Below are 72,089 nucleotides of genomic sequence, written 5' to 3' on the forward strand. Positions count from 1 at the left end.
GGTAGTTATGTGCATTTTCAGGAAACCAGTTGTGCAGCTTCTTGTGGCTAATTTCGGCTACCAGCCAAGGTCCAGGTCTCTTGTCTTGGGATCTTGTTTATGCTCTGCCCTCTCTCGTCCTCCCAGCTAAGGCAGGGGAGTGGCAGACGTCTACTAATGTTATGGGGACACTTGAAAAGGTGGAGCGAAGCCCGGCATAGTGGTGCAAACTTGTAACGCCAGTAATTGGGAGGCTGAGACAGGAGGATCACATGGCCGCAGCCAGCCTCAGCTACTTAATGAGGCATTCCGCAATTTAGTGAGACCCTATTTAAAAAAATAATAAAAACAACAAGGCTGGAAGGTAGAATGGCCCTGGGTTCCATCCCCAGTACTGAAAAAAAAAAAAAAAAAAAAAGAAAAAGAAAAAGGATGGAGCGCCTATGGCTATATGTCCTCTCGTTAGAATAAAATGTTTCTCCTGATACTAGAAAGGAGGAGAAAGACCGTCTCTCCCCTTTCTTACTCTCATGCAGGCTAATTTTTAGGTAGTAGGTTATCCATTTATCAAACGTGTTACACTTGGTGCCCCTTAGCCGGACTCCTAAACATAGTTAAAAAAAAAAGTACCATTGGAGGCTGAGACAGGAGGATCACGGTTCGAGGACAGCCTCGGCTACATAGTGAGCCCTTTACAACTTAGTGAGACCCTGTTTCAAAAAATAAAAAATAGGGCTGGGGTTATAGCTTGGAGGTAGAATGCCAGTGGGTTCCAACTCCAGTACTGGAAAAAAAAAAAAAGGCATCAGGTGTGGCGCACACCTGTAATTCCAGTACTTGGGTACTTGGGAGGCTGAGACAGGAGTTTTGCAAGTTTGAGGCTAGCCTCAGCAACTTAGCCAGAATCTGTTTCAAAATAAAAAATAAAAAAGAGCTAGGCGCGGTGGCACATGCTTGTAATTCCACTACTTGGGAGGCTGAGATAGGCAGATCGTAGGTTCATGGCCAGCCTCAGCTACTTAGTGAGGCCCTCCACAACTTAGTGAGGCCCTGTTTCAAAGTAAAAAATAAAAAGTAGGGCTGGGAGTCTAGCTCAGAGGTAGAATGCTCCTGGGTTCAGTTCCCAGTACTGAAAAAATAAAAAGGGATGGGACTGTGGCTCAGATGTAGAATGTTCCTGCATTCAATCCCCAGTACCAAAATCAGAAGCAAAACAAAAAACAACACCAAAGTATTAGATAATAGCTTCTACTAAACCTGCTTCAATCATATTTAAAGAGCCAGAGTCTATTGAACAGAACGAGATATTTTCAACAAAAATGTAAATAAAAATTTCTCAAAGAGAGATTTTGATTTCCGAATGGGAAGCCCAGAATGTGTGCATTTAGAGAGCTGGGACGACACTGAAGTTGGGATGATTCTCAAGAAATAGCTCTTCAGACAGGACTGATTTCGAGGGGCAGGTGCGCAGGGGCGATCGCTATTGATCAGTCTCTAGACAGCAGCATCAGAGGCCTGGGGCACAGAGCCCCCGTCCTCCTCCTCCCGCGCGGACGGCTTTTGTATTTCTTTCAACACATTTAATTATTCTTTCGTTATCTAATGCCACCCTGGGAAAATAAGAACATTCAAAGTTACCCCCTACCTCTCATTTGAGATCTTTCGTACTTGATCCCAGTATTTGTTGATGACTTTGATAAAGGTTGAAAGGACCCGCATCCTGCTCTGTAAGTGGGCTCAGCATACTTGCTGGGTTCTTGCTAACAATTTTGTTATCTCAAAGATGTAATCTTCTTCCAGCTGGCTGGCTCAACACTCAAACTCCTTTAAAGTTTCTTTTCTTCCCCCCAAGGATAGATGCTTAATAGCCCCCAATACTATCAATATCTTCTCCCATTTGCATGAATTTATGTCTGGTTTTACAAACGCTCTCTTCCTAAATACTTGGGAGAAAAAAAGAAAGATAGCTTTATGTTGAACTTCCAGGGCAAACCAATTGGTACCTATGGCCTACAGAAGGTTCAATTTCCTCTGTTATCATTTAACTTTAGATTAATTCGATAGACTGTTCAAAAAACCAACGAGCTCACAATGCTTATTAGTTCATAACGCCAATCTACCCGAGTCATTACTGGGCTTACCGTGTTCTTACCTGGTAGTAACTGAATTTCTTCCTATCAGCAGCACGTTTTGTCACCTGGCTGTATTTTTATTCTTTCAGGTCAGTGAACCACCATAATCAATAGCAATGCCGATCCTTAGGACTTGCTAAGCCGTGCCCTTCCATTTGGCTGCCATTCAACAGATACTTTGGTTTCCGCATCCCCTCTGGGTCACTACCCGCTCCAGTCCCCGTCTCTTGTGGTTTGGAATGTGTCTTTCCATATCTTACTTCTGAGGAGAGCAGGCTTTGCATTGAAGAGACGCGTGGCGCGTCTAGAGTCAGAGATCCTTTTTAAACCGGATGTAAGTACCTTAGAGAAAGCAGTGGGCGTAGAGTAGCTGCTGCTTCTCAAGGGGTAAAACCCCTCGGCTGCGCGTTAAGAGGAGAGTGGATAAATGTTGGACGCACTTCAGGAAAAGAGGAAAGGTTACAGCAGACACAAGCCTGGTTTCTGATTTGCTGCCGCACTGGGTGATCCCAGGGCGGATGCTTCAACATTGATTTGATTTTTGTCTTCACACTGGAATCCTTATTGCTGTTAGTGGGCACATTAGGTTGCTGTAAGCTATCAATGCACTAATCAGGCATCAAGAAAATCATCTTTAAAGGGAGAAATTTGATGTTTTCCATCAGAAAGTGAGAAGAGAGAGCTGCAGTCCTCCTTTAGAAAAGGATTTCACAGACATTTATAAGACAGTACGAGATCTTAGATCCTGGAAAAGCCTACCTAATTTATACCCAGAAGTCTCATAATATCAATTCTGAAGCTGAGTCCAAAGCTCAGCCAAGTCTCTTGTAGGTCATAATTACTGAACAGAAACTTTTAAAGAAGTTACTTATATTACTGCTTTCCACTTCCATAAATGTTAAAAGATCCCAGAGTTTGCAAGGACCTCGTGCCACTGATAATATTGCCAATGCCAACGTTAGGTATTGTGTAGCCAGTTTTCTGTTGCTGTGACAAAATACCCAATATTCAGCTTACAAGGAGAAAAAGTTAAGTTATCTCACAGTTCTGTTGGCTCTGGTGCTTTGGACCTGTGTTAAAGCAACATATCACAGTGTCTTATATAATCTTAATTATACGCCTTAACATACTCTTTTTTTTTTTTTTGTGGTACTGGGGATGGAACCCAGGAGCATTGTACCTCTGAGCTATAACCCCCAGTCCTATTTCTTAGTTTTTTTTATTTTTGAAACAGGGTCTCACTGAGTTGCAAAGGGCCTTGCTAAATACCTGAGCTGTCTGCAGACCACAATCCTCCCGTCTCTGCCTCCTGAATGCTGGGATTACAAGTCTGCATCACCACGCTTGGCCATAACATATTTTTAATGTCTTAATATAATATTCTTTTTATAATATATCAAGATGCTGCTCACCTAATGGTGGTCAGGAAGCGAAAGGAGAGGAAAAGGAATTGGGGTCCCAGCGTTTCTTTCAAAGGTATGCCCCCATTTATTTAACTTTCTCTTACTAACCCCACCTCTTTTTTGTGGGACTGAGGATCGAGTCCAGGGGCACCCTATCCCTGAACTATTTCCCTAAATCCCTAGCATTTCTTAATATGAGGCAGGATTTCACTAAGTTGTCCAGGCTGGCCTCAGATTTATGATCCTCCTACCTCAGCCTCCCCAGTAGCTGGGATTACAGGCATCCAGCAAGACCCATCTCTTAAAAGTCCCCCCCCCCCCATAGTGCCATAGGCTGGCAACTAGGCCTTTAATATCTGGGCCTTCGGGGAGGTAAATTCAGGTTTAAATTCAAGACTGAAACTACAGCGGGCATATAGTCTATTCTTTAGAGTTTGTGATTTTTCAGGCTAGTTTCTCATGACCAAGTGTGGCTTATAATATACACACCCTGTGACATTCAATTTGCCATAAAGAATGAGGTCCACTGGGCTGGATTACATCTTATCTATAAAGGATCACTTTGTTCTGATTTCATCAAAATCAAATGGTCGGACGACTAATTACTTTTTTATTTAGAAAAATCATGGGGGCTGCTCCAATTTCAGCCTGAAATAATTTAGCTGCTAGGTCACTGGATGCATGTGTAAGCTCTTGGCTAAGCCACATTCTTAGGTTAATTCCCATGAGGGAAGAGGGACTCTCAGGAACCCCAAAGGCAAGGAATCAGAAACATGGAAACTAAATAAGAGACTGAGGGGTCAGAGGAGAGCCGAGAAGGAAGAGGCAATCCTCATGCCACCTGCAGGCACATCGAGCTGCACCGCCTCCCTTTGGAGAGACACAGGCCAGGTTAAGGTGTGCCTACCTCTAATCATTTTAGCTGTCGTTTTAATGAATGTCGAATTTACCACAATCTCTTAAGATTTCTGCCAGGAAGACTTTCTGATGAGTCTGTTGCCTTGCTCCCGTCAGTGTGGCAGGCATCATAATAAAGAATTTAAAGCGTTCTTCCTAGACAACGGGAGCAGAGTCCCCAAAGCTTCATGACTTGACACCCTCTTAACAGCAACACTGAATGTCAGATTTATATTTTCAGGATATAATAATGTTTCTGAAATAATGACGTTTTTAAAGTGAACACCAACCCTTGTCATTGTTTCATTCAACCATCCAAGACCCAAGGCCACAGAAACACTCAGGTACAGTGGCGCTTTTGTTTACATTAAGGAAAAGCTGGAAAAGCTGAAAAAGACTTCATTTTTAGAGATTTTTTTTTGATACTAGGGGTATAAGGGCATTCTATCTCTGAACCACACTTTCAGCCCGTTTTACTTTTTATTTTGAAACAGGGTCTTGCTACGTTGCTGAGGTCTGAGTTGCCAAGGCTGGCTTCAAATCTACGATCCTCCTGTTTCAGTCTCCCAGGTATTAGGATTACAGCCACAGGCCACCAAGCCTTGCTGAGACTTTATTTTATATTAAAATATTCACTGAGCACTTACTGTGTTACAGGATTGTAGTGGTTACCAAATTATGTAACTGAACAGGACAGATATACCTATTTTTATAAACCTGTGTGATGGGAAGTGACTGATCCTGCCAAAGCTGGAAGGATGAGTAGAGAAGGTAGGGGTCAAAGACGATGTTTCAGGGGTTACAAGTGATGGAGCAAGAGGACTAGTGTGTACACAATGGAATTTTACTCAGCCATAAAATAACACAATTACATCATTTACAGGGAAATGGATGGAACTGGAGGACGTTATGCTATGTGAGATCAGTCAGTCACAAAAAATAAGAAAGCAGATGCTTTCCCTAATATGCGAAAGCTAAGGAGAAATGGGGTCATGGGAGGAAATCTAGATGAAAAAGGAGATTCTATAGATGAGCAAATAAGGCGACCTAACTGAGGAGATGGGAGGGGGGAAGAGGGAAACTCTCTAAAGCACACAAGGTACTTAAACATACTGAAATCAAGCACTAAAGCCAGGTGTAGGAAGGAGGGATGGGGAGGGAATGGGGTGGGGATTGGGCAGGGGCTAACTGGCTGATGTGTACATGAATGTCTACACAAGTTTTTTTTTTTTTACCCCATTATGATGTATGAATAAATGCACCAATAAAAATTTAATAAACAGTACTAGGTATGACTCTGTAGGGCCAAATGGTGGTGGTAATGGTGATGGTGTTGATGATACAGGTCAGGGAGGCTGGATAGGGAGAGGACATGTACCTCTTAGTCTATTTACTAGATGAATAAATAGATGAGAAAGACTGGGTTTTATCCTGATGTGAGGAGTTGATGTGGAAAGGTTAAATGGCGTCACTGGATTGCTTTTAGGAGGAGCAGTTAATACATGAAGCAACATGGAGCATGAGTCTGACTTTCCAGCATCTCCCGTTAGAAGGGACACAGCAGCTGTAGAGACTTATATTTAGATTCACTACAAATGGACTTCTGTTTTAGCACACTGGATTTTTTTTTGACAGATTTTCTGGCTGAAAACGATAGAAGATGTTCCATATTATTATCCCATTGATAACTGGCATGGAATTAAGACATCTTCAGAGGCCAAAAGCCATGTGAAAGCCAGAGCTCAGAAGGTAAGTGGGGTGGTGAGACTGACTCTCACTCGAAGGACTGGCCATGCCCGGGTGCCTGATCTTTGGTTGCCATGTCCCTACAGGGCATAGAAAGTGAGAAAAAGCTGAGGTCTTGCTAAATATGGGAATCTCAAAAAAGACTTCATGGCTAAAGGGGACCTTGAAAGTCTGCCTGTAGGATGAGATAAAGTAAAAACTGGAATTGACACTCCTTGCATGGCTTCCCTTCCTCTGGCCAGTGAAACTACTTATGTCAAAGTGTAGCCTCAGCTCCATGGACAAGATATCACTCTTTTTTTTTTATTGGTACATTATATTCATACAACTTATTGGGGTAAAAAACTTGTGTGTACAAACATGTACTCATCGCTGATTTAACCCCTACCCAAATACCACCCCATTCCCTCCCCGTCCCTCCCTTCCTTGCTTGGCTTAGTGAATGACTTCGATATGTTTAAGTACATTGTGTGCTTTAGAGATTTTTCTCTTCCCCCTCCTTTCTCTTCCTTTAGGTTATCTTGTTTGCTCCTCTTTTCTCCCTAACTCTCACATATTAGGGAAAGCATCTGATTTCTTATTTTTTGTGACTGACTAATCTCACTTAGCATAATGCCCTCCAGTTCCATCCATTTCCCTGGAAATGACGTAATTGAGTTTTTTTTTAATGGCTGAGTAAAATTCCATTGTGTACATATCCCACAGTTTTGTAATCCATTCATCTGTTGATGGACATCTTGGCTGGTTCCATAGTTTGGCTATGGTGAATTGTGCAGCTATGAACATAGATACACATGCATTGTTGGTGGGATTGCAAATTAGTGCAACCACTTTGGAAAACAGTATGGAGAATCCTCAGAAGAATGGGAACACACCTACCATTTGATCCAGCAATACCACTGTTGGGTATCTACCCAAAAGAAAAGATATCACTCTTTAGAGCTCGTAGTGATCACACAGTCCTCAGCGAGGTCTGGACAAGTGAGATGGGCGGGTTTCAGGAAAAGGAAAAGAGTAAGTGCCGCTTCCCTGGAGGAACCGTCTTCAATCCAGTCCCCAGATAATACCCGTGAGTCTCTAAGGACTATGAGCTCAGAGCCCACATCCCCGAACACACAAAAAACAAAGAGAGGCATGACACAGCAGACAGTTGTATCAAGCTCAAGCACTAAGATACCGATAGTTCTAAGCGTACATAAATTAAACATATTAAGTGTGTTTATAGAAAAAATATGGTATTATTATTTTTTGTGTTCCTGGAGATGAAAACTAGGGGCTTCCTAACTCTGGGCTAAACTCCCAGACCTATTTTATATATTATTTGGAAACAGGGTCTCACTAGCTTGCTGACAGCCTCACTATGTAGCTGAGGCTGGCTTCGAACCTGTGTGATCCTCCTGTCTCAGCCTCCCAAGTACTGGGATGACAAGCATGCGCCACCATGCCTGACGAAAAATATATGGTATTAAAAATGAAAAGGAGGATTATAAAAATGACTAAGAAGATATGAAAACACAAAATTTCTAGAAATGAAAAACACAAGTTTTTAAGATAAAAAACCCTCAATGAAGAGGTGTGACGGAATATTGGAAATAGCATAACAGAAAATTAGTAAATTGGAAGACATCACTGAAGAAATTATCTGAAATACATGGTCAAGAAACAGAAATGGAAATTATGAAAGAGGTTAAGAAGATAGGACACAAAGAAAGAATGCGTAGCGTATGTCTGGGTTCTGGAAAGAGGGATGACAGAGACTGAGGAAGTTAAAATATCTCAAGACACAGTAGCTATAAGTTTCTCAGACTACATACCAATACTCAAACCACTGGAAGGCTAATGAACCCATATGAGAAGCATGAATAAAAGAAATTGTGTCCCCAACTCAGCATCATGAAACTGCAGAATCAGAAATAGAGACCATAGTATTTTATATACAGGAGTTTGCTAATTTCATGCACTTCATAGTATAAGCTTTTATTTCCAGAGACTCTAATATTACCATAGTAACTAATTATAATTAATTTTTTTAAATCAGGAAGACCATCTTGAGTAAAACTTTGAGTCTACTTTATTCATATATTCTCCTGTATATAGAAATTTTATTTTTAAACAATATTTAAAAATATGGGCATAGGGTGCTATAACTAGGATCATGAACTCTTGAAATAAAAAGCTATCATAAGGGTCACTTATCCCTATTCTTACTTTTTAAGTTACTGGTTGATACCATTCCTTTTCTGGTTTTGATGTAGGGAAGGTTCTAGTTTAAATTATAACAATGCTAATTCTCTCATGACAGGCCAAATGTTCTCTGCTGGAGCCGTGTGGGTAAAACTTAGGTGAAACTGAATTTTTTTGTGATTTTTATAGGAACTTTAAGAGCACAGCAGGAAAAATGTTGCCTTTGGCTTTAAGTCACAAATTGCATTTTAATTAGTGACTACACAATAACATTAACTGTAGAGTTTCTAGTATAATTCACAGCAACTCCTTTTTCTAAGGGTGCTGAGAATTGAAAGAAGATTTTTTTCTCTACCCAAAGAACAAATACATTTAAGAGACATTGATTTGTTCCATGCGGACCATATTCTACCTCCACACAGTTGTGTACGCAATGCAGTTAACAACATACCGTAATAATGTCTCTCTTCCTGTTAGATATGGCCTCATCATTATTTTTTTTCAGGTTCAAATTTTTTTATTTGCATATTTAAACATTGTGAGCCGGTGTGGTGGTGCAAACTTATGATCTCAGCATTTGGGAGGCTGAGACGGGAGGATCGCGGTTCGCGGACAGCCTCAGCTCTTTAGTGAGGCCCTCTGCAACTCAGTGAGACCCGGTTTCAAAATAAAGAATAAAAAATAGGGCAGGGGGTGTAGCTTAAGAATGTCCCTGGGTTCCATCTTCAGTCCCCCAAAACTAAAACAAACAAATGATCAAAGGAACGGAAAAGAAAGGGGTGGCACAGGTATTTGGACTTAGCGCAGCTTTCTACAGCTTTCAAAGCTAAGCAGCCGAGAGTAGTATGACTACGAGGGCCGCACTGTGGAAGGAAGAGCGCGGTTGAGCGCACGCTTGCCTTCTGTTTGCTTTTCCTGTTTGGCCATTTCTTATGAAGGCAGAGGATTTCCCTCCATTTTGACTCATGGAGTTTCTGGGTTGGAGCCACAGTGGCTTATCAGAGGTAGGGCCGCATCTGTGCAGCCTCTGGTCCTGCCTCTTTGTTAACGGAAACACCAAGAGCCTCATTTGCTCAGCCTTTCACCCTGTGTTGGCTTTAGGCACTCAATCATGCCTTCTGGTTAAAAAAAAAAAAAAAAAAATTAGAAAAATCTCTTTCTTGTTTTCAGAAACTTCTGGGTGGTTTTAATTCACAATGTTAAACATCCCCAGAGCCGCACTTTAGTGAACAGCAAACATTGAAAAAAAAAAAAAGGGAATATTTCTATGCTGTAAGCCAGATGATACTGTCAGAAAGAAAAGTTAGAAAAGTCTGGAAGAAAACAGATACAGGGCTTGTGGGTCCAGACAGCTAAGGAGGGTTAAAAAAAATCATCGGATACAGTTCTGTGGCTTCTCACACCCACAGGGGTGCACTTGGCAGTAATCTGGGGGAGCCCGTGGACTCCCACACCCTCCTGTCCACAAGTCTGGGCTTCTGTTAGAACAAAGACTGAGTTCAGGGGCCTCTGGGTGCCAGCGGGTAAGCAAATGACCGGCAGCTGGATGCTAATTGAACTCCTTTCCCAGCCAGGGCCTCGGTCGGCCTGTAGATGGCAGTGGTACTCTTTCTAAGACCACCCCTTCCTCTTTCACATCTCTGGTCCTGGATAGTTTTCAGCTCGGTTGTGTGGTGATTTAAACAGGGCTTTGATGCGGCAGGATGTTGGTGCTCACAAATCAGGTCTATCCTTCTCTCTCTCTCTCTCTCTTTTTCTATAAAAAGATAATATACTGTTTTTTCAAAGTCAATTAACACTTAGGGCAAATGAAACGGGGAAAGCAAAAGGTCACTTTCTAAAGGGCTGCCTTGGAACCTTTCAGTATTATTCAGGTGTCATCCAGGAATTGCAAATCATTGGGAAAAGAAAGGAAATAATAATTAGTTCATTTTGTTTCTTGATAACCCCCAATAAGATGGCTTAATATGGCTTTTCTGTTTTATTTCCTTACAATGCCTGTAGTATCCTCAGAGCACGGACTGGCAGTGCCTATTTCTTGCAGTCCTGAAGGCAGTGGAGATGTTTTGGGACAATTTATGCATCGAGAGAGGGCTGATGAAGAATATTACTAAAATATCTGGATTGCCAAGTGGTTGGATATGCTTAATAAAAGAGAATCATTCATATTGGGGCGAGAGGGCGAGAGAGAGAGAGAGAGAGAGAGAGAGAGAGAGAGAGAGAGAGAGAGAGAGAGAGAGAGGAATGCCATAGATTGTAGGACTCTCCTTTACAATAGAATCAGCATCCATTCCAGACCCCAGACAACGCCAGTTGAGCCACAAAAAGATGGCTAGGCTGAGACCAGCTCTGTGTGTTTATCTCAGATGGAGTTTAAAATCATTGCTTGAGTATGAAGGGAGTTTCCCAGATACATATCTCAGGATATAACAACACACCATTTTTAATAACTTATTTGAATTCCATTTAATAAACAAGCTTGGACACTCAGAAACAATAAGCAGATATTAAAAAATAACCAAACACCTTGCAAATGAGATTACGAACAAGTCGGCTCGCATCCTGACTGCTGGCAGGGCGCTGGTATGGACAGGCTGAGGGGGAGTCTGCTTATGCCTCTTGTGTGGGGCCTCACAGCTGAGATTACAGCCCTGATGCTTTTCCATCTTCTTATTTTAATGGAGAAAGACCTTCCCTTGGTTTAAAAAACCCTTTTTCCATCTTGAATAAGGAACTTTCTGTTTGCAATCACATGAATAGTAAAAGACCTGCTCCGGAAACTCTGGGAGATTACTGCACGCCTAGCAACACAAATAAGGTTTAGAAAGAGCAAGAAGGGATGCTGTAAGTGCATAATGAGCAAATGCTTGTGCGGTAAATTATTACTCGGGATTTTTGAACTGGTCTTTTTTTAAAAAGGCAATAATAATAATTACCATCCTGCAAACACTGTTGCCTGCTGGGAGACAAGAACAGCTTTGCTGGAAATACCGGGGCGCCCGCGCTCTGTTCTCTTCCCACATCACAACCTGAAACATTATAAGCCTGGGAAAAGACCAGCATGCACCGATGGGCAGCTGCCCCCTTGCTCTGGTTCTGAGTACCTTTCCAGCTGTAGAGGGATGGATGTGACCACTCTGTGGGGCCCAGTGAAGTAGGAGGCTGCAGGTGGATTCCGAGCCAGAGAAGGCTTGATTTGGACAGTGATGCTTCCTCATTAGAAACGTTTCTGTGGCGTGTGGGTGTCATCCAGATCCCCACAGGTCACAACTGGCAACGTAATAATTGAAATTAATGCAGGGGCCAAGGAGGGGGCTCACGCCTGTGTTCACAGGTGGGAATCTTGCTTTGCAGTCCTGGCATTCCTATGAAGACCTTCTGCCTCATGAACCCTTGGCCGGTAGCCTTCTCCACCTAATTCTTTTCATAGCTAATAGGACCACTTTCTTCCCACTTTTCTAAATTGTTAATAAAAGCCGGGCGTGGTGGGCACACTTGTCATCCCCGCGCTTGGGAGGCGGAGACAGGAGGATCGCACAGGTTCGAAGCCAGCCGCGCTGGCGTAAGAGACCCTGTTTCAAAAATATAAAATAGGTCTGGGAGTGTAGCCCGGAGGTAGAAGGGCTTCCAGGAACCCCAGTACCACCAAAATAAATAAATAAATAAATAAATAAATAAATAAATTGTCAATAATGAAAAATATCTCCCTTTGTATTCAGTTGATGGTTTTAGCTATATTTTGGAAGAGAAGTTTAAAACCCAGGGCTGGTGGGAACATTCAGCAAGGCACAGTGGAAGGAAAGAGAGAGGTCCAGTGATTTTTCTCTTTTCCTCTGTGTGTGTGTGTGTGTGTGTGTGTGTGTGTGTGTGTATGTGCGCGCGCGCGCGTGCATTACTCAGGATTTAACATAGGGGCATTCTCCTTCTGAGATACAACCCAAGCTCTTTTTTATTTTTTATATTTTGTTTTGAAACAGGGTCTCACTGGGTTGCTGAGAATCTTGCTAAGTTATTGAGGTCGATCTTGAACCTGCGACCCTCCTGTCTCAGTCACCCAAATACTAGGATTACAGGTGTGTGCCACCACTCCCAGCCAAGGCTCTGGGTCAAGGAAGCAGTGGTTGATCTGACCCCAGCGCTCACTGTTCTCTTGATCTAGTCCTGGTTTCGCTCTTTCTCTCTCCCTGCCGTCACAAAGAACTTCTGTGTCCGTCTTCCCCTCTGCTTCCCTATTGACACGTTCAGTATGAGTAACACAAGATTGTCTCACAATCAGCCTGGGCCTACCCTTGTCAAAAGGACCATCCGCATCTGACCCCCTCTTCCCAAGTGACTTGGTCTCTGGCAGGTGTTACAAGCTAAAAATGAGTTTTGTGGCAGCTGCTCCTGGAACCTGGGAGCCTGTGCTGCACGGCTGGGCCAAGAGGAGTGCAGCAGGCTGCCCATCACCGTCCTGGCCGCTGCCCGGTCCTCCCTTGGGAGGATTGCACGTGGCTGCTTGCGCAGAAAAGTCATTTTTATCTTATATGAAAAAAATGCGGCTCTTTTCTTGTTTGTTTACTGGTGCTCGCCACTTAAAAAATAATGCACCATCTTCATTAAGGGCTAAACTACAAAACATTACTCCTACTTGAATTTTTCTGCGGGTACCAATACACCTTCCCAGCTTTCAGACAACAGTCACCTAGCAACCGTCTTTTTTTTTTCTTTTCTCTTCATACCCTAAATGATTTCAAACTCTCACATTTTCCTCCACAAGAGCTGGCAAAAAAGATTAAGGAAAAAAAGAGTGACCCGGGTAGGGAAGTTGAATCATAACATACCAGTTTTCAACGATGGCTTTGAATCATAACGTACAAGTTTTCAACGATGGCTTTGAAACGTATCAATGTTTTCTGCAAAAGTTGGACAGTCCATGTTTTTGGCTTTTGAGAAACAGTCGTGACTGTGAGTTGGGATTAGGTCCCACTGCAAGAGACAGAGAAACCGAGATACAGTGGGTTTAACTGGAAATGAAGGGAAGTGAGTGGGCGGGTGTGGTAGCACCTGGAACCACAGGCGCCAGGGGTCCTCTGTCCTGATTATCCTCAGCATGCAAGAGCTGCTCCTTGGTCTGCGATGACTGGCTGGGGTTTTGCATCCTCATTCCAGGCAAGAGGGAGAAGTAAAGAAAAAGTAAAAAGCCAAGTGCCATCACTCTAAGGAAGTTCCCTGGGAGTGTGTCCAGCTGCATTCCACCGGCCGGAATGGCGCCATCTGGTCACATGTGGCTTCAGTGCCATCATTATTGTATGTTTCCAAGTGGCCAGTCCACTTTCAGGGTTCCCATCACTAACGAAGAAGAGGAGGGTGGATTTTGAATAATAGCTACTAGTGCCTGCTGTGGCTCTAATAGGACCATTTCAGTGAGATTCAGAATTTATATTTTATCCTTAACTCTTTTCTCCTTCTGGAAGAAGAAATGGCGGTCTGCTCTTCTCTGGAGACCAGCGGGTGACTTAGGAGAGATGGCAAAGCCAACAGGCTATGAGCTGTAATTGTAGGAAGTTTGAAGAATGTTCTAGAGAACTGTACATAATCTCAAAGGCACAGCAAAGATGTTGGGACATGATTGTGCTATTTGCCACCTAAGAAATTTGAAAGAAGACCCACCTTGGTGTCCATCCAGGGCATTTTCACTAAATGCTGAGTTGAAAGAATTTCCTGTGAGCTGTGTGTCCCAGCATCAAGGCAACTCTGTAGAGGACCAATCTTTAAACCCGAACTAATCTGAACTGAGGAATGTGTGCTGAAAGGCGTCTGGGGCTTACACAGATGTCGGTGACGTTGAATAGTTATACTTGGGCTGGGAGGCAAGGAGGATGGGAAGATACCTATGTGATGTGACTTCCACGTCTTTCCCAGCTTGGCCCAGTTTCCTGGGTCAGCACAATTACTTATTCATTGGTTAAACAACTGCCACTGGTTTGATCAACACAATTGAAGTGAATATAGTTAGCTGGGTGTAGTGTGCACACCCATATTCTAGTCCTTGAGAGGCTGAGATAGGAGGAAGGCAGGTTTGAGGCCAGCCTCAGAGTGATACAGTGAGGTCCTCAGCAACTTAGTGAAAAATTATTTCAAAATAAAAAAAATAGTAAAATAGGAGCCGGGCTTAGTGGCACATGCTTCTAATCCCAGCATTCTGGAGGCTGAGACTGGAGGATCACGGTTTGCAAACAGCCTCAGCTACTTAGTGAGGCCCTCCGCAACTTAGTGAGACCCTGTCTCAAAATAAAGATTACAAAAAAAATAGGGCAGGGGGTGTAGCTCGGAGGTCGAATGCCCCTGGGTTCCATCCCCAGACCCGCAAATAAAATAAAATAAAATAGGGTTGGAGGTTTTGCTCAGAGATACAGTGCTCCTAGGGTCTATCCTCAGTAACACACACACACACACACACACACACACACACACACACACGTAAGTAGTAAATGAACGCTGTGCTTCACCTCAAGAGATGCTGATCTGTTGACTGGGAAGGGTCTAAGTCGTGACATTTGTTAGAAGTTCCTCCAGAGAACTCTAGAGCTCAGCTAGACTTGGGGACCAATGTGATAAATGCTTCCAGAGCAGATTTGCAGGATTTTGTGCTGAGGGAGTATCGTCCAGTTATTACTAGTGGCAGGAAAATCTTTCTCAAACTTGAAAGTTGGCTCCGACCATGTGTTAAATGATTTATAATTTAAGTGTATACTTTTGAAGACTTAGTTGTAGCTATAAGCAAAGACTTGAAGCCACATCTCTGTGTTGCCCCATTAATAGTCATGTTATTGGGTAGCCATTCTACCAATTAATAGCCGTGTGATTGGGATCGATTGCGGGCTCTTTATAGGATTTTTTTTTTTTTTACTTAACTGAGAAACGGGATAAAACAGTATCTATCTTAGGAGTTTATGGGATGATTAAATAAATGACTTAGGTAAACACTTAGTGACATAGTGTTTATGTCTGGCATAACCCAGGAGCTTATGATATATTTTTATTCCATAATTGTATATTGACAGTATGTTTTTAAGATGGATAGGATGGATACCGTAAGTATACTTTTGTAAATTAGGTAGCTGTAAGTTGAAGATTTTACTCCATGTCATTTGATTAATCAAATGTGTTGAGTGTCTCCTGTGTTGAAAGCCCAGCTGCTATCTACCTGGTGAGAACATGAGATGCGTATGTAATTTGCAGGGCAGTCAGGATGCAGGTCATGCGTGGAGAAGGGGCGCAGTAGAAATATAAGGCAGGATATTTGTAGCCGGAATTGCATATTGGTGAATGAATCTATTTCTCCATGTTCCATTTCAGAGCATAATATAATATTTCTAAATTGCTTTTGTAGTTATTGGGGTCCAATGGTTTAGTTCTTGTACCTGGAATATAAGTAGAAGTGACATGTGTCATTTCTGGTCTGGACCTTAATTTATAGGGTGCACTTTCCCATCCCTACCAGACAGAATTTGGATGTGTCGGAGTCCCAACTTTGACCACGTAGAAAATAATGTCCGAAGGAATGATGGAGTGACAAGATGAAAGAATTTTGTCCCTTAGTCACAGTCCCAAGGTGAACCGTTCCAGGTGGCTGTACAGGAGATACAGGAACTTTGTTACTTAAGTAGTCAGATCATTGGATTTCTTCATCTCAGGGCATAGCCTTGATCCCGCCGACTGTAAAGTGCTAGACCCCAGATGAGCAGCACTTTCTGTAGACAATGATTCTGTACATCAGACCTTCTCAAAGCGAGGGTCCCAGGGAAGCAGCAGCACCTGGGAATTTATTAGGTGTGCCACATCTCAAGCTTCACCCAAGATCTTCTGAATTAGAAGCTTAAAGGTGGAGCTCGGTAGTCAGTGTTGTCTCAAGGAACTCTGCAGGTGACTGTGAAGTAGGTTTAAGTGTGTGAAACACCGTCAGGAGCGGAGGGGAAGGTAGGACGGGGTAGGAGCATTGATTAATGAGGCTGGCTGTGCCTCAACACAGAACGGACTTTAGAATGCCTGGGGTTGGACCCTGGCATGGCCACGCTGTGGGTGGCTTTGGGCAAATCAGCGTATCTGTTTCTCAGTTTTTTAAATCTATAGAATGGGAGTAAAATACAACATTCATAGGGATTTTGGGGAGGATTAAGTGAATCAATTTTCATAAAGCATTTCGAACAGTTCTTGGCATATATTTATTGTTTGCCTCTACCTTTAGGCAATGGGTCTATGCTGAAGAGTGGAATATTGTTCTGCACAATCAAAGGCACAGAGGTGAGTCACATTACTCATCTATGACAACAATGTATATAGCGTTTATTAAATAATTTCCACAATTTTTTTTGTGGTGCTGAGGATGAAACCCAGGGGCATTCTATCCCTGAGCTTCACCCCCCTGACTTTTTATTGTTTATTTTTGGAACAGAGACTCACTGAGTTTCAAAGGGCCTCATTAAGTAGCTGAGGCTGGCCGCGAACTGTGATCCTCCTGTCTCAGCCTCCCGAATGCTGGGACTACAAGCGTGCACCACCATGCACAGCTAATTTCCACATATTTATGAAAGATTAGCTTTGTGAAAAACACTGTGTAAGAAGTAAGTAAAGAGGAAGATAGTGCAGATAAGCTATGAAGGGCATTAAATGTGGATTTTCTGATGTAGCCTAAGCCCTACTGTCTTGAGATGATCTAACATACATAATTCTGGGCAATTTTTAGTCAATTTCAAAATGCGGTTCTCAATTATTCCCATATACATCAGAAGACCCACCAGGGGGCTAGAGTTACAAAGCACAAAGGCATTTAAACTGCTTGTCTATCTGATTTTAATGTTCTATAAAAGCATTTTTTATCGAAAAATCTGAGCTTTTACATCAAGTGATGATTTGACATTAATGCATATTCCTCTCCAGAAGTAATCAAAGAACTGAGGTTTTCTATCAAAGCACCTGATTGCACTTTAAACTTCATTTTTCCATGGCATTGCATGAACTGAGAATTCTTCTTGAGATATTCAGAATAATTATATACTTCTTTCTCCCTAATCTTTGTATATAGTAAGTGGTAAGCTTAGGCTTGTAAGTTTGGGAAGCTACTCATTAGACAGAGACCCTGAGGCTTGCTTTGCAAATGGGAAGACATATTTTTCAACAGAAAGAGGAATTGCTGGTTTATTTTAGACTAAAAGACTAGCAAAGGTCCACAGGAAAGACCATAGGATTTCATTTCCTAAGCAAAGTTTAGTCAAATATTAGAAACTTTGTTCTCATATTGCTTTAGATTCAGGAGATACTGTTTTCCTGCGGGATTCATGCTTTTTCTTATTAGAAGCTCAACATCTGTTCCTTGGCAGCTGAAAAAAAAAAAAAAAAAGAAAGAAACAAGAATGTGGCTGATGAACTTAAAAAGAAGAAAGAAAGAAAACTCAAGTCAACAATAACTTCAAGTCTCAGAAATTAGAGTGTAGGGCTCTGTGACTTGGCATCCTTAGCACCTATATTATGAAAGAGGATAAAATAAAGAGTTAGGTCGAACAGCAAGAAAAAGAATATCAGAAGGAAATGAGTCTCCTGGGTAGTTGAGTAGGCACCTGTAGCCAGGCTGAAGGAAGCATAAAAATCATACTGACAAGTCCTGATGACCAGTTGAAAAACTTATACTGTGACCTCAAAGAGGATTTTGTCAATTTTTCCATGTGGATTTCTACCTACTGTCTAGAAAAAAAAAAACTGTGAAAAATTTGAGTACTTGCTATAAACATCTACTGCTGCTCTTTTCTTCTCAACATGATTAAAAACTATGCACCAAAAATCAGATACATTTTTAATCCCTTTCCGCTTTCATCCTTCTCCAAGAGGCCTTGAACCATGATGAAGATAATAATGTGTTATTTGAAAAACAACATATGAAAACAAAACGTTTGCTTTTGTGGAGAAGAAATCTCTTTCAGCTCAACACATTATGGCCTCCTTTCTAGAAATGAGCCATCGTTATAAATGGTGAGAAAAGTGCCAATTAATTATTTACTGACATGCAGAGGTACCTGAGATACTGAGATGACTGATGTACAATTACAGCTCATCTGTCTCTTTTGGCAAATGTAGGTAAAGGAAAGCTTATAGCCCTCCCTTTTCTTATTAAATGGGAGAGAGAAATTCAGGTGAAATTTACTAATGTTTGGTGAGAAGCCCAATAGTCTCTGCCTATTTGTTCTGATTTATGGCTCGCAGGAATAACTGTGGAAGCTTCCGAGTCTGGCTAATGCAGGCTTTGCTTTTCAATTAATTTAGGATCTCAGGCGCAGTGTAATTCCAGTGTTAACAACCTCGTGTTACCGATCAAAACAGAAATCTCTCCCAGATCCCCGCTAGTTTGTTAAGTGGAGAATAGAGAGGGTTATGATTTGCCTCTTTGTACATACTCAGCAAGGCTGGGAGCTCCTTGAAACCACGTCTGCACCAGCCAGCCTCCTCCTGGTTACCTGCTCCTGCCCTGTTCCCACCAGAGGGGGGCTGTTCACCAGGGTTTTCTCTACTTCTCTGAGTGATTCATTGCCCACCTGTACAAATTCTGATCTGTTTTCAAGGTTTCTTCCAAAAGTCACCTTCTCTACGAAGCCTTTGGCGTTTCTTACTGGTGGAAGTCTTGTCTCCTGTACCTTCTGCCTGTGATCGCATCCTCTTGTCCTTATCATAGTTTGCAACATGTGGAACAGTGCTTTGCATTGAGTGTGTGTGTGTGTGTGTGTGTGTGTGTGTGTGTGAGAGAGAGAGAGAGAGAGAGAGAGAGAGAGAGAGAGAGAGAGAGAGAGAGAGAGAGAGAATGAGAATTACCCAACCTCAAGTAACAAGGAATGCAGTGCCCATTTCTAGGACTGGGTGGGCACAATAAAAGAGAATTATAAATCACTACCCTAAACCATCACTTGGCTAGGGATTTAAGACTGGTGAAAAGATAACTGTTCTATGATACAGAATTTGGAGAATTCAAATGAGAGTTAATAGACACGGTAAGTATCCACAGAATGGAAAGATTATTGCGTATGTGATAAGTAAAATGTGGGGTGGGCAGTGAGCGTCGATGAAAACCTCCAGGAGAACATACAAATGGACCACTGAGGCCACTAGGGATAAAGCTAGAAATTGATAGGGCTGCCTAAATTCTATCCAGAAAAGAGAAGGAGCAACCGACCAAGCTGGATAAGCATGTGTGTTCAAAGCTCTTACAAACTTGGGGATACGCTTAGAAGAGCCCAGGTGTCAGCTGGAAATCATGGCAAAATAACATGTCAGGAAGAGTCTTTGGTGTTTGTGAGGGTAACAGGTGAGAGATGAGAGGTGAGAGAGGTTGGCCGGAGAAGGAGGCGAGGATGCTCATGTCAATGTGCCACCAATATGTTGTAGCTCTTCCAGCACGTGGAGAGGACAGGCTTTGGCGTCAAGAATACTATTGACTTCTGTCCTGTAGGAACAGTCACCGATTGTTTTATAAAAACTGAAGCAAAACTCCTTTAAGGACAATGAGCACTTCTGGTGAGCATAAACTTACTTTTCCTTGACTTTTATCAAGCTTGTTTAGAGACATAACACGGGAGTAAGGAGAGGCACAGCTGCATCTAATTATGTTAGGGCACCCACACATTTCTCTTGTGCTCTTTCATTTTGAGTTTAAGGCTTCTTCAAAGTTTCAACCTTCAGTGATCTCAAAAGTGAATATTTGAAGCTTCATAGAAGTAAACAGGGCAGTGTATACATTTAGGGAAAAAACTTACAGATTGTTTTTTATTTTTTAAAAAAATTCTACAATGACTTCTTAGCTTCCATGAGATATATAAGATTCACAAGGCCCACTCAGCCATCTGTTCTGCTGGATTTCAGACCAGCCCCATATTTTCTGGGACACAGGGGCAAATGTTGTATATGAATTGGCACACACACGTATACAACACACACATGTACACAGCACACACACAACACGCATGCAAACAACACACATGCAAACAACACACTCCCATGTGTACACACAAACACATGTACATACAATTTAGGTTGTATTCCAATCAGATTTTGGAAACTATTCTTTTCTTGAGGTGCTGTATAACCTGTTATTTAGCAGAAATAGGTGCTTTAAAGTTATAATTTTTTTGTGGTACTGGGGGCGAAACCCAGGAGCTTTTCTACCTCTGGGCTATAAACCCAGACCTTTTTTATATTTTATTTGGAAACAGGGTCTCACTAGGTTGCTGAGAGCCTCACTAAGTAGCTGAGGCTGGCTTCAAACCCGTGTGATCCTGACTCAGCCTCCCAAGCGCAGGGATTACAAGCGTGCACCACCACACCCAGCATTAGAGTTATAATTTTTTAAAACAGAAATTTTTTCAAACATTTTTTCTTTTCTTAACAGCACAAATTAGTTCAGATGAATCTAGAAAACTTTCAAAGTCAGAGCTTCAAACTGTCCATTTCATGGAAGCAGTATTAGATTTTATTTTCATATGATATGCGGGATGCTGAGCATGGTGGCGCACAGTTGTAATCCCTGGAGTAGGGAGGCTGAGACAGGAGGATCTGGGTTTGTGGCCAGCTTCAGCTACTTAGTGAGGCCCTCTGAAACTTAGCGAGACCCTGTTTCAAAAGTAAACAATAAAAAATCGGGCTGGGGTTATAGCTCGGAGGTGGAATGCCCCTGGGTTCCATCCCCAGCACCACACACAAATAAGAGTCTTTGTTAAGAATTATGAGATTTGTATAGTGATAGATATTATGAGAATATTCTCATGGTTTGAACTATGTCCTTCCTAAAGATAAACTAATGTCCTACTCTTCCTTTCCCTTGGTACTCAAAATATGATCTTAGTTGCAAATAGAGTCTTTGTAGATGTAATCAAGGAAGCGAGTGTCATTAAATGTCCAGTATGACTGTGTTTGTTCTAAGAGGAAAAGAGGAGACCCACAGGGAGAAGATGGTCATCCGTGGACCCTGGAGAGCGCCATGCGAAACCAGCTGCCTCTCCAAGCCAGCGGACCCTAAGGATTGCCAGAAAACACTAGAAGAATAGGTTCCTTCCCACATCCTTCAGAGAGACCATGGCCACGGGGACACTTTGATTTTGGACATTTTGCCTCCAGAATTGTGAGAGAACATTCCTGTTGTTCTAAGCCATCCACATTGGGGTACTTTGTCTATGACCACCCTAGCAACTTAATACCAAGATTGAGTGCACTCAGCTACACTGGCAGAGGAGCCCAAGAAGTCGCAGCCTTTAGTGATTTCACCCACAACCACTGAGGAAAGCACAGGCAGCTTCCCCCTCGAGGGACCATGCACACCACAGATTGTCTTTGCCATGGTCTGGAGGCTAAAGGAGAATCGTCAAGCGATTAGCAACACTAACTAACGTTCACTGAGCATGTCCTCAGTATTGGGTCTTGTTATAAGCCCTTTACATATATCATCTAGTTTTATCCTACAGCAATCCCACATGAGACAGATATTATCAGTAAGCTCTTTACAGATGAGGAAATGGGCACAGAGAAGTTGAATCATTTCTGCAAAAACAGTGCCAGGAGAGCTATGGTGTGGATTCATTTTGACTCCAGAGAGAGCCTGCTTTTTTTTTTTTTTTTTGATCATTTGTACACTTTTATTCTTTTCAAGTTTTGTCATGTTGTGCTTTTTATATTTTTTTGGTAAAAATAGAAGTGGATAACTCTTGATAGATCCTCTTGTGAGTGGAGTGCATAGACACTATTCTATTTCTCTGTGTCCATTTCCTCATCTATTTCGTTACACTATTCTGGTCCGCATGGCAATTCTTTAAGATAGTCATCATGTAACGTACAAAGAAAGACGCCAAACAGATGGAGAAGCTTGCCTTGTGTAAGTGGGTAAGCACCAAGATTTGAACCTGAAACTAATAAATAGCACTCAGTGCCGATTACGTGGGAGGAACACTTTCTCTTTGATCTTTACAATGATCTTGTAATGAAGGTGACTTTGAGAGTCATAAGAATGAAATAGCAGAAATGAAAAGAAAGTCTCGTGTGGGTTTTGAGATGGCTAGGGATTGTAAAAGGGACAGAGGGCAGAGACACTCTGGAGGCCCTTAACTTAAAATTATAATATCATACAAAAGCTGGGCATGGTGGCACAAGCTTGTAATCCAAGAATTTGAGAAGCTGAGACAGTAGGATTGCAGTTCATGGACAGCCTCAGCTACTTAGTGAGGCCCTTTGCAACTCAGTGAGACCCTGTTTCAAAATAAAGAATAAAAAATAGGGCTGCCTAGTAGGTAACTAGGAGAAGGTTAAGGGCTTGATATCTCTGCCTTTATTTTGTATCTGCCCCTTGCCTTCAGTTGTGGGTCAGATTCTCACTCAGGTCTGCAACTAGGTGTGTTAATCACTTAAGGAGAGTTCATTAGCTGAGGGTGACCTACCCCCTCATGGCTGAAGACAGTAAGAGTAGCGGGGATATTTTCAGCAGATTGCCAACTGCCCACTTTTACAGTGTACTGTTCCAGACCCCTGGTGTGGGGACTAGAAATTTCTAGTCATTGCCCTAAAACTTCTGAAAACAGCTGAGCCTTGCAGAAATGACATCTCTGATGAAGCTGTCCCTCTAAGCAGGGACAGTCATCATGGGGACCGAATCGCACCCCAAGCCCACCCCTGCAACTGATACAAAGCTGTCCCTCCCTTGAGCCCGCTCTCAGTACTCTCTCTCTCCTTGAGGTTAAACCCTCCAGTTAAAACCTTGCTACACCCTCAGCCCCATTTTATTTTATGGTTTTTAAATTTTGAAATAGGGTCTTCCTAAGTTGCTAAGGCTGATTCCTGACCTGCAATCCTCCCGTCTCAGCCTCCCAAGTACTGAGATTACAGGCATGCGCCACCATACCCGGCTAGGTTTGAGTCATTTTAAACATTCTGATGCTCACGTGTCACTCTGGATAGACACTCCAGAGGTGGGTGATGAGAAGTCTGCTTATGTATTCAGGCTCCAATCTGACTTGCAACACACAAAGCTTGCCAAACGCTGATCAAGAAGGAGGACCAAGCTGGGTGTGGTGGTATACAATTGTAATCCTAGCACTTGGGAGGCTGAGAGAAGAGGATTGAAGGTTTGAGGTCAGCTTCACCAATTTACTGAGACCCTGTTTCATAATAAAAGATAAAAAAAAGCCGGCGTGGTGGCGCACGTTTGTAATCCCAGCATTTGGGAGGCTGAGACCGGAGGATCACGGTTCGCGGACAGCCTCGGCTACTTAGTGAGGCCCTCTGCAACTCAGTGAGACCTGGTTTCAAAATAAAGAATAAAAAATTGGGCAGGGGGTGTATCTCGGAGGTAGAATGCCCTGGGTTCTATCCCCAGACCCGCAAACAAACAAAAAAAGATAAAAGAGGTCTGGGGGTGTAGCTCAGGTAGAATAATGCCCCTGAATTCAAGTCCCTGTCCCCAAACTCAAACCCAAACAAAACAAAAACCAAAAAAATTGCGTACGGCAAACTTCAGAGATCAGTGTCATAGTTCATTTTCTTTTGTTCTCACATGGCGGTGTGTGGATAAGTCTTAAAGTCCAGAGCTTCGTCACCAGTGTGCAGAGCTCTGACATACAAGAAGTGCCCTGTCCCCACAGCATCCACCTTCAACTCCTTTGAGGAACATCCTATAGATAATACAAGGTAGAGAAAAAGATAACGATTAACGGGGCCACAAATACATTAACATCAAACCCCATCTGAATTTATAGATTATTTTAAGCTGCTTATTAGACCTTGGTAAATGGTGCAGAGTGTGAGCTGTAAGAAATGAAACACACGTAAGTACATAACTACCAGGATCAGAATGAACAGCCGGCTCTGCATGCCTCCGTAGGTGCGGTGCAAGCCGTCCACAGCGAGGCTCATGTCTGCGCCTCTGAGAAGCCTGTCATTACGCTCCCCGCCTGGAGAGAGGAGGCTGTCAATCAACAAGCTTATTTTGCAGGTCCTGGAGGGGAGGAATAACACAGTAAATTTTACTCTTTCTTATTCCTGGTAACACTTTATCTTAAGTGCCCATTAGCTGGAGCACTCAGTAGCTGGGTCTGAATTAGGATAAAGGCGCTCTCGCAAGAGGCCAAGGCCTGCATCCAGCCACTGCTACAAGAATGAGTTTTTGATCATTGTCCAGCCTATGAGACGTGTTCCCACGAACCCCGTTTGGGAACCACAAAGGGCTGACCATCGAGAGGGACTGGAAGGCTTCTGCTCTGATTCTAATGCCACGTCACCTGTACTACCTTAAGAAGTCAGTGTATACACCTCATTTCTTGTTTTTATAATAACAGCTGTGACACTTCATCCTGGCCTTCAGATCTTAATTTTTCTTTTCTGTGCATTTTTTTTTCATGTCAAGATAAAAACTTCTGGGGACTATAGAGTGTCGGTTTCCTTTCAGATTCATCATTTCAATATTTTCATCTGCTACAGCTGTTTAATTAGGAGAGGATCCTTTTGGTAGGCTCCTTTTGTATAACTTTAATGAAACTGAAGAGCATGAAATGTGGTTTCCCTGCTTTTAAATGAAGCTACTTTTATAGAAATAAGATGAGAAATGGAGAAATTGTTGAAGTCACAGTGCATGAAATTAAGGGAGCCCAAACTGTATATTGGCAATACTGCTTTTCTTTTTTTCTTTTTTCTCCTTCTTCTTAGGTTGATGTTTTTGAGGGCCACGGTTGTAGTTGCTAACCGACTGGGCTGGTGCTGTTTGTTTTTTTGTTTGTTTGTTTATTTATTTATTTATATAAGTTCATAGAAGTCTGACAGACAGGCCCTCAAGGATTCAATTTGTTGTTGTTTAAGAGGCTCGGATGAAGCAAACTATGTGTGATAGAGGGCCATTTTCAAGCCACAGGAAAGCAAATTAACAGTGGCATCTAGTTATGAGGGAAAACCCAAAATTGGGCTGAATCTTATGTAAGGCAGGATTCAATATGTAGCACTGAAACAAAACAATTATGAAAAATTTCAAGATACTTATGCTGTAAACATCAGCCAGGTACTAAGAGGTGTCACCGAACCAATAAGGTGTCATGTGGGGTCTGGTCTTCATCAGAGTTCTCATCACTCTGCTGTTTCTACAGATACAAAGAGAAGAGCCGAAGCAGCGATTTTCTCTTACGTCTAATCAGTGCGATAATCACTTTGAAAATTTCAGTAACAAATTTAGGAGCTGTACATCGCCTCAGTCTACAGTTCAGACTAACTTGATAATTGGCCAAATTATTTTTGTAGGTTTTGGAACTAGTTTTAAGTGCCGGTTAAAAATTACAAAGATATTGAGTGAGATTCTCCTGCTGGTTTAGAACAGGTGATTAGCATTCATTCTAAGCTTAGAACAGAGGCATTAAGCTCGTGTCTAAAAAGAGAACTTCTAAGAACCAGCAACAATTGGGGCCGGAAAAACCCATCAGGGCTGTTAGCTTATAGGCCCTGACCTTGATCCCCATCCCAGACTCCAGGAAGCAGAACCGAGGGGCCAGGAGTGGAAGAGGAGCCTCCTGGGCGCTCATCTCAGGCTGACACTTCCCCATCTTCTCCTGTTGAATAGCTGGGCATTTATCAGATTTTACCCCATCTGTTTTGTTCATAGGGAGCCGGGAGCTGAAACCACACAGGCATGGAGCCAAGTATACCTTTCTTTAGGAAAATTGCAAAGCGGTAAGACTCCCAGGGCCTGTGTATAAACTTTGAGAAACAACTCCCGAAAGAATCAGCTCTTGGAGCCAGGTGTGGTGGTGCAGGCTTATCTTCCCAATATTTGGGTGGCTGAGACAGGAGGATCACTGGTTTGAGGCTGGCCTCAGCAACTTAGCAAGACAGCAACTTATTAATATCCTGTTTCAAACTAAAAACTAAAATAGGGCTGGGGACTCTGGCTCAGCAGTAGAATGCTCCTGGCTTCAATCCCCAGTTCTACCTAAACAACCAAGTAACAAAACAGCGTCAGCAGTTGGAGGCACAGATGGATCATTCAAGGCTAGTCAGGAAGGCATCGACAACTACCAAGCAGCCAAGAGCACTTAGCTCCTTCCTCCCCTTTACTCCACCCCCAAAGAACCAGGTCTTTTGAAGGACAGGACAGGGAGATTTAGTTTCCCATCCCCCTCAACTTCAAAGAGTAAGAATAGAAGAACTGACCAGGCCTTTCTCTGCCAAACTAGTTTTGCAACCACGGGACCTCAGTGGGGAAGGCCCAGGCAGAGGTGAGATTGTTTTTAAATTTATTTTTATCGGTGCATTGTAATCATATATCACATTGGAATACAAGACTTGAGAGGATATACAAGCACGCCTCATCCAATTAGCCCTCATCCAGTCCCCATCCCATTCCTTCACCCTTCCTCAATCCCATGCTTGTTTGGTGATTAACTTTGATACATTTGTTTATGTACATTAAGGTGAGGGTATGGAATAGAGGAGGATGGAGCCTCTTTAAAACACAGAGATGAGATTTAAATGTGATACAAGACCATGTTAAATGAAGGCTGTTGCAGTCATTTTTGTGAACTAAATTGCAGAAGACTAGCTAAAAGATCGGCGAACACAGAGTTGAAAGTAATGAATTGGGAATAAAAACAGTAGTCTAGATTAAAAAAGTCAGTTAAATCATTTTTGTGTGGTTTCTTTGATCACGGTTGACCTCTTTTTTATAATTTTGCTTTGAACCACGGGGGCAATCCCCCTTAAGATTACTAAAATTAAGCAAGTGTGAAAACAAATGTTGGTTTTCTTTTTCTTAGAACCCAAATCTCTGATTTTCCTTACATTAGCAACACATTAAATATAGAATATTATACCAAGCAAGATTAGGCAGTCTCAGAAAGTGAAGAATTTTATGTTTTCACTCATCTGTGGAGAAAAAATGGGTAAACTGTGACGGGCCCCGCCCATCAGCCAGTAAGTCCGAGAGCTAAGATGGCGCTGAGCGGAAATCTTCCCCAGAGCACTTAGGTGGTAAACAGCTTTCAGGAAGTGACGACAAGAGCATGAGATACACGGGAACACCGCATGCCATAGGGCAACAGCCAATGGACTGGCTGTTGCCATGAGTTGTGCACGTGAACAGTCTGCTGATTGGCTGTTGGGCTCTATATAAGGGGAAGATTTCTGGGGGGAGGGGATCTACGGGAGAATCGACGGGAGAAGATCTACGGGAAGAAGATTTACGGGAACTGTACAAGAACCTGGGGTAATAAAACTGCTTGAGGAAGATCGTGTAAGAGTCGTCACTGCGCACGACAAGTGGTGGCCCGTACGGGGAACTTCGCTTTGATCAGAACCTCGGCAGTCCCGGGCAGCCGGCTGGTAAGTACTCCTTTGACTCCGAAAAGGGAGGAGGAGGCTCCATTAAGGAGGATATTTTTTAGTGTTTTCCCCGATCAAAGGGGGCTCCATTAAGGAGGATATTTTCCCCGATCAAAGGGGGCTCCATTAAGGAGGATATTTTTTAGTAAATAAGGCTCGCGGATAAGCGAGGCTCGCGGAAAAGCGAGGGACAGCGCTGTATTTTCCCCGATCAAAGGGGGCTCCATTAAGGAGGATATTTTTTAGTAAATAAGGCTCGCGGATAAGCGAGGCTCGCGGAAAAGCGAGGGACAGCGCTGTATTTTCCCCGATCAAAGGGGGCTCCATTAAGGAGGATATTTTTTAAATAAGGCTCGCGGATAAGCGAGGCTCACGGAAAAGCGAGGGACAGCGCTGTATTTTCCCCGATCAAAGGGGGCTCCATTAAGGAGGATATTTTTTAAATAAGGCTCGCGGATAAGCGAGGCTCGCGGAAAAGCGAGGGACAGCGCTGTATTTTCCCCGATCAAAGGGGGCTCCATTAAGGAGGATATTTTTTAGTGTAAGCAAGTTAGAAAATCGGGCTGGTCCTGATTCGACTCCCTCTCCTAATCCGCCACCATAGATGGAAGACACCTGAGGTTAGTTGGAAAAGGCGCCTAATGTGTAAAGGATAGGTCAGAAGATTAGTTCCTAACGTAAGAGTTGTAAACTACTGCTCGGTACCGTAGAGATGGATAGTTTAGGTTGTTTTATTGATACCTGTTTTCTGACTTTCTGCTATGCTTCTATGCACCCTTGGAGACTTTGGAATTTCTGCTCTTATTGCTGTAATTGTGGCCTCTGTGGCCGTGGCAGTTATTGCAGCCACTATGAATGCTCTATCCTCACATGTGGCTGCTGGCATGGCTCAGCAAGCTCAATTATCTGGACTATATGTATAACGTATGTGCAGTATCAGAATTTCTCCCATGCAGGCAATTTGTTTCGTCAATTAAGCAAGACGCTTCTAGGAACTTGGAGCCGTGAATTTGAACACACCATGATTGAGCTACGAGCGTCCATCGCTGCAATTAATCCTACCCGCGTAGAAGTCGCTGCAGTACAACAATGGATGGACTTGATACATGGAACATTGGGTTTTTTAAAAGACTGGGGTGGCATGGCGTTCTGGGCATTCTTGCTGGTGGTAGCATGATGTTTCATGGTTGGATATATCAGGCGAACTCGACAACGCGCACTGCAACAACAGCGCATATTGGTGCAAGCTCTGGCAGCCCTAGAAGCTGGCTTATCTCCCCATGTATGGCTCAGTATGCTGGATCGGTAGTCAGTGACGGGTAAGATCGTCCCCGGGACCTTTCAACCTAAGACAGGGAAACAATCATGCTATTGTTCTCCCAATGACGGGTAAGAATGGTCCTTGAGGGTCGGCAACCTAAGACAGGCACGATCCCGAGCCTTATTTTAATAAAACAAAAAGGGAGATATGTTGGGGCCCACTCGGCAGGACCGAGGTGGCACCCAGGCTTGTTGCCAGTGTGGACTCAAGATGGCGCCTGGGCTTGCAGCCAAGTCACGAGGCTCACGAGGCTGGCGGTGCCCTGAGCCTGCGCAGTGAGCCCTATCAGGCGCCTTACGGATAATTAGTGACGCAACGCCTCGTGCTACCACCTGCCCGCCCAGGAGAAGGTTAAAAAGCGCGCATGCCCTAGCGGGGAGGAAGGAGAAGGAGAAGAGGGTTGGTGGACAGGAAGAGCAGTTTCTTGGCGGACTGCTCTGGGCTCCGAGCTGCGACGGACATGTTCACAAAGCCACCACTGTGACCGGTGTGTGCTGCAGCAGAGACATAGAGTGCCAGAAGGAGGGTTGGTGGAGTGATGAGGGAGAGGATAGAAGACTGATGTTGTTTTTACCTGAGAGGGCGTTGAGAGAGCATTAAAGAGGAATGGTAACTGTACAAGAACCTGGGGTAATAAAACTGCTTGAGGAAGATCGTGTAAGAGTCGTCACTGCGCGCGACAGTAAACAGAAGAGAACTCAGAAAAACGAGAAAAAATCAATATAGTGGAAGGAACTTTGGGGAGGGAAATGGATAGGTGAATGGGAAGAATTGATGACGCAATAATTCAAATAATACTCTTCATATATGAAGTTATCAACACCAACTTCAGTATCCTATATGGGGAGGGTAAAGGAGGGGGGTGAGATCCAGAGGGAAACTCAGTAAGTACTGGGTGCGTGTACGTTTCTATCACACTGAACCTCGTTATGATGTATAATTGAAATGCACCAATAAAAATATTCCCCAAGAGAAGAGATTTCTGGAGAAAAGAAGAGCAACAGTAACAAGAACAATAAAAATTTTTAATAGATCAGTTTAAACAGTGCAAAACTGAGGAGTGCTTTAGATATCTTTGTGGAGTGATTTTCTATTTTAGCGCTCGCTAATGCATTTTATGTCCTTCTCGTGCCTCTGTCTCAAGTTGGGGTTATGGCAAAGCTGACTTGTAGATTGAGATTCCCCTGTGAGAGTGTGGAGCTCTGGATCCACACTAGGGGAGAGCAGAGGAGGCCGATTCACACGGGAGGAACCGGGCTGAGCTGCAGCCTCAGGAAGACTGGGATGGCCCTGAGGGTTGTGCTGATTGGAAGCCAGGCCACTTGGGTGCAAAGGCTCTTGGGAGGGACTGTGACCTGACTGACTCTTGTCTGACAGCTCTAGCTGTCTCTGCCCTCAGTGGTGATGAGCTGGTAAGCCAGCCCTCTGGAAAAAAAAAAAAGTGTAACAACCCTTACTTGTAGCCTTTGCTAATTTTTATGGTGTACATACTGTCATCCTAGTTGATTTTCAGCCACTGTCAGGATGTCACTGAACAGTAGTTGTGAAGAGGTCCCTGTGGTGGCTCTGGTACGACAGAAAGAAGGATCTCCAGCACATCATGGGTTTAGTCCTTGGGGAGGGGATTAATGCTATCTAATAAAGGGCTTCATTTCATGTAAAGACATGCTTTTTAGATTTAAAAAATTTTCAGCTACATTGAACATCTCATAATAAAGAGTTGCAAGTTTCAACTCAGTGAAATTAAATCACCCAGAATGAGGAAGTCATTTATATTCCATGATATCCCAATAGCCCATTCCGATTTGGCAGTCTCAAGCTCTGAACCAACAACAACATCTGCTGGCAATTTATTCTCTATTATCTTCTACCTACTACTTAACCTACTGGATCAAACAGTTCTATGTTCACTGTTCCCTCTCCACCTGTAAGTTGGAGTGTTCACTTATAAAAATTTACATGTAGCTTTAGAATTTTTTTCCATTGGAATATCTTTATAAAGGCTTCAAGTGTGTCTAAGTCCATTGACTCCAAGCCACCCCTGCCTTCAGTAAATTCATAATTTATTTCTATATGATTCTAGCTTGATTGACTTTTTGAAGGCTTAGAAAGGCAAACAATATAAAAGGACTTTTGAAATCAATGCAGAGAAGAGCCAAGTGATGAAGATGAGCTTGCTGTCCTGAAACCATGCAGGTTGCTGACCTCAAAGCTACTGGTTTGTTTTCTATCTCTGACGGCTTCTCTTCCCACTCATGGAATTGGAGGCCATAGCACAGGCCATAGGAGGTACAAGAAAATTTCAACGTATAAGGCGTTTGGAGTCTTTATAAGAATAGCTATGTGTAGCTTTAATTGGACTATAAAATAGATCTCAGTTTGACTTTTCACTCACTTAATTGCTTGGCTTGACTTCAGCAAATGGGCGTCTTTTATTTCTGAGAATAACCCCTTGAAACTGTCCTGTCTTACACCAAAAGTTTCATCATCCCTGAGAAGGGGCCCAAACATAATGGCAAGTTGATTGTGGAATAGGCTAAGCCAATGTAGCAAAGGGGACCACGAATAAAATGGTCTGAGTGAGGCAGAGTTTGCTCCTCAGCCAGCCCGTGCTCAGGAGATGGGGTCGCGGTGCTTCTCAAAGGGCGGTCTTGACAGACCTGGATTTGATCTTGTCCTGCTGTATTCAAAATCTCCTGGAGTGCTGTCCTTCAATACGCAGCCCACACTGGGACCTGGGATGCACCCTTGGCTGTGTTTCAGCTCATGGAAAGGGGAGAAGCCAAGAGCAAGAGAATTCTTTTTAGTAAAGTGACAATGATGATTGAAAAAAATGATTGGTGAATTGTAATCATACATCACTATGAGGTACACAATAGTATAGGTGCCCATCACACGTTTAGCCCTTCCCCAGTTCCCACCCCATTTCCTCCCCTCTCCCTCTTCCAGTTCTGGCTTAGTGACCAATTTTGATATGTTTGTGAGTGTACATAATATACATCATGCTTTCTTCTCCCTCCCTCCCATCTCCCTCTTAGGTCACCTTCTTTACTCATTTCAGGTTCCTCCTTCTTTGTCTAGGGTCCCTCCGATGTCCCATTTTCTCCCTAGCTTCCACATATCAGGGAATAAATCCTATGTTTCCCTTTTGGTGACTGGATAATCTCACTTAGCATAATGTTCTCCAGTTCCATCCAGTTCCCTGAAAATAGCATAATTCTATTCTTCTTTATGGCTGAGTAACATTTCATTGTTTCATATTCCATAGTTTTGTAATCTGTTCACCTGTTGATGGACATCTTGTCTCATCCCATAGTTTGGCAATTGTGAATTTGGTAGCTATGAACATAGATACACATGTATTAGTCTGGCAGTTTGGTATCTCCATTCTTTTGAGTAGATACTCAGCAATGGTATTGCTTGGTCATAAGGTAGGTTCATTCCCATTCTTCCGAGAATCCTCTATACATTTTCGAAAGTAGTTGCATTAATTTGCAATCCCACAAACAATGTATTACAGTTCTAATTTAACCATACCAACACCAGCATTTATTGTTATTTTTATTTTTAATAATTGCCATTCTAATTGGGATTAAATGAAATCTCAGGATAGTTTTGATTTGCATCTCTCTAATTGCCATTGATATTGAACATTTTCTCATACCTTTATTGGCCATTTGAAGTTTTTTTTTTGTGGAGTATCTATTTAGTTCACTTTCCCATTTTTAATTGGGCTATTTGTTTTCTTAGCAATGAGTTTCTTGAGTTCTTTGTATATTTTAGATATTAGTCCTCTATTAGAGCAGTTGGCAAAAAATTACTCGCATTATGTTAGCTCTCTGTTGAGATTCTTAATAGTTTCTTTTGTTTTACAGAACTTCTTAAGTTTAATGCAATCCCACATAGTGATCCTTATTTTAATTTTTTGTGCCTTGGGGGTCTTGTTGAGGAAGTTTTTACCTGTGCCTTTGTGTTGAAGGGTTAGACCTACACCTTCTTCAAGGAGCTACAAGGTCTCTGGTCTAATTTTCAGATAATTTTCTATGATCCACCTTCAAGTAGGGTTTATTTCCATTTTTCTGCATATGGTTAACCAGTTTTGCCAACACAATTTGTTAAAGAGGCTTTCTTCCAATGTATATTTTTGGCCCCTTTGTCAAAAATCAAATGGCTGTAAGTGTAAGTGTGTGGATTTGTTTCTGAGTCTTCTATTCTTCATTGGTCATGTGTTTGTTTTGTGCATTTTTATTAATGAGACTGTAGTATAGTCTGAAGTCAGGTATTGTGATGCCTCTTGCATGGTTTGTTGCTGAGAACTGGGCTTTTCTTTGATGGTGGGTTTTTTATTGCTGTTCCAGTCTCTTTGAATGTTACTGATCAGTTTAAATTTCTATATCTTCTTGATTAAATTTAGAAAGGTTGTATATACCTAAAAACTTGATAATTTCTTTTAGATTTTCCATTTTGTTGGAATATGGTTTTGCGAAGAAGTTTCTGATAATCCTCTACATTTCTGTGCTGCTTGGGGTAATATAATCTCTTATGTTACTAATTTGGGTTGATTCTTTCTATTGGTTACTGTTTTATCTATCTTGCTTATATTTCAAGAAACCAGCTTTTGGTTTTGTTGATTTTCTGCAGTTTTAAAATTCTCTACTATATTGATTTCTGCTCTGATTTAAATAATTTTCTGTCTTTTACTGGCTTTGGGGTTAGACTGTCCTTGTTTTTCATGGACTTTGAGATGTGTCATTATTTATTTGATGATTTTCTCTTCCTTGTATGTGAGCACTCAGAGCTATAAATTTTCCTATTAATACTTCCTACAAGGTGTTTCAGAGATTTCGATATGTTATGCCTTTGCTTTTTTTTATTTCTAGGAATTTTGTAATTTCTCCCCTTATGTCTTGTATGACCCATTCCTCATTAAAGAGTCTACTGTTAAGTTTCCATGTGTTTATGTGGTTTCTTATGGTTAAGTTCTACTTTTATTCCATTGTAGTATGAAAAGATGCAAAAGATTATGACACATTTTTTTTAAATTTGCTAGTGCTCGCTTTGGTCAAAATAGACCAGGATATGGTCTATTTTGAAGAGGATTCAGTGAACAGCTAAGAAAAATATGAATTCAACTGTAGTTGGGTGGAATATTCTATATGTGTCTAATAGGTCCATTTGGTTTATGGTGTTCTTAAGGTCTGAGGCATCTTTTCTGCCGTTTTGTCTAGAAGATTTATTGGTAGGATAGGAGTGTTGAAGTCTCCCAATAATATTGTATTGGGTTCTATGTGTGGCTTAATGTCACAAATTGTTTTATTCAAGTGGTTGCTTCTATGTTTGGGGCAACCAATAATATTGTATTGTATTGGGTTCTTCTGGCTGGGTAGTCTCCTAGGGATGGCTATTTCATTTATGGTGTTAGTGAGTGCCACTCTGGATCTCTGGATGATGAGGTAGGCTTGGCTGCTACTGTCAAAAGTTCTAGCTGGTCTTCTGGACAGTAAGATATCTGTGGATTGTGGAGTAAGGTGCCAACTGCTTACAACTGTGATGGTCTGCAGCTACTTACTTTGCATCAAGTCATTGGCTTTTTTTGCTGCAGGTCTCTAGAGAACATCTCAGTGCAGCTAGGCAAGATGGCATACAGCTGTTTTCCAGGGAAAACACTCAGGGAAATTTGCTGACCTTTCTTCTGTCTTCTGGTTCTTTTTCTTTCAATTTTCATTGCTTTGTTTAATTTTTTTGCTGTTTTTTTTTTGTAAAGATGCTGTTTTCATGGAGATAGTTTGAGAGTCAACAGGACTGAGATGTGGTGCTTCCTTCAGTTGCCATCTTTCTGGAAGTCGACAATGATGTTTTGAAGTGCAAACAACACTTATTTTAAAAAATACTTTTATGGATCCATTTTAATTATATGTCATAGTGAAGTTCAAGTGATATAAATGGGTGATATAAACATACATTCACCCATTTCTTTGTGTTTCCCTTTGGATTCCATTCTGATCCTTTTCCTCTCTTTCTGTATAATTAGTGAGATTGGTGGTGATACCATCATATATAAACATAATGGTGTTCCAACTATTTTTTCCTCAATGCTCCTTTTTTCTTCCCCACTTTCCTCTATCAATCCCCCTCCACTATTCTACTGGTCTCTTCATTTATTGGAAGTCTCTTTAGTTTTCTATATTCTTTCACATATGTGAGAAAGCATACAAAACTTGATTTCTTAGAGTTGTTAATATTAGCATAATATTCTTTGGTTCTATTTATTTTCTGCAATTCCTGCAAATGATATAATTTTGTTCTTTATGGCTGAGTAAAATTTTACTGTGTGTATGCACACCATTTTTGTTATTCATTCACCTGTTATTAGATACCTACAGTGATTCTATAACTTGTCTATTGTGAATTGTGCTGCTATAAACAGGGATATGCATCTAGTCCTATAGTATTCTGACTAATTCCTTTGGAAAGATACTGAGGAGTAGTAATAACTGGATCAATATGATGATTATATTTTTAGTCTTTTTAGGAATCTCTACACTGATCCCTAAAGCAGTACTAATTTACAATCTCACCAAAAATGCATGAAAGTTCCTATTTCCCCACATCTTCACCAGCATTTATTCTTTGTATTCTTGGTAATTGCAATTCTAACTGGAGTTAGATAAAATATCATTGTTGGCAAACATTACTTCTAATTTACATTCCAATGCAAGCTGTAATGCGTCACTTCTAGGTATATGTCCATGAACTATGTGAGGGAAGATTTGGGACATAATTGTCTGTTGGACACCCTGACTCCCTAAATATCCATGCACACATTTCTTAGAATATTTGTTATGGTTTTATACAGGATAACCCCTGAAGAGCTTATGTAGTAATGTTCAAATTTGATATAATTAAGTAAGAGGGTTAGAATCTCATAAGTAGATAAATTCATTGTGATAGATTTACTGGGTGGTAACCTAGGCAGGTAGGGTGAGATTGGAGAAGGTATGGAATATTACGTTAAGGACTGTGTGCATATTTGAATTACCTTGTTTTTGGATTTCTTGCTTCTGGCCTCCATGATGTGAGAAAAGAGCCCTTTCTCTTTCCCTCTCTGTTTCTCTGACCTCACATGGACTAAGCCCCAAATTTCCAAAAACTTTGAGCAAATAAATCCTCCCTCTAAATTGCATGTTCAGTTGTTTAGGACCATAGCAGTGAGAATGTTGACTGACACATTCTTCTTGCATGACAAAGAGGGCAACCCAGCACCCACCCATGACTGCATCAGTTTCCAGTTCAGGAACACAAGATGATTGTTTTCTTCAGCAGGTCCAGATTAACCTCTTTATGATCTGGTGAGTATAAAAATAGACATATGACTGAGAACATAGCAGTCCTTACTCTCTTCAAAGACTTATCCTGTCCATGGAGTGTGGTCTGGAGTTAGCTATCTATCTGTTCTAGTTAGATATAAAATGTCTCCTAAAGAGCTCAGTTATTAATGTGTGGAGTTGATATAATCGAGTCATGAGGGTTGGAATCCCAGAAGTGGATAAATCTTGTAATGGATTTATATGGTTGGAGACCCAGGCCATATGATGTGGCTGGAGGTAGATATCTGGGGATGTGGCCTTGGGGATTTTATAGATGGTTCCTCCTCCCTTGCTCTCTTGCTTGCTCCTGGGTTTCATGATGTGAAGAGCACAGCCCTTGTGCTTTCTCTCTCTCTGCTTTCTGCTGCCATGCTCTGACTGAGATCCAGGGTCCTTGGCCTCACATGGACTGAATCTGAAAGCATAAGATAATAAATCTTCTTTCCTTTAAGTTACATGGCCAATCTTTTAGGTTATAGCTGCAAGAATGCTGACTGGAACACCATCTGACTGGTCCATTTCTGCTTTCTGGGATCACATCTATTCTTCTCTGTGGACTCTGACTCTATCTTGTATATTAATGTTGTGTAATAGTTTTTTTTTAATTAGAAATGGGTGTTGGAGAGTACAACTTTTTTTTTTTTTTTAATCTTTTTTATGTCCTACTGGAGATGGAACCACGGGCCATTGTCCCTCCAAGCTACACCCACAGCCCTATCTTTTTGTCTTTTTATTTTTGAAACAGGGTCTCACTGGGTTGCAAAGGGCCTCGCTAAGTAGCTGAGGCTGTCCACAAACTGCAATCCTCCAGTCTTAGCCTCCCAAATGCTGGGATTACAAGCATATGCCACCACATCTGGTCTGAGAGTATAGTTTTTGCTGTTGGCTTTTGGATAAAGGAAGCCTGGACCTACCCAAAGCTGACCAGAACTGTCATTCTTCAGGTAAGATATTTTTCTGAAACATTTGGGCCTTCAATTATAGATACTTCTTCACCTAGGATGAGACTGTGTCCCAATAAATCCATTACTGCTTGGAAATAGTGTAACACAAGATTGCAGTTAATACACTTAATGCACTGTACATCATGACTTAGTGACATGTAGACTGCAGAATTGACCTTCTTGATCACATGGTTGATTAGAAGTGTAACTTTTACCTCTGCCCATCAAGAGAACAAAGCATTATTGGCCTGGGAACAGATCAAAATTCAAAATTCCAAATACCATTTCTATTGGATGCATATTGCTTTTGCCTCATTGTAAATTTGAAGAAGTCAAACCATAAGTCAGAGACTGCCTATATTTGCTCCCAGTTATTTCTACTCCTATATAACCTGCTTTTTATTTTTTATTTGTGGGAAACACTTCTCAGTCCTTCCCCCTAATCCTTAATTAGACTTCTGTTGGAAGATAACCCTCTTTAGCTGCCTTCTGTCTGGCTGCATCTCTTGCCAAGGAGTCTTTATAGGAGGTGTGAGAATGCCCTTAGGTTATAGATTTAGGTTCTGCTATTCTTGGGTGCAGAATCTATGTTTTTCCCCATCCCCTGAGGCTCCTTTATTTCTGGATCCTCAAGAGATTTAGATTTTTTTTTTCTTCGATACTGGGGATTGAACCTAGGGGCATTCTACCTCTGAGCTACACCCCAGCCCTATTTTTTATTCTTTATTTTGAAACAGGGTTTCACTAAGTTGTGGAGGGCCTCACTAAGTACCTGAGCCTGGCCGTGGACCTACAATCCTCCTGTCTCAGCCTTCTAAGTACTGGGATTATAAGCATGTACCAGCACTCTTGGTGAGATTTAGATTTCTGACTGTAGGCAAGGAGTGTCTCACTTATCAGATATGTACCTCTAATTCTCTTGAAACTGTCACATTATTGTCTGAGTTTATCTCTTTTTTTCTGGATCTTATTAACAGTGTTAAAGAAAATGACTCCCTTGATTTCTGATTGTTTCCCATTCTTTTCTCTAGAGTTTCCTTTAGGCTTCTCAGGCATGCAATCTGTTTTCTAAGTTGCACAGGTGAGAGTTTTACCAGCTGCTTTACTGTGACAAGAAGTAAAAAATTCAGTAGGCAATATCTAATTTTTTTTACTGCCTCCTACCAAGGCTTTTTTGAGCCATTTTAAGAACATATTCTAGATTTTGTTTGTATTGTCCTGCTTTCAGGTACTAGTTTCTACTTTATTTTGATTGATTTTGTATTATTATCATAATTATTCAATATCACTTCTTTTTTTGAAGGGACTCACAGTCTTTATTTCCACTGCCTAAAAACACGGGAAGAAAACACAGTATAGAAAAAGAGGAGCAGACAGCTGCTCACCCCCCTCTGACAAGGCTGATCGTAAGAGCTGTTGACCAATTGCAAATAGTGACGAAAGGCACAAGCTCTCCGCTGAATTTATGGGTCAAGGTATGCAAAAGGGACCTTTGGTCCAGATCATAGAATGAAACCTCCCCCAACTCATAATCCAGGAACACAGCAGTCCTCCTGATGTTGGGCTCCTGCCCTGGCTGTGTGAACTGCTCCAAGTACCAGCAGTCCTTGCTGAGGGGCTCTCTTATCCTCAATATTACTTCTAATTTGTTGGCTAAGCCAAGGTGATGGTCATGTTGCTATGACAAAGAGTTCCCAAGTGCACTGGCATATCTAAAAGGCATCAGTCTGTCTGGGCAGGCTCCGAGGACAGTTCTGCTAAACAAAGTTATCATTGAATCTACATTTCTTTCACTAAATTCCACAAATGCCTGTTTTCATGGAAGAGAGAGAGAATAGATTTCGGTGAACCAAATAGGAGTCCCCCCTAGATCATTAGCAAGCAGGCCCCAAATATTTCAAATATAGTTAATCAGTTTCTTACAAATCATTTTACTATGCCTTCAATCGAATTCTTCTCTTGTTTCTTAAATAATTATTATCTTAAATTATTCTGCACAAATGCTTTTATGGCCAGAACCATGAAATAATTTATAGTTTTGCAACTGAAGCTATCCTAGTCTCCCGAAAGGGATTTGGGGTCCTGTGGGGATGTTTTGGGCATTAACAATGTCTGGTGCTCTGGTCTGAATGCTGAAACCTGACTCCCCCCAACTCTGTTGGTATTAGCAGCTGGGGCTTCTGGGAGATGACCAGGTCTTGAGGGCTGAGCCTTCATGAATGAGATTAGTGCCCTTGTCTCCCTACCATCTGAGGATAGAGTGAGAAGATGGTATCTCTGAGCCTGCAAGCAGGCCCTGACCAGACATGGAATCAACTAGCAACCTGATCTTGGACTTCCTAGCTTTTAGAACTGTGAGAAAAACCTGTCTGTTATTTATAAGTCATCAATCCAGTAGCAGCAGCAACTTACCTGTATAATTCTGTCTTTTCCTACCAATCTGAAGAGTGAAAACTCTTTTAAAAATAGAATGACAGTTATAGAGAAAAAGGGAATAAAAATCTAAATGCAGTATCTCTATCTACATGGATAAATTAAGAATATAAACAGATAAATATAGGCTGGATGGTGAAAGCCATATGACTTTATTTGGGGGTCAGCTTTGTGGAATCAGTCTCTTTGCTTTACAGTTATGCTCATAGAAGTGAGCATGCTGTGCTTTTCCTATTGGGACAAGAAATGTCCAAGAGTGTGATGTAGAGGACTGGGCGGGAATGACAGAGCCCAGGGCATTGGGAGTAAATTTCAGACGGAGGCTTGGTGTTGACGGGGCTAAGACCTAGAAACCAAAGGAAGGAGAAGAAAGGGAGAGGGTCCGAGTCAGTGAGCCACAGGTCCTAGTGTAGAACCCCACCAGCTGCAGGTGTTTATCCAGGTAGGTGGTCAGGAAACCAGCAGAGAGGGTCTACACAAAGTTGTGTACACTCAATAGGACAAAATGGCCCCCTGTACCTTGTATATTTCCTGCTGCAAACTCAAGACTAGCAACAACACACCAGCAAAGTCAATAGTAGGAAATGTAAATCCTGATAACAGGAAAATGATCTTGAAATAAGAAAATGGTCACTATGTCATTCTGACTAGGGGCACAAAATTAGACCTAAGAGCAAATCATGACAGGCTTAGCCTTTGTGGCAGCTGACAAACATTTTGTGACCATGGGTACAACATCACTGAGGGACAATGTGCCATTTGGCTTAGTCTTTTTGTGTCCTTCTCTTTCATGTATTGTTTCAACAGTGAAAAGAAATCTGTTAAAATAGGGATGACAGCTTTTGGTGAAGAAAATATAAAACTAAATACATAATGCATATATGCATAAATAGGAGTACCAGCAGAGATAGAGAAGACACTTGAAGAAGACTGGCTGGTAGCTGAGCATGCACTGAGAGTGGGTGCAAAGAGGTGCATTTTTTCTGCAGGTCTCAGAGCTGTTTATTTTTACATGGGCATTGCACAGAGGGCTGAGAATGTGTGAACTTAGTGTAACAGGACAGCTTGCTTGCTCTTTTTAGTTTACAACTGTTAGGATATGGAGGTCCTCTGAGTTCTCCTCTGATTTGCAATGGTTTCATATCTGGCTGAGAAAGAGATTAGATAACTTATTTGCCTTCTTAAAATTCTGAGCTGGAGCCAGGCGTGGTGGCGCACACTTGTAATCCCAGCATTCGGGAGGCCGAGACCGAAGGACTGCGGTTCACAGACAGCCTCATCTACTTAGTGAGGCCCTCTGCAACTCAGCGAGACCTGGTTTCAAAATAAAGAATAAAAAATAGGGCATGGGGTGTATCTTGGAGGTCGAATGCCCCTGGGTTCCATTCCCAGACGCGCAAAAAAAAAAAAAAATTCTGAACTGGGTGTGATGGTACATGTCTATAGTCTCAGTACTTGGGAGGCTGAGACAGGAGCATTGTAGGTTTAAGGACAGCCTCATCAACTTAAATCCTGTCTCAAAATAAAAAATAAAAAGGACTAAAAGTGTTGCTGTTACTTTTCTCCAAGAAAGACCTGAATAGATTCTAAGAGAAGGGGAGATGTTTGAATCCCCTTTCCTTTGGTCTGTGTGATTATTGCATTTGGGAAAAAAAATTGTCTCCTGTTTCAATTTCTTGAGTAGATTTCTCTGCCCATGCTGGAAAGCTCCTCTTTTGTTCATAACAATCAGTAACCTCTCAGGTTTAATCTTGGGATATAAAATGTTTGCCAGCTTTGTCTAATATCTTGAACCACTACACGCCACTCTAACTGGTGTCATAGAGGGCTGTGACCCCTTCCCTCTGTGACAGTGTCTCAGCTAAAGTGTTTTCAGGTGTGTATGTCCTGGGAGGCTTGCGGGCTTGTGACAGCATATGGTGTCAAGATAAGCATCTGCAGGAATGTCCTCCTGATCATTAATCTCTGAGAAGCATCTTCCAGGGATTTCTGGGAAACCCGGGAATCTGCATATTTGGCCATGAAGCAAAGTGCTCTTGATTCAACCATTTTCTCACATTTTTCTTTTATTAAATCTAACAGATAGTTTTTGAGCTCTTCTGTGTGCTAGTTCTTGGGCTACTGCACTGGACGAGATGTGATTCCTGCTCCTCAAGAGCTCGTGGTCCAACTGGGAGGAGGGCAAAAGGTGGGTAAATTGTTACATAATCTGTTGTGATAACCACTCAGGAAAGGGCATGTCAGAAAGAAACCTATGGCAGAGAAAAGACATGGCATTTTACTGGGCCCACGTGGTCACAGAAATATTGGAAGATACTAGACTAAGTGTTTAAGAATAGGTTGGGTAAAATTCCATTGTGTACATATCCCATAGTTTTGTAATCCATTCATCTGTTGATGGACATCTTGGCTGGTTCCATGATTTGGCTATGGGGAATTGCGCAGCTATGAACATAAATATACAAGCATTAGTTTGGTAGATTGGTTTTCATTCTTTTGGGTAGATATCCAGAAGTGGTATTGCAGGATCATATGGTAGATTTGTTCCCATTTTTCCGAGGATCTTCCATAGTTTTCCAAAGTGTTCACATTTATTTGCAGTCCCTCCAACAATGTATTAAAGTTTCCACCTCTTCACACCCTCACCAGCATTTCTTGTTTGTGTTTTTAATTATTGCCATTCTAATTGGGATTAGATGAAATCTCAAGGAACTCTAGATGAAGAAGGAGAAACTATAGAGGAGCAAATAAGGCGACGTAACTGAGGGTGATGAAGGGGGGAGAGAGAAATTCCCTAACGTACATGATGCACATTCTCAAACATACCAAAGTCCATCACTAAGCCAAACCTGAGAAGGAGGGCGGGGGAGGAAGTGGGGGAGGAACTGGGGAACGGCTAAATGAGTGATGCGTGCATGTATGCCTCTACCATTTTGTACTCCATTAAGATGTGTGACTAAAATGCACCAATACAAAAAATAGATTGGCATTGTTTAGGCAGTCAGGGGAATAAAGGATCTTCTGGCAGAAGAGAAAGAACCTGGGACAGCACAGAAGAGTGAGAAAACCTGTCCTCTTGGGAAAATTACGCCATTTTGGTATTGCAAATGGGATTGAGAAAAAAGCTAAGTCCAAACCGCCATGGGAGTGAAGGCTCAGGTTACGGATAGCCTCTCAGCCACTCTCGGACTTACACTTTATTCTGAGCTTAATGGGAAGCCCGTGAAGCATTCTTCAATCAGGTTTATGCATTGCAAAGCTGACCTGGGCAGATGGTGAGACTAAGGATGGGTGAAGAGTCAACCGTAGTGGTTGAAATAGAAATGTTGGTGGCGGGAAGCCAGGCTGCAATTGTTGAGGGTTGGCAGAGGGGCCCAGGGCTGTTGTAGTGTTAGGATTACTGGATGAAAGTAGAGAATGAGGCTGACCAAGATGACAGCCGGCCTGAAATTGGTACCATCTGTTTTGATAGAAAGAGAAGGGACAGGTTATCTATGTGAGCTAGGCTGGGGTTGGGGGAGAGAGGAAAAAGCCTGTCTTCCATGTGACTATGAAGGAGGTGTGAAGTCCATTTATCTGCATCTCAGTAAAGACACTGAATGAGAAATATAGACTTGCTGGTCATTGGCACAGTTTTGGTAGCTGAAGGTGGTCATATGGATGTAGTAACCAGGCACAGAAGCCCACTAATATGGTGGGCATGAGTCAGGTTTTCAGGTGGGACTTATACTTATGTTTCCTATTGGTTCTATAACAAATGACCATGACTCCAGGAACTTGAAACGACGACAATATATTATTTATTATTTTGTATTTCTGCATGTCAGAAGTCCCAAAGGGGTCTAGCTGGCTAAAATGTATTGGCGGGACTGTTTTTAATCTTATAGGATCTAGGAGAGATTTCTTTTCCTTCTTCATTCAGATGCTTGGATAATTTTAGTTCCATGGGGTTGAGGTCCTGTTTCTGTGCCTGGCTCTCAGCTGGGGCCCACCTGGCCTCCTTTCTCTAGTCCTTACATGAGGCCTCGGATATCTGGCTCACAGAGCATCAGCTCCTTCTCGACCTGCCATTTTTTCCCATTTAAGGACTCTTATGCTAACATTGGGCCCATCTATTCCATTAAAAATAATGCCCACATTGTGTGTTTCACTGACTATCAACTATGATTGAAAACCTCAGATTTTGCTCATGGATGGTGATGCATTTGTATGTACTGGGTCTTAGGGGGTAGGCATCTGGGGAGGGGAAATGATTCTGCCAACCATAGCCTCCTCTCTTTGTGGTTCCCACTCATTCTCTCCTGATTGTTTTCCTCATAAATCACTTTCAAAAGAATCTTGATCTCAGGGCCTGTTTTCAGGGAATTCAGTGGAAGACAATGATGAATACAGAGAATTGCAGATTAGTGTTAGTGAATCGGAAATGGCTGGTGGGGCGCACACGCCAGCCCTCCAGGCAGTCAGTCAGCCACCTCTGTGCCTGTGCTCGTCCTTGCCGGGCTCAGTGGCCTTCTGGCAGCCAAACAGGAAGAACGGGAGACCTCGCTAATGAGATTCTCCTTGCCCACCTGAAACCCTCTGCACGTCAACAGCAAGGAAACCTCGGCAGCCTCCCCTACCAGCGTGTCTCTGTGCACGGCATTTATAAATACCAGCATGCCATCGTGTACGACTGGCAAAGGCAGCCGCTCATTACTTAGCCCAGATCTGAGCCAAGGATGCTCCGGCCTTGATGCTAGGTGGCGAGGCATAGACAGTGAACATGCCACCCGGTTCAGGGTCAGTATGCAAAACAGGAAAGGTAAACCTGGAAGCTTGACAGCCTGTCACCATGATTATTAGCTGTCTCTCAGAGTGTTGAGGCTCCCATCTCCACGCGCACATTCAACCCGTCAGACTCTGTAACGCGCGATCCTCTGGCCGTGCACGTCAGCTGGGTGTGTTTCATCCTGCACCAAACGCCCTTTTTCCAGGTACACAGATGCCCTGTCTCCCTTCACAGCAACAGGGTCCCCAGTGATGGAGACAGATAGCTGTTAACTTAGGACATTTTCTGATGTGTGAGCCAGGTGGATCACAGGCTCTGCCAGGTGATAAAAGAGGGAGGGGGTTCAAACAGAGCCTGCCTGCTGAGCAGCGTTTACATCTGGTCCTTGAAAATACCACTTCAGAAGCCATTAGTTGGAAGGCTGTGACCCAAGGAGGCTTCGGTGTTAATGGCTGTGATGTGTACCCCACACGCCTGTCTCCTCTGCCTCTGCTCCCTCTTTTCCCAAACCTAACGCTTCAATTTCTACTTACACTTCCCTTTTATAACACAATCCTCACTCCCTGAGATGCACACCTACCTTCCAGGCTCCCCATGATAGCTGCATTCTCAATGCCAGACCCGAGAAGGCTTTGATGATCTCACAGTTTATATACGCCTCAACATTTTTTTTTAACCACAATTTTCAAAATGTATATTCTTAATACTCTGAAAAAGGGGAGCAGATTAGAAAGAGAAATACCATACAATAATTCAGCGAAGAACTAAGAAAGGATGCGATCCATCAGGGGAGGGGTGGTAGAGCAGTTTCTTCTTAACATCAAATCTAATGGTTTCTTTTGCTAGTACAAAAGTGTTCCATTAACAGTGTGAGTCTTTTATTTAGGTAATTCACACGAGTGGTTGTCAGATGTAGTTTATTTTCAGGAGGGCACACTTACAAAAGCAGCACACTGAGCCAGAGAGAGTTATCTTCAGGCGACCCGATCTCTAATGACCTTTTAGAGAGAAAATAGCATTGAAATCCTAAAACTGAAACCCTCAACATCAGATCCAAGAGCACTTCACATTTAAAATGATGGCTGGATGTCGGGGCTGGCCTGGAGAGAACGGTGAGGGATTCTCGGCTCGCCATCTCTCAATACACACCGCGTGCGGCGGCTGCCCGCTCCATCAGCCCAGCCGGCTTCAGCTTTCTCCCTCTTACCCCTCCCGCACTTCAATCACGGCGCACTTGTTTTAAGCCCTCACTCCCCAAAATGCTTTTCTGCTTTTGGCGCGACAATCAACTCACGTTCACTCAGATATTCGCTGTGTGCGATGATTGATTAATTCCTACTCTCAGAGTCCCCGAGAAAACGGGCATCTTGCGAAGGTGAGGCCTCTAACCCAGGGAAGCAGCTGAGGTGGTGTGAAACAGAGTGTGAATACCCGGCCCATGTGGGTTAGAATCCAGATGCTGTCTTAAGTACTTACCTTTCTCCTAGGACACTAGGAAATTTATGTCTTGTTTTGATGAACGTGTGGCTAATAGTGCCGAAATCAAGTCTCTTTACACAAAAATATATATTAAGGCCCAATTTTACTTTTAGCTTATTTATTTTTTGGTCCTGGGGACTGAACCCAGGGACACTGTATTTCTGAGCTATACTGCAGCTGTATTTATTTATTTATTTATTTATATATTTATTTTTGCAGTATTGAAGAGGGAACCCAGGGGCATTCTACCTTCAAAGTACACCCCAGTCCTATATTTTATTCTTTATTTTGAAACAGGGTCTCACTGAGTTGCAAAGGGCCTCACTAAGTAGCTGAGGCTGGCTGAGAACCAAGGTCTTCCTGTCTCAGCCTCCTGAATGCTGGGATTACAAGCAGGTGCCACCATGCCTGGCTTTATTTTATTTTTATTTTGAAATGGTCTTGATGAGTGCCTGAGGTTCTAACTAAGTTGCTGAGGTTAGCCTTTGACCTGAAATCCTCCTGTCTCAGCCTCCCAAGTACTGGGATTACAGGTGTTCACCACCACACCCGGATAAACCTATTTTTAAATGAGAAGAGGTAGATTGAAATACCCAAAACATGTCTATCTCAATGTCCTTTTCCTAAAAATTTATTAATCAGATAGAGAGATTTCTAGGAAGATGGTTTTGTGTGTGCATAACTCTTGTCCTTCAGTTTATACTGTAATTTAGCTGCCTTCTCCATTAGCAAAGTGACATAAATCTAAAGTGCTTCATAAGATTTGGGGAATATTAAGATCTGATTCCAGTGAAATATAAGACAAGCCTACCTCCCCAAAATGTTGATAAGAAAGGCAAGTGTGTTAAATGAAAGATGTCTTCCTTTTTTTTGTTTTTTTAAACAACCACTGAGTTTCTTTTTTTTTAAAAAAAATCTTTATTGGTGCATTGTAGTTATACAGCTCAATAGGATAAAAGATGGTGGAGGCATACATGCACACATCACCCCATTAGCCCTTACCCAGTCCTCACCCCATTCCCTCCCCCTCCCTCCTTCCCATGCTTGGCTTAGTGATTGACTTTGACATGTTTGTTTAAGTACATCATGTACTTTAGAGAGTTTCCCTGTTCCCTCCTCCCATCCCCTCAGTTAGGTGCCTTATTTGCTCCTCTATAGAATTTCCTTCTTCATCTAGAGTTCCTCCTGTTACCCATTTCTCCCTAGCTTTCACATATTAGGGAAAACATTCTATTTCTTATTTTTTGTGACTGACTAATCTCACTTAGCATAATGTCCTCCAGTTCAGTTCATTTCCCTGTAAATGATGTAACAAGACCTCAAAGACACAAGAAACTAAAAGGCAAATCAATGCATAGGATTGCATGAAACTGAAGAGCTTCTGTACAGCAAAGGAAACTATCAAGACCCTCAACTGAGAGCCAACAGAATGGGAGAAGATTTTTGAAAGATGGCTTCTTATGGATGTACAGATGAGCAACTTCTTATGTTAATACCTCGGAGAGGAACAAGGTTGAAGGCTGGGAACTTTGCTGTAATATCAAGGTAACTAGAGTTGGAGTCTTGGGAATATTGCTTAAGTTATATGCCCTATAACCCAAGCGACGTGTACATGGATGAGTGAATCTCTGAATCGCAATGTGATATATAATTGCAATGCACCAATAAAAGTTAATAACAAAGAAAATTCTTTTAAATATCCATGCTTTGAGTTCTGTGTTTATAAAATGTCTGCAAGTAGCAGGTTCTCTCTAAGATTGTTTCCAAGCTAAGTTGCAAGCCATGTTCTTCTCATATAGGAACCGGCCTGGCACGGGCTATACTTAGGTAAAGGCTTGCTGATACCATTGTAAGCATTTCAACTTCCTTCCACATTTCCCTTTTCTCCTGTTTTCTCCTGTTTTCCTTCTCTCGCCTTCTTTTGCTCTCTCCATGAAATCTCATGTGTTGTACAGGTCAGTCTAGGAATCAAATTTACTAGTATAGTGCTTGCTAGAGTATTGTGTCCTTAAAGGATCTGATAAACTGGTTTGTTATTATAATAACAAAGAGAAGCACGATTCTGACAGATGAATGTGATGCGTTGCAAGAGTGGGTAAGGAAAGATTTCTAAAACAAGCCAGGCCCGGTGCACACACCTGGAATCCCAGTACTTGGGAAGCTGAGCTAGGAGGATCGGAGGTTCAGGACCAGCCTCAGCAACTTAGTCAGACCCTCTGCAACCTAGAGAGAACTTGTTTCAAATGAAAACCAAAATAACCTGGGCTTGGTAGCATACACTTGAAATCCAGAGTGATTGTGGTTCATGGACAGCCTTAGCTACTTAGTGAGGTTCTTTGCAACTCAGTGATACCAACCCTGTTTCAAAATAAAGAATTAAAAACAGGGCTGGGGCTGTAGCTCAGATGTATAATGCCCCTGGGTTCCATCCAAGTACCATAAAACAAAACATAAAACAACCAAAATGAAGTAGGAGATGTAGAGGTCTCCTGGGTTTAATCTCCCATACCAAACAAACAAACAAAATAAATAAAAAAATAAATAAACAACTCACAATTCTTGGACAAGGACAAGATATTTTTGTGCTGAAGGCAAGAAAGAAGAAAATCGGAGCATGGCCAGGTGGCTTGTCTGCTGGAGCACAAGAAGAAAGGCTAATATTTACTGAGTATTCACCATGTAGAAGGTGCTTGGTTAACTTCTGCACTAAAACCTCCTGTGGAAGATGCCTTCAGTTACTTGACAAAGATGAGGGAACCAAGGAGCAGGAGATTTAATTTTACACCCAAAGGTGTGCCACTGGGGAGTGGCAGAGTCAACATACTGATTCAGGCCATGTGGCTGCCAAGCCAGGACTTTCCCCTGAGGGGTTCCATGAGTTTCCAGGTCATGAATATCGATTTGGGATAGAATGAAGCACATGGTGGTCTCTTGAGTGTGAGAGTGGTCGGTGAGCACTGAGCAAACCGAGGGGCCAAGTTGGGTAAGGTCCGGAGGGACCTTCATTTTTTATGACCATGCATACTATTTTTGTGGCTGGGAGAGACTTCACTTTTATCTACTGGCCTGGATTAGAGTACAGGTAAACATGAAATATTAACGTTTAGCAGTTGTAGGGTTCCTGAGGTTAGGTAGTCATGCACAGCACGGAAAAAACAAATTTCAAAAGCATTTTAAATGTGTGGTGCCACACATTCGTAATCCCAGTACCTGGGAGGCTGAGATGGGAGGATCTCAGGTTTGAAGCCAGCCTTAGCTACTTAGTGAGGCTGTCAGCAACCTAGCAAGACCCTGACAGATGAAAAATAAAACAGGGCTGTGGGTGTAGCTTAGAGGTAGAATGTCCCTGAGTTCAATCCCTAGCACCAAAAAAAAAAAAAGAAAGAAATAAAAGAAATAAAGGAAGGAGGAGAGAAAGACTGTGAGAGTGTGTATATTATTTAGTTGAGAAGACAGGCTAATGCATTCATTGAGTTCATTAATTGTTTAAAGAGTGATCGACTCTCTTGCCTTCTACCAGACTAAAAAGGCTTCCCAGCAGTCTTAAGAAGTAAGGTAGACCAAACCCTATTGTCCTAGAATCTCTCTTTGTGTACTTATTTAAAATACGTTTGTAACAACCCGCCTATCTGTGGTAGCTGGTGGCTTACGGCTGCATATAATGGACATGGATAGGGGAGGAGACTGAGGTTCCTGCCCCTCGTTTTTTTTCTTCTATCCCTGATGCTGTCCTTGCTGTCAGAAGCTTCTTGGATAATGAAAGACAACACGAGACACATACACATTTCCTTTCTCCTTTCAATCCTCTCTCCTGTCATCTCTCAGCAGCAGAACCTTCCATTAGTGTTTATTTTAATAAGCCAGTTTCTTTGGGTTGTAAGTGACAACTTCTAAATTAGTGGGGACCCATGCCAGAGTTTCAAAGGGGGGCATCAACATGTTGTCCTCTCACAATTAGGTTTTAATTAGCAAGGTCATTGCTAATTTTAAGAGCATACAGCAGGGTACTTTCTCCCTCCCTCCCTATTTTGGTAATGGTTGGTTGATAACGGAACGGTGCATTTTCTCAGGAGCTTCCTGGATAATGTCAATAATGTCAACAAGGCAGCAAGCCAGCGCTAATCCCTTCAGTACTTAGGCATACATTTTCCCTCTCAATATAACTCTGCCTCGTGTGTGTATGTGTGTCCTGCTTCTGTGGCTCAGTGGCTATTTCAAGATAAATTTATAAAGCTTTTCTTTATTTATTTCTCACTTCATTGATGAAAGAAGAAATAAAGCTTGATACTAAGATTGGGCAGAAGTTTCCGGGGAAAAATCCCAGAAGGTTGGAAAGAAGTAAGTCAAATGTTTATGTCTATATATGAAGAGTTCACTACCAATATCACTGTGTTTGCAGAGGGAGGAGGAGGAGTGGGGTAGTTTGTGGAGAGAAATGCACCCAGTCATGCTTGCATGGGTCACTGTAAGCCTCAGTGTGATTACGGTGCACTGATAAGAGTATAAAGGATAGATGCAAAGATAAAGGGTCACTTTCTAGGAGTAATAATTAAAATAGAAAAATTGATGTGGGAGTGGGGAACAGAATAAGAGCTCTAGTCAGATCCCAGTCGTTTGCTAGGACGCTGCTGATTGTCCGAGTTCTGTCTGGAGATTTGAAGGTGGTTAATGGGATGCCGAGGTTGCCTTTTGTATTCTGCACTCTAGGTAGTGTTTCAGTTCTGCAGATACTTCTGAAGCGCATGATCACCAGTATGACTGCTCCACCCACCCTGTCATTGATGGACTTTCTGAATCTCACCACAGGCCCATCATCCTGTGTGGAAGGCTTTTGAATTAGATGCGTGAATTGAGATGTGGGAATGGTAAGTATCCAACTCAGATGCAGCCGGTTTGGGCAAGCCAGCTACTCCACCAAACAGAGCCCAAACCTGAGAGTTCACAAGTTTAGTGCTTTTTCACATAACAGTCTGGGGAGGTGTCCTCAATTGGGCTCATTTCAGAGTCATCCGTGACACTAATCCCCCAGTCTCCAACTTGTGAAAGATAAACTGTATACCTTTTGTGTAAGAAAAAAAATTGTCCAGTCTAATACCGCATATATTTTCTTCTTTGAAAATCCACAAAATACTTTAATACAAGATGTTTGGAGTTAAGCTGGGCGTGGTGGCTCATGCTTGTAATCCCAGAGTTTAGGAAGCTGAGACAGGAGGATTACACAGGTTCGAAGCCAGCCTCAGCTACTTAGTGAGGCTCTCAGTAACTTAGACCCCATTTCCAAATAAAGTATAAAATAGGTCTGGGAGTATAGCCTGGAGGTAGAAAAGCCCCAGGGTTCCACCCCCAGTACCACAAATAAAAAATAGATGTTTAAAGTTAATTGCTAGGTCATGTATTTAAAAAGTAAAAGCCTCAAACCAGGAATGGTGGTGCATGCTTGGAATCCCAGCATTCGGGAGGCGGAGACAAGAAAATCAGGGTTTGCAGACAGCCTCAGCTACTTACTGGGGTACTTTGCAACTCAGTGAGACCCTGTTTCAAAATAAAGAATAAAAAAATAGGGTAGGGGTGTAGCTTGGAAGTAGAATGCTTCCTGGGTTCCATCCTCAGTACCACACACACACACACACACACACACACACACACACACACACAATCAAAGCCTCAATTTTATTTGTAGTCCTTTATCTTGGGCAGCTGTAGGAAAGCAGGCAAGGAATGGGTATAGTCTGGGACCCAGCTCTCAGAAATGAGAACTTTATTTGTGATACTGGGATTTGAAGCCAGGGGCATTCCAGTCCTGAGCTACACCTACAGCCCTATTTATTTTTCATTTTGAAACAGGTCTTGCCAAGTTGCTGAGAACGTGGCCACATTGCTAAGGCTGGCCTGAAACCTGTGACCCTCCTGTCTCAGCTCCCGAGTACTGGGATTACAGACATTCACAACAAGCCTGGCTAAAAATGGAATGTTTAGAATTGGAAGAGACTCATCCTTCCAATCCAGTGTTCTAGTCTCAAGGAAGGACAAAAAATGACTGTAAATGGAAAACATGTCTGTGGCCATATATTACAGAACCATTCTTACATGGGGTAAATTGTCTATTGGTTCTCCATTCCATCTTTCTTGCTTGGAGTACATCACTGTGACCAAGGCTATTTTTGAAAATGAGCGAAACCGCATGTGTGTCTGTGATTGGAATTTGGCTGGCTGAGCGATATCCTCATACCCTGGAGTCATGGAGATAGCCACCTGTTGGAGAGGTTTTGTCAATGGATGTCTTTTTCTCAAGGTTCTGGGTCTTCTGGGTCCTGGATGTGTAATTTAGGGGGAGGAGGAAGGTGATGTTAAAGTGGAAAGCCAGCCTTGTGTTTGGACTTCACTGAAGAGTGACATTCAGTCTTCACTGCAAAATTGTCAACAATTTCGAGTGCCAGCAAGGTCTCCCTTGTATTACTTGGAGCTTGTTTAAGCTTATTTTGATTTGCAGACCCGTATTGTTGAAATACCAAATACACATCTGTAAATGATGCTGGTAAGTTTTCTTGTCTCCAAGTCGCCACTATTCTTTCCCATGGTAAGGAACCATGATTTGTTCTACTTAAGAAAGGGTCTTATTTTCCTGAAGGATGGGGCTGGATCTTATGATAGAACTGACTAAAAACTTTGGCAGGAAAGACGTGAGCAAAGCTAAAAGCAAAACATCACATCTTGTACCATGGGCTTCCTCACATCTTCCCCCGGAGCTATTGAACGCCGCCCGAAAGTGATCGATTTTATCTGTAATACAGGTGAAAAATGTATCCCAGCAAGATAAATCTTGAACTGTCCCTGAGTTAAAAAGCAACAAGAAGATATAAGTAGGGCTTTTATTTGAGGGAACAGAAACACATGAGATACTGACCCCAGTGACAAACCTGGAAATGTACTTTGTTCCCAATGAGGGTTGAAAGCCAATGTCAGACCTGTCAAGAAAGCACTTAATATTGTCATCCGTATAAAGAGCGTTTACATTTACAAGGTTCACGAGGCGGTCTGGCAGGCCAGCTCTTTTTCTTCTATAGCCCTGTGTATACTCAAGATCTCTGTGGCTGTGGATAATTCAATTTCACAAACACTTATTTGAACAACTATTATGAGCAAATCAGTGTGTAAGAGTGTTTTGGGCTTAAAAAAATAAGCTAAGCAAGCCACAATATAACAAAAAAGAATGCAATCATATAATTAGACTCTCCACAGCCATGTACTGATGGATTTGAAAGGTCTTAGTAAAAATATACTAGACATCAGCTTCAAAGAGTAAAGGCGATGTTTTGTATTTTTGTGGCACTAAGGATGCAACACAAATAATGAATTTTGTAAGTTTTTCAAATCACGTAAGTTGTACCCATCAGTTTTCAATAACAACTGTTTCAGCAAGAACTCACTGGAAAACGTGACCCTCTCATGTGAACAGTTGGTTTTGCCCGTCAAGAATGCCTTTGGCCATTTATTTCCCACATTGAGAGGATTCTTGGTAAATTCCTTTAGGGGGAAGGCAGTGGACTGAATTTCAGTGACAAATATGGAATGAAATTAGAACTCTTGAGTGCTCTGAATCAATGTTATCTCCAGGACTTTAAAAGCACTGAAAGTTGAGCGAGGCATTTGTACCCCAATATTAGCATACAGACTCTTAAATAATCTTTGCTGAACCTTTGGATACTTGTGCTACTTGTATTTTTCCAATTCTTCTAGCCACGTCTCCCCTCATTATATATATATATATATATATATATATATATATATATATATATATATTTTTTTTTTTTTTTTTTTTTTTTTTTTTTGGTGGTACTGGGATTCCTGGAAGCCCTTCTACCTCCGGGCTACACTCCCAGACCTATTTTTACATTTTTTTATTTGGAAACAGGGTCTCCTAAGCCAGCTCGCGTGTCTAGCTTCGAACTCGAACCTGCGCGATCCTCCTGTCTCCGCCTCCCAAGCGCGGGGATTACAAGCGTGCGCCACCACGCCCGGCAGTATTGCCAGTTCTTCTGAATGAATCCCTAAAGTTCTATTGGAGATACAGAGTTGAGGGAAACTATGTCTGGGCTTATGTAAGAATCTGGAAGGAATAGGTGGAGGCTTTCATACTTCTTGAAGGCTTCACTTTATGTGAGTGGCAAGGGCCAGATTTATACTGAACTAACCTTCCCAGTGCTGTAATACACTAAATATACATGTTCACTCAGACTGTCTAAGGTAGAGACCCTTCTGCTTCAGGTATTCAGTATGAGGAATGACCATGTTTTGTTCCAGCTGAACTTAATTTTTAACTTTTAAATTTTGTTACTATTATTCTTTTTTACCTGTTCAGATAGCCAGCAGGTGTTACGCTTTGTCAGGAGCCACCACAGTGCAATGGACAAACATGAGGCTATATAAGTAAGTCTGTTTTCCCCACACACTGTCTCCTAGGAAGCTAGAGACGCACAGCGGTGAAATGTGGCCTTGAGTTCAAATGATAGAATTTAAACCTTAAAATATTAAAATCTATGTGAGGCTGAATCAGGCCGTGCTTACAGCTTGCTAATAAATCACATTTTTAACCCACTGCTCTGCTTTTAGGAATGGGCAATTGGAAACCAGAGGCATAAAAGAATAGGCTCAGAATGAATTTTAAGGAATAATCTTGTTCATTTTCCTGCCTTTGGCAGATTTCGCCTAAACTCTTCTTCAGTGGGGAAGAACCTCTTCTATTTGAAAATACCTGCTGAGAAGAAAATTCTAGCATGCCCTCTAATACCATTATGATCCGTGGAAACAACTTGTTTCCTTCTAAAATAAATAGTTTTCTCAGCTATGTTGTTTCTGGCCATGCCCATCTCAGGAATAATAAATTCCAATGTAAGTGCCACTTTTTTTTTTTTAAGGTTTAGTAGAATATATTAGAGGGAGAGAAATATGCATTCAACAGTGAAGAAAATTTTTTTTTCTTCCAGATCAAGGTTAATTCTAATAAGGAAATGGAAAGCCCATTACTAATGCCTTTGTATTAAAGCTCACTTCCTCTGTGCATCTGAAGAATGTTCTTGGATATCAGTGCTGCACCAAAAGTTTTCATTATCTCTGTCGTTTTGTTTATTCAAATATTTCCACCACGTGTGGTTTGTCCATGCATAAACTAAATAGATTAAAATACATGTCTTTTAAGCATTTCCTAACTCTTTCTTAATAAAGGTGTCTTTCAGCCCAACAGGCCTATTTGGGGATGATTCGGACAGGTTTACTTTTTTTTTTTTGATGGTACTGGGGTTCCTGGGAACTCTTCTATCTATCTCCGGGCTACACTCTCAGACCTATTTTGTACTTTTTATTTGGAAATAGGATCTCTTAAGCCAGCGCAGCTGGCTTTGAACCTGCACGATCCTCCTGTCTCCACCTCCCAAGCGCAGGGATTACAAGCGTGCGCCACCACGCCCGGCTCAGGTTTACTTAAGTTTATTTTTAAATCTTACTTTTGATTGGAGTTGACAAACTGTATAGATTGAATAGAAGCCAAATCTTTCCTTTTTATATATATTATTCAAGACTCTTCACCTTCAAGATACTCCTGAGAGCCGATTGTTCTCAGCACAGCAAAACTTAGTCCTGTGTGGAGAAAGGGCTAGAATCACTCAGATTAGTGAACCACCCCCAAAAACCAAACCAAAACAAAACAAAACTGAGCTAAGCATGTAGAAGAGCACTTCATTAGTTCCTTGGTTGTATCACTTAAGATTATGGGCACTGTAAGCTGGGAGATTGCTGTAACAGAAAAGCAAACAGCTCACCCTTGTCCAAAAAAAAAAAAAAAGTAGCTTTTTTTTTTTAAAAAAAATTCTAGCTATGAAATTAGCTATCAATTCATATGCAAGTCCAGATCGAAATGGTGAGGCACAGATGCACTTGTGCATGAGAATGGAAGTAATTGTTTGTAGTTTTCATGAGAAGATTGCCAGTTTGCAGCATTTAATTGACACGCAAACTGGGTTTTACATCTCTAATTGTAGCTCTGTTGTTTTGGGGGAGGGTTGAATTGACATTGACAAACAGACTTAGAAAGAATACAAAGACAGGAAAACAGCACCTTTGCCCCCAACATGATTCAGTGAATAATGCTCAATGTGCTATTTATTTCTTGGTATGCCCAAACTTTCTCCCCCTCCCCTAAGGAGTGATGCTGAATTTGGTAAGTTAATGGGAAATAACTACTGCGGAGAGGTTGAGTAAATCAAACGCACGAGTTTTGTGAGTTCTTGTATGCCTGCTCTTTTATTTATATACATTTATATTTTAAAAAGACTTGAATTCAATGTACTCCCTTGCCTGTTTGTTTTAACTTAAAATTTCCCATTTACTTTCAGTGCTTAATTGACCAGCACCAGCTTCAAATCTCTACGATAACATTGGAGGTCTCAGGAGAGTAGAAAACACAGTCCCATTTGTAGTATTCTCTACCTATAACTTTCTCTTTTGCTTTAATCCATTTGACTTTTCTGTGCAATAAGACCACTAACCTCTCAGGCCTGAAGAAAGAAAAACGGGCTTATCAGAGAAACAAAACAACCCAACAAAGAGGTAATTTAGATTTTGAGTTTGTAAAGCCCATTGCGTGTGCAGGGCTAATGCTAGTGTACAAACAACAGAAACAGAGAAACCGTTGCCAGATCCACAATTCAGGACTGGTTTCTTTTGAAAAATACTTTGGGTTCCTAAAGGGTCATACCGAGTTAAAATATAGTTATGAAGATAAACAATGGCTTGGTGAGAGGGAATTCAAGGTACAGAGGTTGGGGAAAGGGCCATGTTAAAAGCAGAAAACAGATGAAAAAAAAAATTAAAACCCTTCTACATTTGGGCAACGTTATAAAGAAAACTGCCTACACTTTGCTTGGCATAGGATTTTGAAAGTTCATGCAGTGAAAATAATTAGCAGGGCCCCATGCACACTTGAAAGGGACCAGCCTGGGGAGAGAGCCATTGTTTATCTTTGAAAGCAAGGGGTCCTTTTTCACATAATATGCTCAAGTTCTGGGGGTGGTAGAGGCCTGGGGACACCCATGATAGCAGGCAAATCTGGTGGTTTTTTTTTTTTTAAGGTGTGCTACTCACCCATGGTTTTATTTGTGCTTTGACCCAGAGTGTGGCCTGGGAGACACAGACGATTGCAAAGACTGATTTCTTTGCCCATCCCCTTCCTATACCTTCTGCTTCTTTATGGGGCGAATTACAAAATTATGGGAAATACACACAATGGAATTCTACTCAGCAATAGAGAAGAACAAAATAATGTCATTCGTAAGAAGATGGAAAGACCAAGAGAACATTATGTTAAGTGAGATTAGCCAAGCACAGAAAGAGAAAGGACATATGTTTTCTCTAATATGCTCAAGCTAGGGAGTATTAAGGATACCAGAGGGATTCCAGATAATGGAGGGGAAACCTCAGCCAGGCCAGGAAGGAAGGGTAGGGGAGGAAGAAGGCTGAGGTTCATTTATGGAAAAGCTCCACGTGACTATGTGTATACATGTGAATATATCATTGTTAACCTGGGCACTCAGTATTGGGAGGGAGGGAAAAGAAGAAGCGGTGTGGGGGGCGGGCACCAAGTACCATTGTTGACATGATTCACATGATGTGAGACTGTAGTATACTAATTTAAAAAATTTCCCCTAAAAAAAACCCAAAAACTAGAAGGAATGGCTTCCAGAGGTTTTTATGTACCTATTCAGGTGTATTAACAATTAGGATGGCCAACTGTAATGGAATATTCACAAGAAAGAGAGTGGGGACCTGTACAATTCTTCTCCTGCTCAATACATTCTTTATTTTCATTTATCTTGACATTTTTTCTCGGAGTTTGCACCCGTGGCTTTGGGTGGGCCCCGTTCCAGATCCTCTTGGCTTGTGGAGTGCTGCCATGTTATACTGTGCTGGTTGTCACAGTGCCCAGGCAACACAGATGTTGTGGTTTAGACATAGAATGTTCCCTGAAAGAGCTCATGTTTTGATGTTCAGAGTTGGCATAATCGAATCACGAGGCGTGTAAACTCATCAGTGGATAAATGGGTTACAGTGGATTTACTGGGTGGTAGCCTCGGCAGTGAGGTGTGGCTGGAAGAGGTGGGCCATAGGGGTCTGGTCTTGGCGACTGTACTTCTCTCCTTGAAAATCCTTGCTTGCTTTCTCTTGCTTCCAGCCAAATGATGTCAGAGCAGAGCACTTGTGCTCTCTCTCTGCCTCCCACAGCCATGCTCTGAGCTCTGCTGATGTAACCTGGCGTAGCATGGACGGAGCTTCTGGAATCTCCAGAACTGTGAGCAAATACATCTTTCATCTAAGCTGTGATGGTCAGGTGTTTGGATTACAGCAGAGAGAATTCTGACTGAAATAGCAGTCTCCCTAAGCACCAGATCCCTCTCATCAACTCTCCCCACTCTTTTTCATGCTTGGGCCTGGGCTCTGTGCCTTCAGGCCCTTGTCTCTGCACCTTCTTGCCCCGGGCTCTGTGCCTTCTGGTCCTGGGCCTGCACCTCCTACCCGCACCGGTGGAGGTTGTCCAATGTAATATTAGAGTGATTCCCCTGTGACTCTGTGCAGGTACTGCACCCTGGGCACTATGGGCCTTTCCTGTGTCTGTAGGTTCTAACTTGACCACTTCAGGGGTGGGCCACCAGATTTGAGCTCACCAGGGTCCCTGGGGTTGCTCTGGGTGGTCATCCACTGAGGAATGCGTTTACCTCACTGTCCTATGGGCCGGAGTCTATGAAGGACACAGTGTGTCACTGCAGGTGCTGACTTCTGGTGAGCACATGGGCTTTTGGATCTTTTATTTTCTATTCCTGAAGCATTGTGCTGGTTGCTTGAGAGGTCAGAGCTCGGCCACTTCAAGTCCTTGGTTTACTCTCAGGAATTTCTTGGGGCTGCGCAGCCAGCAGCGGTGGTTCAGGACAGTGGCCCGAGATGGTGCTGGCTGTCGCACGAGGTCAGTCACATGCTCAGACTCTTTGCTGCGGATCTTGTGATCTGATCTGAGTATTGCATTTTCTTCCACTGTGCTTCTTTTCTTGTGTTTCTGTTCATAAATATCTTCACTGCTTAGTTTTTCTTGCCAAAGAGCTACCTTCTTAATAGTTGATTTTTGTTTGTTACAGCTACTGAGATGTGCTGGGTCTTATAGCTGCCACTTTCTTCCTCCTCTGGCTTCGGTTTTTAATGTGAAAAATTTGAGCTGAGTCACCTTAACCTCCTCGTCTTGGTTTCTTGGGGGGCATGGGCGTATGTGGTAGACTTTTCTAAAATCATGTTTGAGTTTTTCTTTTTCCCTTCTCTTTTCAATGCCTTTCCTGTAGTCAATCACAGATACCTACTTTGCCTCTGGGGAAAATGTACAATTGTTTCATGGAGATGGAAATGCCAAGAGGTGATCTGTCTTTGTATGTGTTTGCTTTTTTATTTATTTATTTTTAACCACCCCAAACAAGCTTTTGAGAATCAAAAGGGAAAGCCTGAGGGTAGCAGGCCAGAGAGTTTATTATATCATAGCAATATATTTGGGAAAATAAAAGAACGATTCTTTCCTTTCCTCCTCTTTGAGGCCAAAGGATACTTATAGGGAAAAGGAAGAAAAGTAATAGAGTGTTGCCCGAGAGGAAGTCCACAGTGATAGACAAGAGGACTTCGGGAGACTTTTTTGAGAAAAATAGGCCAATTTAAGAGGCTTTAGTAACATTGGAGGGCATCCTGCAGGGGCTAGGGAAGAAGAGTATAAATATTTTCATCAGAATGGTTGTATCCAACGAAGAATTTTGTTCATATCGATTGTACTAATTATCTATTGTCACATAACAAATGCTCACAATCTATTGACTCAGGACAACAATTGCATCACTTATTATCTCTCACAGTGTTTGTGGGTGAGGAATGCAAACAAGTTTTATAAAAAATGGCTTTTCTCTTTTCTGTGGATTTGGAGACTTTGGTTGGAAGTCTCAGAACCTGGAGGCTAAATTGAATTGTAGCAGAATATTTGTTAAGAGAGATTTTAATTGTCTTATAAACCACTCAAAGAGTATATGAGATGATGGGTATGATAATTTGCTTATCTATAGTATTCATTTTGCAATCTAGAAGTATATAAAATGTCAGGTTGTGTATCTTTAGCATATACAGTAAAAATGAAGGGAAATGTTGAAATCACCCTAAGTCTCATTTACCCATGTTTTGGTGTAGATTCAGGCTGCAGATCTAACTGCAGTTATTGGATGGAAGCTGAACACGTGACTCCTGAGAACCCCCTCAGTATGAGGGTTGGGTCCCAAGGGCAAGCCCCTGTGTAGAGAAAGTGGGACAGAAAATGATGGTGGAAGTCCCATTGACTTTTACAGACTAGCCCTCAAAGTCAAGCAGCAACATTTCTGCTGAATCCTACCCGTTGAAGCAGTTAAAAAGGTTCATCCAGGTTCCAGGAGATCCTACCTTTAATGGGAGAACACCATGCCACATGGGTAGGGTGTACAGAATAGCATCTCTATTAGGATAAGCTTCTGCCACAATGGACTGTCCTATCTGGAGTATAATAGAGAATGTGGATTCCAGCAGAACACCATTTCTGAAGAAAGACAACCAAGAACTGAAACCTATTCAATGTTTTATAATAAACTTCTTTGGAAAAAGTGACATTCTCCTGAAATAGAGAGAGGGAGAGTTTCATCAAAATTGACTTTCAATTTCATAGATGTGTAATTAATTTGTCTTAGAATGTAATAGAGATATTGCACATTGTCATGATTTATATCTACCAATTTTATCTCAAAAAGCCTTGTCATATTTTTCTACTTTCCCTGTTTTTTTCGTATTTAAAAAAAGACTTTTTGATACCTGGAATAGATGAATATGTTCAAACTTTTAAATAAATTTTTTTGACCATGAGGCAAGATGTATAGTGTGTGTATATAATCATAATGTCTATATGACGAGTACTTTAAATGATTAAACAATATTCAAATATATTGAAGTTAATTAAGTAGAAGAAAAGTAACTTTTCTGATGTGTCTATATTTCTGTTAAGTGGTTTTAGGCTACGACTGATGAGGGCATAGCCGGTACGGCTATGCATGACCTCACTAACAAGCACTCAGAGCATAGCATTCTGGGAGGCATGGTTTGTCAGGATTCTGACTCCCCTTCTTGGAGAGTCTCATCTCTTAGCTCTCTTTGCTTTCCCAGGCTGTGGACTCCAAGCTTAAAGGAACAGATATCTGCAGCAGTCCTCTGCATCTTATCCACATACAGTGATGAGAAGTACCAAGAAGTGATCTCTTCTGATATTTCCTTCTTAAGTGTGAGGCAATTTTCCGAGAGATCTCTCCTCTTTCATGCCTCCTTGGTCAAAACTACCATGCCCATATCAAACAATTACTGGTGAAATATAATAGGGCCATCTTCAAGAATTTCTATCAAAGTTTCAAGTCTGGGATAGGAGAGAGTCAGATTTTCTAAATAAGGAATATGTAAGCTCTAGCTAGTGGCTCGAACCCAACTCTCTGCCTGTTTTTGTTAAAATGCTTTTCTGGGTCATAACCATGCCTATTTATTTGTATGTTATCAAATGCCCCTTGCACACTAAAATTGCAGAATTGAGTAGTTGCAACAGAGATCATGACACCTACAAAGCTGGAAAATATTTACTATCTTTTCCTTTATAGAAAGTTTGTTAACTCAAAACACAGAATAAAATTGGGCTTATAAAGGCATAGCCATCAGCAAGAAAAAAATAAAGATAAAAAAGTGTTGGAAAGGCAATGATGACTACTGACGTTCCTGTTTAATTTTCCAAAGTATAGCATATACTAATTTCTACAAACCTTATGGGCATCATTGCATTCTTATTGTGACATTTTATGTTGTTATTTCTATTAGTTTTCCTACTAAAGGTATGTTGTAGCAATACCTAATTCTGATTTATTTATACTCTGGGTCTCAGGATATAACCTATTATCATAGAATAAGATTGCACCTCTTCCTTTGGCCTTATAGAATAGCCTCAATGCCCTACTGACCCCTAATCCTATTAATAACCACATCAACACTTTACTTGGCCAAAATTTACAGAAAGAATTAGCCAGAATAAAACCTTTTGAAGGACAATTTAAATACTAATATTTTAATTTCTATCGAAGACAGTTTCAATCTAAGAAGAGACCAATACACACGAGTCATAAAACTTTCTGAGAAGAAAGTGGACTTAAGGTTCGCTGTTGATTTGTGTAGAGGAGGGGTAATCAGTGCAGCCATGTAGTCCCATTTGCACTTTTAGAATACAAAATGTCAAACCTCCCTTCTCCTTAAGGGTGAACCTGGATAAGCAGCCTAGAATGTCTACTACCTAGGTAATATTGCCTTGAACACATTGGTCTAAAAGTTTAATTAAGAAAAACAATAGAAGTTTAGGGTAGCTGGTAGTCTATTTAGCTATTTCCCCCAGGACCCAGATATTTAAAGTAGCAACCTCTGCTTCCCTTAATTACCTGACAACTATATGCTTTGATCATATTATTGTGACTCCTTTTGCAGTCATTGTTATCAAAGCAGTGTCTGGCATGATACCCTCATTTGGTACCGAGAAGTGCCATGGAGAGATGCTGTTGTACAAATCCCTCATGCACACGTCACTGAGGTGTCGTAGAAGACAGCATCAGCCCCATTGACCTGGGAACCAGGAGTCTTCCAGAAGCACAAATCCTGTATCTTTCCCGAAGACTAGATGGCTTATCAACTTGCAGTTGATTAGAATCTTTTCCAGTATCATGTTTTTTAAAAATAACTACATGTGGATTTCCAGTAAAGCATGTCAGAGCCACAGGGAGCCTGTGGTTGAGCCAGGGACAATGGTCACTTGTAATACACAGCAAATACTCCCTGCCCTATGCCCACTGATATTTTAGCATTAATTATTTTATTGGTGTATTGTAATCATATATATATTTTTAAAAAATTTATTGGTGCATTGTAGTCATACATCTTAATGGGATAAAGGATGGTGGAGGCATACGTGCACACATCACCCAATTAGCCCTTACCCAATTTCCACCCTATTCCCTCCCTTCCCTCCTTCTTATGCTTGGCTTAGTGATTGACTTTGATATGTTTGTTAAAGTACATCATGTGCTTTAGAGAGTTTCCCTCTTCCCCCTCCTATCCCCTCAGTTATCTTGATGAAGTCAGGGTGATAGAGGCATACATGAGCTGCATCTCTCAGCCATCACTGAGCCCTCTCCCAGTTCCCACTCCACTCTCTCTCCCTCCCACCCTTCCTGTGATCAGTACAGTGATTAGCTTTGATAAGTTTGTGTGTGCACATCATGTCTATCGAGATATTTCTCTCTTAAAGTCTTCCCCCTCTTTGCCTCAGTTAGGTCCCCTCCTTCACTTTACTACAGTTTTTCCTCTTTTGTCTAAGAGCTCCTCCTCTGTCCCAGTTTCTCCCTAGCTTCTGCATGTGAGAGAGAACATCTGACCCTTCGCATTTCGTAATGAACTCACTTAGCATAAGGTTCTCCAGTGCCATCGATATCCCTCAGAATGATATAATTGTGTTTTTCTCATGGCTGAGAAGAATTCCACTGTGCGCTTATCCTGTCATTTTGTAATTCATTCATCTGTTGTTGGATATCTCAGCTGGTTCCACAGTTTGGCAATTATGAATTGTGCAGCTATAAAAATAGATATGCATGCATTCCTATAGTAGTTTGGTTTCAATTATTTTAAGCCGATACCCAGGAGTGGCACCAGGTTTTTGTAAAAGGAAAACGAAAAAAATGTGTGTGTGTGTGTGTGTGTGTGTGTGTGTGTGTGTGTGTGTAGTTTGAGGGCTGACCCTAACCATCAAGGAGATAGGAGATCAAATGGAAATCTGTTTCCTAGTAGATTGGTAGCAGAGAAATTTAGGGGAGAAGCTAGTTGTTGACTAGGTGACAAGAAAGAGAAGTTTTAGGGTTCTTTAGCCTGGGTGTAGAAGGTCGTCATCCCTTTTCACATTTGAATTGCTCCTTTCTTGGGGAGAATTATGTCTGGCCGTGGAGTTTGAACTGGTGACTTCATAGGGTCATACTTCTGATGAGTGGGTTTCTTTTGCACATGTCATTTGGGGATTAAACCCAGGGGCATTCGACCTCTGAGTTACATCCTTCAGCCATCATCATTATTGTTATTTAATTATTTATTTTGAAATAAAGTCTTACTAAGTTACTGAGGGTCTGACTAAATTGCTGAGGCTGGCCTCAAACCTAGAATTCCTCCTGTCTCAACCTCCCAAGTGCTGGGATTACAGCCGTGTATCACCATGCTCATCACAGGTCCATTCCTAAAAAGCCAGTTTCAAACCATCCTTGAATGGATTCTAGAGACATATCCTGAGAAACAATCTCAGTACTTTGTTATTGGAGGAGGCTATGCCTGCTGTATGTAGGTCTTGGCTGAGCTCTCATGCCCTGAATCCTGCCATCAGAGCCCTGTGGCAGTTTGGGGGAAATCTCAGTCTCTCCTGGGTAAGACTGGAATCCAGCCACAAGCTACTGCATTCTCCCCGTGCTTTACCTACCAACAAGCTTCACAATTGCCTGACTTGGCTTGACCTGAGGAGACTCTCACTTTACCTTTCTCAGAATTCTTTAACAGCAACTTCAACATAATCTTAAGAAGAAAGATTATTTTCACAAAATATTTCCAAGTTGTTTTTAGAAAGGTATAACTTTCTCATTACAAATATTTCTAGGATTGTGATGTAGAATTTCACCAAGAAACTAGAATAAGTTCATTATATAATTGTTTTATGCAGCATCATATGCCCTTTGTCAGATTCCTCCTGTAGCAATCTAAACCAAGGTAAACACACAGATTAGCACCTATATTTTGAAAGTGTTTTCTGACCTCCTTATCACCTGGAGGCACAGCTGATAGAAAGTGAGAATTGTAGGTGGAGGCCTCACCTTGTATAAGTTGTTCTTATTTCTTGCTTGAAAAAATTCCCCCTCTTGAGATTTCAAAAACTGTACTCAATCTTGCTTTCATTGCAAGCACAAAGCTAGTTGAAATCCTAGCTGGTAACACGCTCCACCTTTCCTTCTGTTAGCTTTTATCCCAGCAGAGCAGCAGACTTTTCAAGAGACCTTCCACAACCTCTCTGAGGTCTGGCTCCTGTTTTCCTAAAGACTCTCGATGTTTGTGAAGGCACCGGGAACCTGTGCCACGAGACACCATCTTTGACTCTCTGCAGCTTGCCGTTCCTATAACGCTCATGTCTGTGAAAACCCAATTGCAAATATGCAATGTTTTAAAAATGCCTGTTTAAAGAAATGTAATGTATAGATATCTTAGCCAATCCACTAGTCTCTGGTATAGGTAGTGGGGGAGGTTCAGGTGTGGGGCTGATGAATGTCATTGGCCTCATTCCCTCTGGTAGGACCCTTGTCCTAACCCATGGGCCCAGATTTTACCCATTCTTACTCTGTGGAGGGCCCAGGAGTAGTTTCCATGTTCCAGGACCATCACGTCTCCTTCTCCTCTTTAAAAAACATGCTTTTATTGGTACTTTGTAATTTTATACCCCATAGTGAGATTCCAGGCGACACAAAGATTCCTGTACACATCACTTGGTGTAGATCCTTCCAGATCCCACCCAGCTCCCCCTCACTCCCTTACATGTTAGTGAGATTTTAGTGATACCTTCGTAGATGGACCCAGCATTAACTGAACAGTGTCCTTCCCCAAGCCTCCTCTTCCTCCTTCGACATTCAGTTCCAGTGGCTTCAATAATTCTGGGTGCATCAGTGTGATAACAAGAATAGGCTCTTTATTCTTATATCTGCTCTCCCCTCTAATTGAACAGCTGTATTCAAAGAGTGACATTTAATAGATAGATTGAACCTGGGCACAGAGATAATATGAAAGATAATAGAATTCTGGTCACTTCCATTTTCACACACTCCCAGAATAGCTACACTATCTGAATAAAAAATAGTGGTGGGATCAGCTGCTGTAAGAGGGGCGGTGATAAAACAGAAAATGACTAAAGGGTAAAGTCGAGAATGGGAAAAATGTAACAGAAAAAAGAGCTAGTGGGAAAAAGGTGAAGGGAATAAGTATTTTATCCAGAGAAGTAAAATGTGCACAGATATACTTGCAGTATGTGCTGTGCCTGTGTGTGTGTGCGTGTGCATGTGCGTGTGCGTGTGCATGTGCGTGTGCGTGTGCATGTGTGCATGCTGATATGCAGAGGTGATGGAGAGGGGAGTTTGAGGACTATTGCATGGAAGGTTTGGAAAAAAGAGCAGATGCAAACTCTATTTATGGCTTAAGAGGTTGCGATACATAAACGAAATTTTCTTTAGCAAATAGAAAGTTCTCACTGGGACAGGCATAATTATTTTCTGCTACCAAATTTCCAGTTGTCAGTGGATTTCCTAAAATTTTTAGACACTTCCTCAGTTGCTGTGGAACACATCTGCACAGAGGTTGGTTCTGGGAACTTGAACTAAGTCTATCCAACTCTGAGTTGTTTTAATTCTCTAATTTTAGTTCAGACTGAAGTTTTCATTCCTGATTTTACCCAGTTATGTAGGTTCCAAAATAGGCACAACTGTGATATTCTTCCTGTTCTTAGATATTGCTGTGGAATTAGCTATCTTCCTGATCTTCTTAGATATTGCTATGGAATTATGTGTATATTTCTATTCTTAGTGTGTTCTTAGATATCGCTATGGAATTGTGTTATATTCCTGTTCTTTTTAGGTACTGTTATGGAATTATGGCATCTTCCTGTTCTTATATATTGCTACAGAATTATGGGACACTCCTATTCTAAGTGTGTTATTAGATATTGCTGTGGAATTAGGATTGCCTTTTGTCTTCTTGGCGATCACAGGGCTTACAGACACCTAGAAGTTTCTTCCTTTTCAGGAAAACTAAACATTGCTGCTTGTGGCATGTCTTTCAAAAGGTGGGTCGCAGTGTTCTTCCTGTGCCCAATTCTTGTATTAACTGATATCCTCTCACCATGGATATAATAACATCTTCTTTGGTTCTTCAGAAAATTAACTGTGTACCTAAACACTTACGTGACTTCTGCTGGTAGAGAGAATGGGATTCAGTATATCCTGACTGTGAGTCTCATTATCAATGGCTCACGCAGGTTGGAAATTCCCTTCTTTCCCTTCTACTTTATTGAGGCAAACATTGCCGCTACATTGTTTTTTAAGGAATCTGTGCTTAAAAGCATGTTCCAGGCAAGTGTCTATTATTTTAGAACATATGACTGTATCTGTCAATCTGGGTTCAAGATGGCCAGTCAAATCAGAATAAGTCAAGGAAGGTTTGATAAAGATGGGATTTGCAAAGATGTGGGAAGGGAGTTAAGAAAGTATAGTGCTGTCTTTCTGCTTAGTCCAGGGGACCTCTGACCACCTCCAGGACTGTAGAGATGGGAAGGAGGCCATTTCTAGCACCTGCAAAGAGGTGTCAGGTAGGGTTAGCTGTTTGGGGAGGAGTTTTAAACTTAGGTTAAAGCTTAGAGACACCCTGAGGCAACTTGGCAGGGAGCCAGGAGAACAGGTGAACTTATCTCTCTTCTCTTTTGCTGGCTGTCTCCAATTTTACAAATGGTGGCTCTTGTCCTGCCCACAGCTCAGTTGTGCCAGGGTAGTGGCTACACTGCAAAAAGGCCAAAGAAAGTGCCCAGAGATGTTGTGTGAGACATGTGGTTTACAAGAGACAAGAAAGCTTACAAGAGAAAAGCGGCTGTTCCTGGAAGAGCCCGGCAGTAACAGAGAGCGAGGGCATCACGGTGTTTTGTCCCAGTGACAGCAACAGGATCCTCTCCACAACACCCTCAGTTCCTACTCACAGAGGGTTTTCCTGTCAGACATCATTAGCATCTGCTTGCTTAGTTTGCTTGTCTGGCCTGCATCCCAAGGAGCAACCGTACAGGCGTGCATACATCCAAGAAGTGGCTTTCTAAAGATAGCACAACTTTCCCCAAGTCCCACTGCGCAGAATATCGTAGGTGTCTGGGTTTTCTTCCCCCGGCTTGCTTTTATTGTTTTCTGTACCGGCTAGGTTTTGGCAAAAGAAAGGGGGAATTCAGGGACATGATGTTTTATTGTTCCCCCCTTTTTTGTGGTACTGGGGATGGAACCCAGAGGGATTCTACCTCTGAGCTACGCCCCCAGCCCTATTTTTTAAATTATTTTGAAATAGGATCTCACTAAGTTGCAGATGGCCTCACAAAGTTTCTGAGGCTGGCCATGGACCAGTGATCATCCAGTCTCAGCCTCCCAATTACTGGGATTATAAGCAGGATCCACTATGCCTGGCTCTACTGTTCCCCATTTTTTCTCTAGGGATGATACACCTCTGGTGCTGCAAGCAGAGTCTGCGACTAATGTCTCTTTTACTCCTTTTATTTGGATGGTCTCCATAGTCTCCCTTTGATGTGGTCCACATGCTCAGGCTCCTGGAGGAGAAACCCTGGGAGAGGGGAGAGCGATTGATGGATAGGGAATGGCAGGTGCAGACCCCTAACATGCCTCTCTGGCCCCAAGGCTGGAATCTTGGAAAGTCCTTGAGTATAGCTTTGATTCTTCTCCCTGACTGCCTAGGGAAGGCTATTTTAGACTTTTTTCTGTAGGCTTTTCAAGTATCATCTGTGATAGTATCACAGGAGAAAAGGAAAGAGGAAAGTAACCTCTTTCCTCACCTTTATCCACGCAACGGCTTCCTCCCGAACAGCATGGAGCTGTGCGCTGCTTCCTTTATGATCTGAGGTGTCACAGGGCTTAAAGTAGAAGGGCTTCCATTTGCTTTCCCTTGAGTTGAGAGTGCAGACTGTCAGGGGGCAGAGCCTGAGGCCGCCCAGCATTTCTCAGAGAAACATATCATCTTGAAGTTGTGCTTAGAAAATAGTCACACTTAGAAACTTGTTATTTGCAAAACTCAATTAGGAAACAGATCCAAGAAGGTGCTGAGTCTCCTGAGTCTCATTTCTACTGTCCAAATGTTGCTCTGACCCTGGGGAAAGATTCCCCTGTGGGGCTGGCCCTCATTCCCCCCTTCTCTTTAGGGGAGAGATAGTGTAGAGAGGTGCTACCTGATTACTACTGTTTAGTATTACAACCTGTGTTTGACATTCAATTCTTTTTCCATATTGCTAAGTGTGAGGTCAGAAAATTCAGCAAAGCCAGGGCAAGAATTTGGGCTGCAAGACCACAACAATGCCTTACAGCTAGCCACAGGGGTTTAAAATAGACTTCTTTAGCATAGTTTTTTTCGATCTTAGAGAAATTATAACTTTTTTTTTTGATCCCAGGGCTTGAACGTAGGGATATTTTACCTCTGAGCTATACCCCCCCAGCCCTTTTTATTTCTTATTTGGAATGGAAACGGAGTCTCACTAAGTTGCTGAGGGCCTCACTGAGTTGCTGAGGCTGGCCTCAAAATGCGATCTACTTGCCTTAGTCTCCCAAGTTCTGGGATTCCAGATGTGTTCTATCACACCTAGCTTGTAACTTATTTTTTTTTTAATTGATGTAAAAACTCAATGGGGCCTGTTTAACAAACAAAAGGAGAGGTAGTAGGCTGCGGAAAGATATTTGATAAAAACACCAAGTGGTGCGGAGCAAATGCACAGTACTGTCTTATTTTCTGTCGATCCCACTCCAGACAATGAGGGAAGCCACATTTTGCGGATGGTACTGATGTTCTCCTGGTCTTGGCAGTGTTAGAGGAGGGAATCATAATTTATGTGTATTATTGGTCAAAAATTGAAAGTTGAGTGATACGGCATGTTGTTACATGATACAGAAAACATACGCATGCATGACTTTATATGTCAAAAATTAGTCTCTGGCAAACAGTTTTTCTACTTTTCTCCTAGGTCTGGGATTGGCACACGTTTTGTGTCAAGGGCTAGACGATAAGTACTTTAGGCTTTGCAGTTCAGATGGTCTGTCACGAGGGCTTGATGTCGGCATTGGAGTCTGGGAGTGAGCACAGAGCGTGCATAGTGGAAGGGAGGAGCTATATCACCATGTTCTTTTAAACTTTGCTTACTTATTTATTTATTTTTAATTTTAATTTTTTTGTGTACTAGGGATGGAACCCAGGGGCACTCTACCTCCGAGCTATATCCTCAGCCCTATTTTTTAAATCTCTGTTTTGAAACAAGATCTCACTAAGTTGCAGAGGACCTCAGTAAGTAGCTAAGGCCGGCCACAAACCTGTAATCCTCTTGTCTCAGCCTCCCAAGTACTGGGATTACAAGCTTGCGCCACCACATCCATCTAAAACGTATTTATGAAAGTGGGCTTGGAGTAGTGGTAGCCTCAAACCATAAGCTGTGGAACTTTTGTCCTACGTCTGGTTTTTTTTTTTTTTTTTTGGTCTACCATTTCTAAGATTTTCTATTCTAATGACTTTGGCAGCAAAACTTGGCAAAATATAAAAACTTAAACCTCTTTCCTCAGTTATAAAGATATTCAATCAGCTGGGTATAAAAGTGTCTGGATTTTTTACTTTTTTGCTTTAAAATCTTAGGTATGAGATTATCCTGGCTGTTTTGTTGATTTAGTTATGAAGCATTGGACAAGACTTAAGAATATCAGGGGTTGTCACACTCCTAGCCGTGGCCACCAGGAGAGTGGGAGAGAATCACTCAGGTAGGTGCTGCCAGTATTTTTCTCTTACTTTTTTTTTTTTTTTTTGTACTGGGGATTGAACCCAATGTTAGAAATAAGTTTTCATGGCATCATAACAAAAACAACAACAAAAAGGCACATGACTGAAAATTTCTCTGCAAGGTGATTTTTCTCTTTTGCAAAAATAGGTGCTGCCACCTCAGGGAGCCAGGTATGCGAGCAGAGTTGGCAGAGAGGCCGGGGGGTATTTTATTACTAAAATTAAGCTTCTGCCCTATACTTCTCTTGATAGGAGCATAGTTTCACAATCTTCACATGACTAGCTAGAGGGGATTCCAGGGGAGGTGGTGGCATTTGTAATAAAAAAAAAAAATGCTAGCTTTACTTAAGGATGTGAACTTCTATAAGGTTACAAAATGGTGGTTTTACAACATGGAGTTTAAGTTAAGCTATTCCTTTGATAGAAAAGATATAATTATATTTTCATAGGCAGGGGGCATTTTACTTCCAAGCTATACCCCCAGTCCTTTTTATCTTTTTTTATTTATTTATTTTTGTGGTACTGAGGATGGAACTCAGAGGAATTCTACTTCCGAGCTACATCTCCAGCCCTATTTTTTTATTCTTTATTTTTGAGTTGCAGAGAGCCTCACTAAGTAGCTGAGGCTGTCCTCAAACCGTGATCCTCCAGTCTCAGCCTCCAGAATGCTGGGATTACAAGCGTGCACCAACCTGTCTGGCTATCTCTTTTTTTATTCTTCTGAAACAGGATCTTGCTATGTTTTTGAGGTTCTCACTAAGTCACTATGGCTAGCCTTTAACCTTTGATTCTCCTGTCTCAGCCTACCTACCAAATACTGGGATTACAGGCATGTGCCACCATGCCTGGCTGCCAAATTTGATAGATACTCTGGAGAAGCTGGTGGTTTGGGGTTTTAAAGCAGAGTATGTTCTTGTCAAAAAATGAATCAATATAACCCATCCGTTCGGCATAGGGAGTCTTTTATTTCTTCTGATTTGTGAAGAGTTCACCAAGGAATTAGACGCTGTACTAAATTATGAACAGGAAACTTTTTTCTATAATTTGAATACAATGGATTTTTGTTAATCATGGGTGGAAAATAATCCATGATTTTTCTTCAGTGACTCAATCTCAGTATTTCTCTCTCTCTCTCTCTCCTTTGTCAATGCTCTCCAGCCCAAACCCACCAGTAGCACACTTTTATCTTTGAACAGAAATGGCCTAAGTATGTGGACTACCCTTCTCCCTCCAAAATCCTTCCGTATTTTTCCACTAGTTCACCCTCACCTATCTGTCTCTCCTGCCTTTTGTTTCTGCTGATTTGAGTTCAACTTCTCTC

Source organism: Muscardinus avellanarius, assembly GCF_963383645.1.
Source record: "Muscardinus avellanarius genome assembly, chromosome: 6".
Taxonomy (NCBI): Eukaryota; Metazoa; Chordata; class Mammalia; order Rodentia; family Gliridae; genus Muscardinus; species Muscardinus avellanarius.